Source organism: Rutidosis leptorrhynchoides, chromosome 10, assembly GCF_046630445.1.
Source record: "Rutidosis leptorrhynchoides isolate AG116_Rl617_1_P2 chromosome 10, CSIRO_AGI_Rlap_v1, whole genome shotgun sequence".
Classification (NCBI taxonomy): domain Eukaryota; kingdom Viridiplantae; phylum Streptophyta; class Magnoliopsida; order Asterales; family Asteraceae; genus Rutidosis; species Rutidosis leptorrhynchoides.
The window spans coordinates 317,026,516-317,098,604 of NC_092342.1; the positions used below are offsets into that span (position 1 = coordinate 317,026,516).

The 72,089-nt window shown below is 32.2% G+C and overlaps 2 protein-coding genes across 2 annotated transcripts; one reads left to right on the plus strand and one right to left on the minus strand.

Annotated features, from left to right (window-relative positions):
* Nucleotides 1–44,890: 44,890 nt before the first annotated feature.
* LOC139871264 (probable 2-oxoglutarate-dependent dioxygenase AOP1) lies at nt 44,891–46,652 on the plus strand. Its single transcript, XM_071858994.1, has 3 exons — nt 44,891–45,249; nt 45,847–46,168; nt 46,380–46,652. Exons 1-3 carry the CDS (start codon nt 44,891–44,893, stop codon nt 46,650–46,652), a joined length of 954 nt encoding a protein of 317 aa, XP_071715095.1.
* Nucleotides 46,653–53,498: 6,846 nt separating this feature from the next.
* LOC139872702 (protein CDI-like) lies at nt 53,499–54,880 on the minus strand. Its single transcript, XM_071860627.1, has 2 exons — nt 54,694–54,880; nt 53,499–54,609 (listed from the first exon to the last, which is right to left on the minus strand). Exon 2 carries the CDS (start codon nt 54,592–54,594, stop codon nt 53,806–53,808), a length of 789 nt encoding a protein of 262 aa, XP_071716728.1. The 5' UTR covers nt 54,595–54,609; nt 54,694–54,880; the 3' UTR covers nt 53,499–53,805.
* Nucleotides 54,881–72,089: the final 17,209 nt, after the last annotated feature.

A 72,089-nucleotide genomic window follows, 5' to 3' on the forward strand; every position in this document is an offset into this window, starting at 1 on the left:
TGAAATATGTAAAATCAAATCATGAGTAAATATATATAAAATATCATGTTAATTAGCCAAGATATGATTAGTTTGGTTTTAGTCAAATTATTTTCGTAGCGAAACTAGCTTCGGATACCCGATTTTATTTTAGTCGTAGTTTCTTCAATACAACTCCGTTTTTGTTGGTTCAACTTGCCACTTCCTTGGATCGAGCCATTATTTATGAATATGAACTGTAAATACCTTGGTTTGCATTCGAAATCACAGATTATAGGTCAAACTTTGGTGAATCTTATGAAAGTGATCATTTTCGTCGTAAAAACAACATCTAGATGATCATTTTTACAAAAATACTTACACTTTGAGTTACACCATGAGATTTTTATTTATTAACATATTCATATCATTTTTCCAGAATATAAACTTCCAATTTAAAGTTTAAGATGGTTTTTAATTATCCAACCCAAAACAGCCCCCTGTTGCACTCCAACGATGTAGATTCAGTTTTAAGGTGTTCTTTGTAAAATCAAGTTGTATCTTGTTAAGTTAGCATATCATTATGATATATTACAGGTCTTGAAGTGTTTTAAAAAGTCAAGTTAGAAGGATCTATTTAGTTTGCGAACAAGTTTGAAATCATTCAAACTATGTTCTTGTTGTTATGATTTGTATATTCTTAATAAGATAGTTATAATTGAACAAGATGATGAACAAAGGTTATACCTCAAGTACGATGAAGAAAGTTACTGAATAAACAAGATATGAACTTGTTCTTGATGACTTGGAAGATTAAGAAGTGAAATCATGAAAGAAACAAAGGTTGTAAGTAAGTTTATATCTTGATTTAAGATAATTAACTTACATGAATTGAATCAAAGTTTAAACATAGTTTTACCTTGATTATGAAGTTAGAAACTTATGAAGACCTTAAAGAACACTTGAAGGTTGAATATGAGAGAGTTTAGAAGATCATTTATCTTGAAATAAAGTTGATATGGAAGTATATGTATGCATATGTAAACGTGTATATGTATGTATATATATAGATTTTAAGTTTTGATTTTTAGCTCATAAGTCTTCCTACTTGATCCCACATGTTGTTGACTAACCAAGGCTGCTAAGAGCAGATAATTGAGGTCTAATAATTGGTATTTATCAATAGTAAATACATCTAGAAGCTGTGTATAATACAGGTACATATACCCTAGGTATACGTGTAGAAATCTTGAGGAAACGGAACGAGAATTCAAATATAACTATCTTTTGTGAATATACTTATATTGTTTTATGTATTTAAGCCCGTTAAAAGTGATTAAATACGTATTTATACGATACTTATATAAGCATTATAGATTATAGGTATATATGTCAAAGAACGTTACGTATAGTTACCGTTTTGAAAACTTAAGTTAGTAGTCTCAAAGTATACTTATAACTCATTGTTATTAATACACAATGAGATGTTAAACCATCCTTAGATCATGTTATATATGTATAAATATGTATATGCACACAATCGTATAATTATTGTATGTTATATAGTTCGTGATATCATCGATCAAATTGGACGGTCAAACGTTGTGTAAAACTCTTTTCAAAAACACAAGACTCAACAATTTGGATTGCTTATCATGTTGGTAATGTTTAATTTATGTAAATATTAATCTTATATGTATAAAATGATCGGAAAAATCCGGGTCGTTACATTTTGTGACATATAAATAGCATAAAAACATTATGATTGATTCATATCGTACTTCAGAAGTTGTTTGAGAATTCTCAATATTCCTTTACAAAACAAATGCTCCAATACAGAACGGAGAATGGATAAATAGTTTGGTATATTCTTTATACAACAATAACAAGGTTATACACATTTTACTGAGCAAAGATAAAAGACAGATATACAATTTTAATAACCTGTATACATCATACCATTTAAGCAGTTGTACGCATTTGATTCATAAAGAGATATTATATAATGATGCATTACGGAAAACGGATGACGGATGACTGATCAATACATGTACCATGTCAAAAATCAGTTCAAACAAAAATCATTTCATATGATATGATATATGAAATCCAAGCTTTCTATAGCTTACAATGGTTAAACACATATAGCATATATATATTAATCATGAAGAGCAACACTTATGGAAAAATCAAATATAACAACAGAATATGAGAATATATACATATGATAAAGTATACAGAAGTTACATGTTGTATTACAGGTTAATTGGAAATAGGCACATCTAAAATGTCCTTCACCAAAATATTTTCCCTACCACATACTTCTTCTAAACTGGCAATTTTCAGAGAAGTCACTTCATTGATGGCCACTTGCAGCTTGGCACCAGCATCTGGTTTGATATGTTTTGAAATTGCAGTTGGTAAGGGATCAGGCTTCACAGGAAAAGCATTCAAAATTTCCTCCATAGTGTCTGAAAGGTTTCTTTCCGTAGATGCCACCAGATATCTATGGAAAGTTTGACCAACAAGTGGAGAACTCAACACCCTTTGTACAAGCGCAGGAACACCATTCTTTAAATCAACAAATATCTTCTCTGAAGCAGCAGCAGCAATAGTTTTTTCATCAGCAAGACACTTTTCTTGTTCGAGCGCCTTTTTCAACTCTTCCACTTCCTTCAACAATTTATTTTTCTCCTCCATTACTTTCTCTTTTTCAGCCCTCTCAGCAACACACTTTTTCTCAACCAACTGAAGTGTCTCCTCTTTCTTCTTTGCCAAGTCAACTACCGTTTTTCATTTCAGATTGGCATCCTTCAAATCAATTTCAATCCTTTTCAGCTTGCTGGCATTCTGGACAGCATTGTCAACAAGAGTTTCTTGAGCCTCTTGCATTTTCAGACCATGAAGTACATGGTGATTCAGAAGTAAATGATGCAGCAGTAGATTGGCAACTTTGTTTTAAGGGTCATTACAGTTAGAGATGAAGAAAGATCAGCAATCGTATTTCCCTGCAAGATAAACATACATTTAAAAACTACAAACAATGTGGACAATACAAATAGATTTCCAAGAATTAACTAGTGATATATACCTTCAGAAAATTGACAAAGCTGTCGAATTTGTCAACAGGATTTTCCAGAAAGATTCTTAAGCCGGCCAGAGGGACAATGGAAGGCGACTGAGAAGAAGAAGACGATTGTGTTGTACCTATTCTTGTAGAAGTTAATGGGTTAGTTAAAGGAGGAGTCTTAAAGGTATTATCCTCATGTGTTTCTTCATCCTCCTCTTCATCATCAACATCTTCAGCATCAACAGCTTTGTCACTCTTCTCACCACTAGCAGTGGTTTCAGCATCCTCTGCTGGCAAAATCAGTTCTGCAACATAGATAAAAAATTTACAGATTAGCATTAACAAATATTATAGACATTATTACACGGCATAAGTAAATAGACATACTTCTTTTCTTTGCTTGTTGCGAAGCTTTACCAGCTGCACGCTTCCACACACGCTTTGTGCGTTTACCAGTCTTTTTGATGTCAGACGGTTTGGGAGTAGCCTCGATGATTTCCACATCAGATGAAGAAGGCTGTGCAGCATCATCATTGCCGCCTTCCGTAGGCCGTTCAGGACTTTTTAACTGCTCCCTAAATTCAGTATCTTTAATTTTGTCCGCCTCAAGTTCTGCAGCAGTTTTTGGCCGGTCGGTAACAGTAAGGGAATCCAAATTGGCCTTCTTAAACACTTTAAAGACCTGCATTTCTTCTTCTGCAGAAGATGAACACATTGAATACAAAGCATATAAGAATACATTATACAATGACATAATACAAGTATAGAATATTTATAAAATGCCTACCACAGCCTTTCCAGTATAACACTGGTGCAAATCCAGCACGCCAGCTATCACTCATCCCACAACGGACTAAAATGGCTTCGTTATCAGCATATGAACGTTGTGAAAGTTCCAATGACTTCCACTCTTCAACAGTTGTTCTTTCATCATCAGACAATATGATTGATTTACTTATTCCTAATTTGGTTTTCCTCCATTTCCGAATATTTTCCCAATTATCTTGGATAACCCTTTCGTTGACAAAAAAGAAGGGTTCTTTCCATCTTTTTAAAGAGGTTTCTTTCGTTCCAGTGAAAGCTTTATTAGCTTTACAATCAAATGTATACCAGCATTTGCTCGCCAGTTGAGTTCTAAATAACTCGTGAAAAATATTTATACTGGGAATTTTATCAACAGCGTTACAGTACAATTCAAAAGCACAATTTTTTGTAACCCAAGTGGATGAATTTGGCTAAGGTCAATCCCATAATGAGATAGAAGTTGTTGAAGGAAAACAGTGGGAGGAATACGAAGGTTACCTATAGTAAGTTGAAGCTTATACAGTGTAATCATCTTTTTGGGAGGATTGTTTGCTCTATCACTAGGAGAAGGAACCATGGGATTCAGCAATCTAAGATTCCTATAATCTATACATAGTCTATCTATTTCGGCTTCGGTAATACTTGACGGAATAGTACTCACATCGCGATTGTCTCTTTGAGAAGAAGTGCTGCTGGATTCGGCCATGGTAGTATGAAAAATAAAAATTCAAGCACAAGAGAAAGATGAGTGATCACTGACCTTGCACTTAACAGATCGTTAAAATGAATAATTGCAGTTATCTTCACAGCAAATAATCAGCTTTCAGAAAAGGAAAAAGGAAAAGGGAACGGGCTATTTATAGTTAAGTATATTGATAATGAAGGGATAAGATTGACACATGTGTATGGGCCAGATCAATTGGACAATAATTTAAATTTTAAAAATAAATCAAAATGATTATGGGGGCAATTTCTTAATTGAAATATGACGTCAGAGCAGGAAAGCAGACGGCTGCAGCAGTTTTGTGTCTTCGAGGAAAAAGGCATCTTTTATTTTTAGTTTAATGACTTTATTTTTTGCAAAAATAAGAACATTAAACTGAGGGGACTTAATGATGTATCCTAGGAGATACACGCATAAAAACACCATTTATATACAGAAAGATGGATCAAAAAGCATAAAAGATAATAAAATTTGGCGGTTTTCGGTATTTGCCGCCCAGCGTCAAGCGTAAGCCCTGCAGGCAGCTTCTATGCTTAAGCCCTTTAACTCAGCGCATGAACGGTACACAACCACGTCAGCACACACCACCGACCTTTCGGATATTTTGTGTAACAGAACCACTCATTAATTGACACGTGTATCCCGAGAATTTCGGGCATTCTGCACCTATAAATAGACCCTCTGGGTCACCACATTTCACATCTGAACTTCAGTCAGAGAGAAGTACACTTTCTCTCTCACACAGTTCTTTTTCACTCTAAACGCACATTAGCCGCTTAGCAGCAATACGCTAGACGGATCAAATACAGATTAATCCCCAGATTGATTGAGGCCACCCCGCGGATCTCTCATCCGTGTTCCGGGTCTGCAGAGATTATTTCTCGAGGGCAAATGATAATGCTAAAAATGAACATATATTTCATAGCATTATCCCTCAAGAAAGACAAGCTTTTAGTTGCAATTGTTCTATTTACAAGTGATATTCGTTTAAATAATAAAAGGTGAAGACAAAAGACAGATTCGACGAATTGAAGACGCAAATGACCAAAAAGCTCAAAAGTACAAAGTACAATCAAAGAGGTTCCAATTATTGATGAGAAACGTCTCAAAATTACAAGAGTACAAGACGCGAAATGCAAAGTACAAGATATTAAATTATACGCAAGGACGTTCGAAAATCCGGAACTGGGACCAAAGTCAACTCTCAACGCTCGACGCAACGGACTAAAAATTATAAGTCAACTATGCACACGAATATAATATAATATTTAAATAATTCTATAAATTATTTATATATTATATTAATATTATAAACCGTCGACAAAATAAGAAAACAAATTCATGTGAGCTGGTACCTACCTCCATGCGATCGCATGGCCTGGAGGCACAAAAGCAATGCGATCGCATGGCACACTTTTTCAGCTCAGGTCCTATAAATTCGCAGTTTGGTGATCAAAAATAGATCCATCATCTATCTATCTATCACTCGTATATATATATATATATATATATATATATATATATATATATATATATATATATATATATATATATATATATATATATATATATATATATATATTTATATTATAATTTTAATTTTAATTTTAATTTTAAATTCTAATAATAAGGGTATGTTAGCGAATGTTGTAAGGGTGTAAGTCGAAATTCTGTCTGTGTAACGCTACGCTATTTTTAATCATTGTAAGTTATGTTCAACCTTTTTAATTTAATGTCTCGTAGCTAAATTATTATTATGCTTATTTAAGACGAAGTAATCATGATGTTGGGCTAAAATATTAAAATTGGGTAATTGGACTTTGTACTATAATTGGGGTTTGGACAAAAGAACGACACTTGTGGAAATTAGACTATGGGCTATTAATGGGCTTTATATTTGTTTAACTAAATGATAGTTTGTTAATTTAATATAAAGATTTACAATTGGACGTGCCTATAAATAACCATATACACTCGATCGGACACGATGGGCGGGATATTTATATGTACGAATAATCGTTCATTTAACCAGACACGAGAATGGATTAATAGTTAATAGACTTATTAAAACAGGGGTGAATTATGTACAAGGATACTTGGAATAATTGTTAACAAAGTATTAAAACCTTGGATTACACGCAGTCGATATCCTGGTGTAATTATTAAACAAAGTATTAAGACCTTGTTACAGTTTAAGTCCCCAATTAGTTGGAATATTTAACTTCGGATATAAGGATAATTTGACGAGGACACTCGCACTTTAAATTTATGACTGATGGACTGTTATGGACAAAAACCAGACGGACATATTGAATAATCCAGGACAAAGGACAATTAACCCATGGGAATAAACTAAAATCAACACGTCGAACATCATGATTATGGAAGTTTAAATAAGCATAATTCTTTTATTTTCATATTTAATTGCACTTTTAATTATCGCACTTTTATTTATTGTCATTGTATTTAATTGCACTTTTAATTATCGTACTTTTTAATTATCGCAATTTTATTTTATCGCATTTTTATTTATCGCAATTTCATTATTGTTATTTAATTTACGCTTTAAATTAAGTTAAATTTATTTTTAATATTTTACATTAGGTTTTAACTGCGACTAAAGTTTTAAAATCAAACCGGTCATTAAACGGTAAAAACCCCCTTTTATAATAATAATATTACTTATATATTTTTGTATTTTTACAAATATAGTTTTTAAAAATATAGCGTTAAGCTTGGTTAAATATCCCTGTGGAACGAACCGGACTTACTAAAAACTACACTACTGTACGATTAGGTACACTGCCTATAAGTGTTGTAGCAAGGTTTAGGTATATCCATTCTATAAATAAATAAATATCTTGTGTAAAATTGTATCGTATTTAATAGTATTTCGTTGTAAAAATTAATACTATTTCATATACCCCTCGCATAACATCAAGTATTTTTGGCGCCGCTGCCGGAGACACTAAAACGCCGAAAGCGCAACGCTATATATAAAAAAAAGATTTTTTTTATTATTAAGTTCTTTGTATAAAAATATACGTTTTAAATTTTAAAACACAAAAATATAAAAAGAAAAACAAAATTTATATATTTTTAAGAGATTGTTAAATATATAAGTTTTATAAAGTTTCTTTATTTTTAGTTTGTAAAATATAAGTTATTTAAATATTTTGTATTAATATAAAACAGAAAACTGAAAAAAAAAATATAAAAACACTCGGCTCGATCACTGTAGCAGCCCATACCCTGGTTCGAAACCCTAGATCATGCGACCGCATGAGCCTGAAGGCAAAAATTCATGCGATCGCATGAAGTACTCTGACACGCCACAGTTTGACTTTCCACGGCATTAATTACGGAGTATTTATTATTATTATTATTATTCTAAACCCTAATTAGGGTTAGTTAATTAAATAATTAATTTAGTTTTTGTTTTAGTTTTTAGTTTTAATTTGTATTTTAAGTATTAATTAGGTTTAATAAATTATAAAATTAATAATTTTATAAATAAATAATATAAAAATAATAATTTTATAAAAATTGTACTTTTTACAACTTTAAATATATTTTTATATTTTGTATCTTTTTATTCATTTTAGCGTAATATTTGTATTTTTCGCTCGTATTTAGTTTTAAGTCATAGTTTTTGCCATAGTTATTTTTATTTCTAGATTTTTAGGCTTTGCCGTAAAATCTCTTAAGTGCTTTTAGACTAAGCTTTAGAATTTTGCGACGCCGTTTTAAGATTGTAGTACTTTTTAAGTAATTGCCGCTTTTGAATATAGAATTCCTTTTAAGCTTTAGTATTTTTAGACGCGACTTTTAATTCTTAATTTTTAGTTCCTTTTTAAGTTTCAACGCGCTACTTTCTTATTTTTATATTTTTTTCGACCTTTTATTTTTCGACATTTTTTTTTCGACGCGCTCTTTTTCTTTCTTATTTTTCGCCGCTCTAGTTTTTAGGACTTAGATTTTTTCTATTTCTTTTCTAAAATTTCTTTAAATTTTAACGAAAAATTATTTTAAGTGGTTAAATTGATAGACATCCAAATTTTCTGCTTCGTAGTAATAGTTGGATTTGTTAGTGGCTGAGTTGTGAGCTTCCGATTTAAAGGGTTCTGGCTCCTTGCTACATCTTTTGGCTATTCGAAACGTGGGCAAAAGCAGAAAAGTCTATTAATTTGATAACTTAAATAATTTTTATCTTTTATAATTAATAGGATATTCAGTGAATGCACCGAGCAAAACGTTCACCACCTTTTGTACGTTCACCACCTGTAACTCGATCAAGACATCTAGCAAATATTGTCGCCGTTGATTTTTCTTTAGAATCGTCATCTAGTCGACCAAGTACTCCAATTCAAATTTCATATAATTCATTTTTTGAACCCGACCTCACAATTGAGAATCCGGAGGATATTCAGGGACAATTCAGAGATCCTGAACCATTAGTCTTTCCTCCGAAACCACCAATCATTCAAACAGAGATTGTCGAGGAACCAACCATTAAATCAGAATCCTCCAGTGATTCAGATTCAACAAATTCGATAATGGAGAATCTGGAACCTCTAAGTATTGAAGACTGAATGCGAGCTAAACGCACTGGCCAAGGTCACGCAATTACTCAACCTGACATTAATGCGCCAGATTATGAAATCAAAGGACAAATTCTACACATGATGACTAATCAATGCCAATTTAGTGGTGCGCCAAAGGAAGATCCAAACGAACATCTTCGTACCTTTAATAGGATCTGTACACTATTTAAAATCAGAGAAGTGGAGGATGAACAGATATATCTCATGTTATTTCCCTGGACTTTAAAGGGAGAAGCCAAAGATTGGTTAGAATCGTTACCTGAAGGGGCGATTGATACATGGGACGTTTTAGTTGATAAATTTCTTAAACAATTCTTTCCGGCATCTAAAGCCGTGAGACTTCAAGGAGAAATTGTTACGTTCACACAAAAACCAAATAAAACTCTATATGAAGCATGGACCAGATTTGAAAAGTTATTAAGAGGATGTCCGCAACATGGTTTAGACACTTGTCAAATAGTACAAATATTCTATCAAGGATGCGACATCACTACAAGGAAAGATATCGATATAGCAGCTGGTGGTTCCATTATGAAGAAAACCGCAACTGATGCTTACAAAATTATTGATAACACTGCTTCCCACTCACAAGAGTGACATCAAGAAAAAGATATTGTTAGATCATCTACAGCAGCTAGAGCCGATTCTAGCCATGACTTAGATTCCATTTCCGCAAAGATAGTTGCCGTCGAGAGACGAATGGAAAAGATGACTAAAGATATCCACTCAATACGAATTAGTTGTGAGTAGTGTGGAGGACCACATTTGACAAAAGATTGTCTCAGTATTGAACTAACAATGGAACAAAGAGAGAATTTTTCATACATAAACCGAAGGCCTGGAAATAATTATCAGAATAATTATCAACCGCCAAGACCAAACTACAATCAAAATCAGAACTATAACCGTAATGTTCAATACAACAACCAACAAGGTCCTAGCAATCAACAAGTATCCAACAATACTTACAATCAGCAAAGACCTATTTTTCAAAATAAACCACCACAAACCGATGATAAAAAGCCAAATTTAGAAGATGTGATGTCGAAGCTAGTTGAATCTCAAACACAATTTTTCACATCTCAGAAACAAACCGATGAACAAAATGCTCAAACATTTAGAAATCAACAAGCTTCTATTCAAAATTTGGAACAAGAAGTAAGTAACCTAGCAAGGTTAATAGGTGAAAGAAAACCGGGAATTCTACCTAGTGATACAAATGCTAACCCCCGGAATGAAACAGCTAAAGCCATTACCACAAGAAGTGGTATTACACTTAAACCACCTGAAATACCTATAATTTCTGATGACGCTATTCCTACTCCACAAGAACCACAACCTGAGCAAGATAAGGAAAAAGAATCGGTAGTTGAAAAGGTTAATGAAGATAACACAATTAAGGCTAAACCTTATGTTAAACCATACCAACCACCACTTCCTTACCCAAGTAAAATGAGAAAAGAGAGACTTGAAGCCGAGCAATCCAAATTCTTGGATATGTTTAAACAAATAAATGTAAATCTTCCTTTCATTGATGTAATTTCAGGAATGCCAAGATATGCTAAATTTCTGAAAGATCTAATCACAAATAGAAAGAAAATGGAAGAACTCTCGGCTGTTACTATGAATGATAATTGTTCTGCAGTGCTGTTGAATAAGATACCAGAAAAATTATCTGATCCAGGAAGTTTCACAATTCCATGTTTTCTGGGTAGTCTTAATTCAATAGAAGCATTGGCAGACTTAGGTGCTAGTATAAATTTAATTCCATATTCATTATACACTAAACTAGACCTTAGAGAATTGAAACCAACACGAATAAGTATACAACTAGCAGATCGATCAGTAAAATATCCTAGAGGGATAATGGAGAACATGCTAGTTAAAGTTGGTACTTTAGTATTTCCAGTAGATTTTGTTATTCTGGACATGGAAGAAGATTCTCGAGTTCCTCTCATATTAGGAAGACCATTCTTAAACACGGCTAAAGTAATAATAGACGTGTTTGGTAAGAAACTGACCCTAAGTATAGAGGACGAGAGTGTTACCTTTTCAGTGGATAGAGCCATGCAACAACCGTAATCTGCAGATGATACAAGTTATTATATTCAAACTATAGATTCACATGCAGAATTGTTAGAAGAATTTCCAGAATTACAAGGAACATGAGAATGTTCTTTAGGAGAAGGAACTGAACCAATTGATGAAACTGAAATGTTAACTACACTTATGGCTAATGGATATGAACCAACAACAGAAGAAATTCAAATGCTAAAAGAAGAAGACAGATATCGATATAAATCATCGATAGAAGAACCACCGACATTAGAGTTAAAGCCACTTCCAAACCATTTGGAATATGCTTATTTACATGGTGAATCTGAATTACCTGTAATAATATCGTCTTCTCTTACTGAAAATGAAAAATCTCAACTCATTACTATGCTAAAAGCTCATAAACCAGCTATTGCATGGAAGATTCATGATATTAAAGGAATAAGTCCTTCGTATTGCACACATAAAATCCTTATGGAAGAAGGTCATAAAACGTATGTGCAACGCCAACGAAGACTAAATCCTAATATGCAAGATGTTGTTAAGAAAGAAATTATTAAACTGCTAGATGCAGGTTTAATTTATCCAATCTCTGATAGTCTATGGGTAAGCCCAGTTCAATGCGTACCTAAGAAGGGTGGCCTGACTGTCATCACAAATGAAAAAAATGAGCTTATTCCTACTAGGACTGTAACAGGATGGCGTGTTTGTATTGATTATAGAAAATTAAATGACGCCACCAGAAAAGATCACTTTCCCTTACTTTTTATTGATCAAATGTTGGAAAGATTAGCCGGAAATAGTTACGATTGTTTTCTTGATGGTTTTTCCGGATATTTTCAAATTCCAATAGCACCCGAGGACCAAGAGAAAACCACATTCACGTGCCCTTATGGTACTTTTACTTACAAACGCATGCCATTTGGACTTTGCAACGCCCCTGCAACCTTTCAAAGGTGCATGATGGCGATTTTTCACGACATGATAGAAGAATGCATGGAAGTTTTCATGGATGACTTTTCAGTCTTCGGGGATACTTTTGAAACATGTCTAGTTAATCTTGAACAAATGCTTATTAGATGCGAACAATCAAATCTAGTACTTAATTGGGAGAAATGCCATTTCATGGTTAAAGAAGGCATCGCTCTTGGACATAAAATCTCAAAGGAAGGAATTGAAGTGGATAGAGCTAAAGTATATGTAATTGCTAAACTTCCACATCCCACCAATGTTAGAGGAGTTAGGAGTTTTCTAGGGCATGCCGGTTTTTACCGACGTTTCATAAAAGATTTTTCTAAAATTGCCACTCCTATGAATAAACTCCTAGAAAAGGATGCTCCATTCATCTTTTCAGATGAATGCATCAAATCTTTTAATATTCTTAAAGAAAAACTCACAAATGCGCCGATCATGATAACTCCAATTTGGAATCTACCGTTTGAACTTATGTGCGATGCAAGTGATTTTGCAATGGGAGCCGTTTTAGGACAAAGGATTGAAAAACGATTTCAACCTATTTATTATGCTAGTAAGATGTTACAAGGAGCACAAACAAATTACACAACTACTGAAAAAGAACCCCTTGCTATTGTCTTTGCTTTTGACAAATTTCGTTCATATCTCGTTCTAGCTAAAACGGTGGTCTATACCGACCATTCCGCTCTTAGATACCTATTTTTGAAACAAGATGCTAAACCAAGATTAATACGTTGGATCTTACTCTTACAAGAGTTCGATATTGAAATCCGAGATAAAAAGGGAGCAGAAAATCTCGCCGCTGATCATCTTTCCCGTCTTGAAAATCCCGAATTAAAAGTTCTAAATGAATCGGCCATACAAGACAACTTTCCTGATGAATATCTATTGAAGATAGATTATAATGAAATTTCATGGTTTGCAGACTATGCAAACTACTTAGTATGTGGATTCCTTGAAAAAGGATTATCGTACCAAAAACGAAAGAAATATTCTTTAGCGATATAAAACACTATTTCTGGGAAGATCCACATTTGTTTAAAATTTGTCCCGATGGAATAATACGCCGATGTGTATTCGGAGATGAAGCTAGTCAAATCTTAAACCATTGTCACACAGGACCAACAGGAGGGCATTATGGGCCTCAACTTACAGCAAGAAAAGTTTACGATGCTGGATTCTATTGGCCTACAATTTTTAAAGACGCACACCTTCTTTGAAAATCCTGTGATGCTTGTCAAAGGGCCAGAAAAATAAGTCAACGTGATGAAATGCCACAAAATGTCATTCAAGTATGTGAAGTATTTGACGTTTGGGGTATTGAATTTATGGGTCCATTTCCAAAATCTCATAATAATCTCTACATTCTCGTTGCCATTGATTATGTATCTAAATGGGCGGAAGCACAAGCTCTCCTAACTAATGATGCACGAGTTGTAGTCAACTTTTTAAAACAACTTTTTGCTAGGTTTGGAACACCGAAAGCTTTAATAAGTGATCGGGGTACTCATTTTTGTAACAATCAACTTGAGAAAGTTCTCAAAAGATATGGAGTAACTCATAAATTCTCTACTGCTTATCATCCACAGACAAGTGGACAAGTTAAAAATACCAACCGAGCTTTAAAACGTATTCTAGAGAAAACCGTAGGATCAAATCCGAAGAAATGGTCCATGAAATTGGAGGATGCACTCTGGGCTTTTAGAACAGCCTACAAAACTCCAATTGGAACCACACCTTTTAAACTTGTTTACAAAAAAGCATGTCATCTTCCAGTAGAAATTGAACACAAAGCATTTTGGGCTTTGAAGACATGTAATCTTGATTTACATGAAGCTGGACGTCTACAATTAAGTCAACTAAACGAATTAGAAGAATTAAGACATGAAGCATACGAAAATTTGTTAATCTATAAAGAAAGAACGAAGAAATGACATGATATAAGAATCAGACGTTCAAAAGAATTTAAAGAAGGAGACATAGTTCTTCTTTTCAATTCACGATTCAAGCTATTTCCTGGAAAATTGAAATCAAGATGGTCTGGACCATTTATAGTCAAAAGAGTTTTCCCGTACGGAACAATAGAGTTAATAAATTCAAATGGGATTGAATTTAAAGTTAATGGTCACAGAGTTAAACATTACGTACATGATCCGATGAAAGTTGACAACGAAGTTAATCACAATTTCAACACCACAGCTAACTAAGTGTGGGGAGAATCAAGTCTTTAAAGGATAATATGTATTTCTGTTAGAGTTAGATGTTCTGTTTTCGTGTAGTTCTCGAGAATGGAATTCGAATGGTCTTTCCCTAGCAGACCCTAAAGAACTAGTCTTCTCCCCCATTCTGAATTTTTATTTTTTTTAGGTTTTACGAGATGAAGACTTCCTGTGAACTAAACCATGGTCTAATGCTACATGCTTTGATCACTAAACGTAATAATGACACCCTTCCAAGTGAATTGGTATCATTAATCAGAGGCAAATTGGACGGAGTAAGAAAAGAATCCAGGAACGAAAATAATAAGTTACATTTTGGTAAAGGAAAATCAAAATCCGCAGTGAAAAGAAGAGCACGACACCTTGAAAGATGTCACAAATGCGGAAAATGGTCACACGAAGGTAAATGTTCAAATAATCAAACATATTCAAATACCGAATTTGTTACTTTATGCAGAGAAGGACCGTTCATATGTTTCGAAGAAAAAATGTTTAATGCTCGAGGTTACGCCTATGTAGCTATGGAAAACCAATTAGTCCGACTATCTTATGAGTGGGCTAAAGCAGGTCACTGAGAATTCTATCTCACAGGTAAGTATGTACAGTTTTTATTTATATTTTATTGCTTTTAACCTTTTGATATTAAATGCTAAATTGTTTGCTATAAAGTATTAAATTGGTATTCAATAAAATTAGGTTTGCGTAACCGAAATTATTGATATCATACAAAAATTTATTACATCACTGCGAAATTTACCGTTTATTCTTAAGGTATAAATATCTTTAATCAATCAACCCAAAATATTTCAAAAATTTGTCAGGAGTAAAACTAGGTAATATAGCCGAAATTACTTTACCGAAAAGAGGGGCGTATATTTTTGATAATATTTGATTGATTAAAGTGGGATAAAAGACCAAAAAGATTTTTAATTTTTATTTTTACTTTGTTTTTAAAATTAATATATAAATATTAAATTATTATTGTAAACTTTTTAAAATCAATATATTTAAGTTTGTAAATATTTGAAAAATTAATATTTTTAATATAAGTTTGTATGTATAAAAACAAAAATATAATATGAATTTGGTGTGAATTTTTAATTTTAATATGAATTTTTAATTTTATGCATTTTAAATTTAAGTTTGGTGTAAATTTAAAAACAAAAATTTACTTTATTTCGCTAAGTTAAAAATATGATTTTAAAAAAAAAAAAATCGTCGTGAGTTGAAAACTAGGTCATTGAACCGAAATTGCTTTACCCGAGGGCGGGACGAGAAATTTTAATATCATTATTTTTAATCCTATTGATCTAAAGTATGCCAAAAACATTTAAAAAAAAAACAAACGCCAATATGTTTGGAAACTTTGGTAAAATTTAATCATTTTTCTACGCTAATCACCCTCAATAATTTAAATTGTTACTGATTTTTTGCAAATGAGGGCATTGCAAGATCTTAAGTGTGGGAAGGGTTAAATTTTTTCGGATTTTTAAAATTTTAACCTATACACTTGGATACCATTAAAAATACTAGTAAAGCAGTAGTTGTATTAGAATCTAGTGCTCTCTGATAATAAAGAACAGCCCTAGTCTTATATACTGACTACCCAATTCTAGTAAAATTTTTCAAAATTTTCAATTAAATGAACTCAAAATCATGTTTATACATATTTATGAACGATAAAACTAGGTGTTAACACCGAAATTATTGTTATTTCAGAAAGGACATAAATTGAGAAATAGCCTAAAATGTTAGAATTCATTTAAAATAGAATAGAGGACAATAAAAAGGCAAATAAAAGAAAATAAAAGCCAAGTGTGGGGAAATTTACCAAGTTATTTAAAACATATATCACATATTTTTGTACAAATAACTGAAGATACTTTTGCTTTGGAATAATCTAAACAGTTTTACACAATTTACTGTAATATATTTGAAAGAAAGATGGATCTACACGATGAATCAATTTCATCATTAAAAGGAAGTAAAGTCTTCCGAAAAAGAAACGCGCTTCTTGATTTAGGTCATGAAGTTGTCGTCCAGACCAGCTGTAGGTTGACGAAAAATCTAGAAAAGTCATCTCTAAAATCAGCAGGAAATCCACGAACCTCAGCATCAAACAGGGTCGCCAAGTGGTCAGACTTATCCTAACCATGAGGGGATATGTCTTGTAAAATGGGGAGGACGCCGTGCAAATTAGCTTGATAAGACTAATGAATCAGATCCCCAGAAAAGGATAATCTCCTTAAAGATTAAAAATCAGCTTTTAAGCCTGATATTACTCAATCCTAGAGATTGACCTTAAAGATTGAGAATTACAAACTCATGGAATTCGATGATATCTAAACTCGAGCTTAAACGAGAAAATATTTTGATCAAAATTACAAACCGATTTGTTTTCTGAAAATCCATTTTCAATGCGTTCATTACTATTGAACATAAAATCCTAGGAATTCACCTAGAATTCATTAGATCACCTGAACCAAATCGGGTGTCAACCGTAAGAACGGTGATTGCATAGCATGGTCAAAGATAGGACCTTGTGCCAAATCAAAAAATTATAGGGTGATCTTTACTATTGCTCCTACCAAGGATAGTAATTACATCCGACACATTATAGACCATAATTAAAAGCATGTCAGGGGACATTGCCTTAACAGTTGCTTGTTCAACGCTTTCCTTTACAACCGGACGGTAGTTTACCGAAAGGTAATATACGGAGCAAGTATGCTGGACGTGTTGCTTTCCTAAATACAAGGTTAGCAAGTGGGTGACACAAAACCGCAAGTTTTGAGCTAAAATTTTCAAATCTGAAACCCACCAACCCCACAAAAACATATCGTAAACACTGGTGAAGGGTTATTCCGGAAAACTTATCTAGGGTAAAAGCTAGATCGTATTTTCAAAAGATCAAATGTTTCCATAAAGATCCAATTTCCTTAAGGATATAAATTTTTATAGTCATGTGGGACTGTAAACCACAATCATTACTACCATTGTTCATACCGCCTTATAGAAATCACCGATGTACAAAGTGTGAAGAATAAAGAAGTGATTCTAGTATTTTTAGTTCAAGACTATATTACTTAAGGACAAGCAACGCTCAAGTGTGGGAATATTTGATAATGCTAAAAACGAACATATATTTCATAGCATTATCCCTCAAGAAAGATAAGCTTTTAGTTGTAATTGTTCTATTTACAAGTGATATTCGTTTAAATAATAAAAGGTGAAGCCAAAAGACAGATTCGACGAATTGAAGATGCAAATGACCAAAAAGCTCAAAAGTACAAAGTACAATCAAAGAGGTTCCAATTATTGATGAGAAACGTCTCAAAATTACAAGAGTACAAGACGCGAAACGCAAAGTACAAGATATTAAATTATACGCAAGGACGTTCAAAAATCCGGAACCGGGACCAAAGTCAACTCTCAACGCTCGACGCAACGGACTAAAAATTACAAGTCAACTATGCACACGAATATAATATAATATTTAAATAATTCTATAAATTATTTATATATTATATTATTATTATAAACCGTCGGCAAAACAAGAAAACAAACTCATGTGAGCTGGTACCTACCTCCATGCGATCGTATGTCACACTTTTTCAGCTCAGGTCCTATAAATTCGCAGTTTGGTGATCAAAAATAGATCCATCATCTCTCTATCTATCACTCGTATATATATATATATATATATATATATATATATATATATATATATATATATATATATATATATATATATATATTATAATTTTAATTTTAATTTTAATTTTAATTTTAAATTCTAATAATAAGGGTATGTTAGCGAATGTTGTAAGGGTGTAAGTCGAAATTCTGTCCGTGTAACGCTACGCTATTTTTAATCATTGTAAGTTATGTTCAACCTTTTTAATTTAATGTCTCGTAGCTAAATTATTATTATGCTTATTTAAGACGAAGTAATCATGATGTTGGGCTAAAATATTAAAATTGGGTAATTGGGCTTTGTACCATAATTGGGGTTTGGACAAAAGAACGACACTTATGGAAATTAGACTATGGGCTATTAATGGGCTTTATATTTGTTTAACTAAATGATATTTTGTTAATTTAATATAAAGATTTACAATTGGACGTACCTATAAATAACCATATACACTCGATCGGACACGATGGGCGGGATATTTATATGTACGAATAATCGTTCATTTAACCGGACACGGGAATGGATTAATAGTTAATAGACTTATTAAAACAGGGGTGAATTATGTACAAGGATACTTGGCATAATTCTTAACAAAGTATTAAAACCTTGGATTACACGCAGTCGATATCCTGGTGTAATTATTAAACAAAGTATTAAGACCTTGTTACAGTTTAAGTCCCCAATTAGTTGGAATATTTAACTTCGGATATAAGGATAATTTGACGAGGACACTCGCACTTTAAATTTATGACTGATGGACTGTTATGGACAAAAATCAGACGGACATATTGAATAATCCAGGACAAAGGACAATTAACCCATGGGAATAAACTAAAATCAACACGTCGAACATCATGATTATGGAAGTTTAAATAAGCATAATTCTTTTATTTTCATATTTAATTGCACTTTTAATTATCGCACTTTTATTTATTGTCATTGTATTTAATTGCACTTTTAATTATCGTACTTTTTAATTATCGCAATTTTATTTTATCGCATTTTTATTTATCGCAATTTCATTTTTGTTATTTAATTTACGCTTTAAATTAAGTTATATTTATTTTTAATATTTTATATTAGGTTTTAACTGCGACTAAAGTTTTAAAATCGACAAACCGGTCATTAAACGGTAAAAACCCCCCTTTTATAATAATAATATTACTTATATATTTTTGTATTTTTACAAATATAGTTTTTAAAAATATAGCGTTAAGCTTGGTTAAAGATCCCTGTGGAACGAACCGGACTTACTAAAATCTACACTACTGTACGATTAGGTACATTGCCTATAAGTATTGTAGCAAGGTTTAGGTATATCCATTCTATAAATAAATAAATATCTTGTGTAAAATTGTATCGTATTTAATAGTATTTCGTTGTAAAAATTAATACTATTTCATATACCCCTCGCATAACATCAGCAAACAAAAATCAACATTATACGCCGCACGCTGAGCAGCTATTGTCTTGTACTGGTACCTTACAGCCGCTGTATGGAAAATTGTACCAGCAGTGGACATCGGCACGGTGTCGACTCCGCCGTCGGTGGTCAGTGTCGAGCCTCCGACGGTGGCTTATTTGACCGTTTGATGTTTGAATTTTTAAAAATCTGTTACTATGCTGTTGCTGATGTGTTAATTTTATTCTTTTTTTTTTCAGGTTTGAAGCTTGCTGCTGCTGTGCGTGTGTTTTTTTTACAGATTAGATGATGAAAAAGAAGAAGTAATTCATTTTAGGTTTTGATAAATGGGCCTTTTTATTTAGTTTTGGGCTAAATAATGTTCTTTTGAGTCTTTTTAATAATAATAAATAGGTAAAGAATAAAAATAGAAAAACAAACAGATATGATACTAAATACTTCTATTTTTTTTAGGAATGCAATTATTTTTAGTCAATGAAAATTTTCTGTTGTATATATTATTCATTTAATTACTTTAAATAACTAAATAAAATATTAAAAATCAATTAAAAAAATAAAAAAAGACACCGAAATAGACACTGTGGACACCTCCACCCATGTCACTTTCAGTCAATTTCGGCTTCCATTTTCGACACTGAAAAATGGACACTGAAATGGACTACGGACACCTTTTGCTCTTAGGGTGTTCTCATGGGACATAAATTACTAAACATTTGATGTTAAATCATTTTTTTTTTTTGAAATAAGTAAGAGACGTTAATATAATGACATAATATTTTTATGAATTTTGTTAACGACAACTCTTAAGATATTAACACGTTACACCACAGTTACCTATTATTTTAAAAAACTGTGACGACCCAGAAATTTCCAACCAAATTTAAACTTAACCTTTATATGTTTCCGACACGATAAGCAGAATTTGTAATGTTCAATCTCAAAAAGTTTGGAACTACATTCATGTAATCAATTACCCTTTGACCGTGTTCGATGATTCACGAACAATTATGAGTATATAGATATGTATATATAATATATAATATTAACTGAAAATATTAACAAAGTATTAGATATATGATACTTTACATGAACGTATTTGTTTCGATATATTTATCGACAGAATTAAGAGATAATATCAAATGATTGAATTATCAGATACATTATGATATGATTACAGGCCTATGTTATGAGGTCCACTGTGATTTAATAAATCTATTCTTTTTGACAACATTCGAAAAATGGTAAAGTGATTTATAAGTAAGGACAAATGTGTCAATTAACGGGAACTAGACAAGGGTTAGTGAAAATTCCTTTTTAATTTTCAAGGCATATTTTATAATATTTTCCTCGTGACCTTGATAAGATAACTATGTTAACTTTCATTTTATTTAATATGAAAATTAGAACGTGGAGTGTAAATAACTTAGATGTTGGATATCGACAAGTTAAGTAACTCAACATTTTTCATTAAGATGATTTCATACGTTTATTTAACCTTTGGACTTTATCCCATGCTTCACCAACAGACTGTAATTTAAAAACTTGAAATCTATTATGAATATATATAATTCTAATTTTCTAAAATGTTTTATGATATAACGATTTCCATTATTTTAACCTTTTAACAAAATGATTCTTAAATATATTTAGTTTTGGAAAACAAAATTATCATATTTATTTGATTTAGTTTCAAAAGTACAAAAAACGTTTTTAGTTTAAAAAGAACTTTATTATTAAAACGTATATATCTTTTATAAATATCTAGAACCACTTTTGACAACTCATTACTTAACCAGTATGATAAAGATAACGATATTTATATTTTATTTTATTAAATATATATAACGATTTAAATTAATATTATATATATTTATACGCGTATTATACGTACATAGTTTTATATTTTTACTATACTTTAACTTTACCTTTACTTTACTTTTACTTTACTTTAACTTTAATAATTCATACTTTAATAATTCACTGTAATAATTCATACTTTAATAATTCACTTTAATAATTCATACTTTAATAATTCACTTTAATAATTCATACTTTAATAATTCACTTTAATAATTCAAAAATCTATTATAAATAGAATTCAATAGGTTTCATTATTTCATAGAAACTTGAAAATATATTTCTCTAAACTCTCTTAATCGAATTACATAGATATATTTTCTTTGTATTATTTCAAGATATTATTAATATACATAAAATACTACGACGGAGTTATATTCAGACGATTTCAAAATAAGTTTTCAAACGGGATAGAGCTAAAGAAATTATGAGTTATAGCTATGGAGGTTATGGGTATTGATCGAGGGTATTGCTCGTGAGGTCAACCTAACGTTTATCATTTTCGTTGCGTCTACGTAATTTCCTGCAATATTGAATCACAATATTGATACGTTCGTGAATTCGAGACAAACCCTGCACTTGTTCAGTGCCGTCATATACATAATTGCTACGAAATACAGTATTGTGAGTTTCATTACTCCCTTTTTATATATATTTTTGGGCTGAGAATACATGCACTGTTTTATAACTATTTTACGAAATGGACACAAGTACTAAAAACATATTCTACGTTTAGTTGTACCACTTTGCATATTTTTCCCTAATAGCTTGGTAACTAATATTTACATATTGTAAGAGCATGTAAGCGTGAATCCTATTGATAGATCTATCGGGTTTGACAACCCCAACCGGGCTAGTCTCTCTAGTATCGTAAACGGTTGCATAGTACTTCGTTTTTACTACACTTGGTACAGTGTAGGGAGATTTCATAATAAAGGGAATATGCCACATTAATTGTTAAGTATGGTTACCGAAGCGCTCAACAACTTATAGAATACTTTTATACACTTGCGAGTGTACGGATATTTATGGAAACTGAAATCTTGTGGTCTATTACTATTACGGAAATGATTGATTATGATAAACTAATGAACTCACCAACCTTTTGGTTGATACTTTAAAGCATGTTTATTCTCAGGTATTAAAGAAATCTTCCGCTGTGCATTAGCTCATTTTAAGGATATTACCTGGAGTCATTCATGACATACGTTGAAAGACGTTGCATTCGAGTCGTTGAGTTCATCAAGATTAATATTAAGTCAATTATAGTTGGATGTAATATGAAATGGTATGCATGCCGTCAATTTTTGATGTAAAGAAAGTTTGTCTTTTAAAAACGAATGCAATGTTTGTAAAACGTATCATATAGATGTCAAATACCTCGTGATGTAATCAACTATTGTGAATCGTTTATAATGTATATGAACGGGTCCTTTCAAAAATGACCAGGGCCGGATATTGGGGCGTGCAATAGGTGCAGCCGCACATGGCCCAATATTTACAAGGGACCCAAAAAATATACTAATACTACATACATAGGCTCATTTTTACATACCCTAGATCCATTTGTTAATTAACAATTTAAAAAATCAAAAATAAAATACATAATTAATGTAAAATACTCTGTAATCCATTTGTTACTATTTATGTATTCATCTGTAAAAATATTTTTGCTCTTTGTAAAACCCTAAAATACAATAGTTCATTTTATTTTTCGGAATGAGTAATAATAATAATGATAATAATGATAATAATAATAATAATAATAATAATAATAATAATAATAATAATAATAATAATAATAATAATAATAATAATAATAATAATAATAATAATAATAATAATAATAATAGTGGTAATTATAATGATAATAATATAATAACAATAATTATAATGATTAGTAGTATTAGTAATTATAATAATGATAGCAGTAGTAGCACCAGTAGTAGTAGCAGCAGGAGCAGGAGTAAGTAGTAGTAGGAGTAGGATATGGCGAACTATAATCTTAATTAAAAAGAGCATAAAAGGTGTAACAAAAAAAAAGTATTTAATCAAGTACTTCTTTTGTCTCAATTCAACAGTCTTGTTTTTCTTATTTGGAATGTTCCAAATTGATAGTTGTAACGACCCGTCAAAATCGCTATTGACGCGGCATGTTAATCATTGATTCCTCAGTGAGGTTTTGACCTCTATATGATACGTTTTGATAAAATATTGCATTCATTAAAATAAGTGACTTTCTAAACATAGAAAGTTATAAACATATGGGCGAGTGCTTAGGTATAAGCAAAACCCCAAAATACATAAGTCTTTAATTTATAGGTCGACATCACAGTCCAATTATTTATTACACAACGCCGTTTTATTTTGAATACAATAAACTTTGTACAAAGCATGAGAGACTCCATGCAGGCAACAAGCACATCACAGCGGAAGCATTCTAAGGACCTGAGAATAAAATATGCTAAAAAGTCAACACGAATGTTGGTGAGTTATAGGTTTAATTGCTCGAGTCATAAGTATATAAAGATAGACCACAAGATTTCATCAAAACTTTTTCAATAGATTCTATGTAACAGAGCACCCTGGTAACTAAACTTAACGCTATAATGATAATTACCCCATTCGTTTTAATACACGCAAACCAACGTGTCATAAACTCAAATAACATACGTTCGTTAAAAGGATAGCGCTCTAGCTCGGACGGGGATGTCAAGCCCTATGGATCCATATACAATTATTCGCGCCCACCAGTCCATATCATATGTACTGGCAGCTACTAGTTACCAAAGCTAAGGGATTTTCGGTTTAACTCAGTGTCGAATTTAGTATGTACTTGTGTCTTATTGCGTTTAAAATAAATTGCATGTATTCTTAGCCCAAAAATATTTAAAGTATTTAAAAAGGGAGACTATAAACTCACGGTTCAATATTGAGACTCAATATTGTAGGCAAATTGCGTAAACGTAATGACGGTAGACAACTGTATGGTTGGCCTTGGATTCAAGAACAATACCCCAAACAATACCCAATATTTTCTTAGCTTAAAGAGGTTTGAAACCCGAATTAAAACACCCTCGAATATACTTTATTATTATTAACTTAAATTAAAATTATAATTATAATTATAAATTTAAATTTAAATTACAGAAGAAAATAAAGTGTGAAGTATATCGTCGAATAAACTGGCCTTTTTATAGTACTTTTCCATTTACTGTAGCTCATGCGATCGCATGAGTTTTCAGTGTTTTTGCCATGCGATCGCATGGCCGCCTTATCTGTTTTTATTTGCTAGTTCATCGACATCAAATAGTGTTTTACTGTAGTAAATAGTATTTTACCGTAGCAAAGTTATTTTTACTGTAGCAAATAGTGTTTTACTGTAGAAAAGTCATTTTTACTTGTACATATATATATATATATATATATATATATATATATATATATATATATATATATATATATATATATATATATATATATATATATACATACATACATACATATAATTGTTCATGAATCGTCGAGAGTAATCAAAGGTAATTGTATATATGAAACAGTTCTAAAATTTTGAGACTCAACCTAACAGACTTTGTTTAACGTGTCAAAATAATAAATCGTATAGAGAATTGGTTTAAATAAGTAGAAATTTTTCGGGTCATCACAGTACCTCCCCGTTAAAGAAAATTTCGTCACGAAATTTTGAGTAGTACCTGTTTCATGAGCGATATCAGTGAACAAATGTGGATACTTTTGCTTCATTTGATCTTCTCGTTCCCAAGTAAACTCGGGTCCTCGTCTTGCGTTCCAACGAACTCTAACTATCGGTATTTTGCTTTGTTTTAATTGTTTGACCTAACGGTCCATGATTTCAACAGGTTCTTCGACAAAATGGAGTTTATCATTGATTCGTTTTTCGTCAAGAGGAATTACGACATCCTCTTCAGCTAAACATTTCTTCAAATTTGACACGTGAAATGTGTCGTGAACACTACTAAGTTCTTGCGGTAGCTTTAATCGATAAGCAACTGCTCCAATTCTTTCGGTGATTTCAAAGGGTCCTACATACCTAGGACTTAGCTTTCCTCGTTTACCGAATCATACAACGCCTTTCCAGGGTGACACTTTCAGCATGACTTTGTCGCCCACTTGAAATTCTAGTGGTTTTCTTCTTACATCAGCATAACTCTTTTGGCGACTCATGGCCGTTTTCAATCGCTGTTGTATTTGAATGATCTTGTCGGTGGTTTCATGAATAATTTCTAGTCCAGTAAGTTGTCTTTTTCCTACTTCACTCCAACAGATAGGAGATCTGTACTTTCTACCGTAAAGTGCTTCAAATGGCGCTGCGTTGATGCTCGCATGATAGCTGTTATTGTATGAAAATTATGCCAACGGTAAGTGTCGATCCCAACTGGTTTCAAAGTCAATCACGCATGCCCGTAACATGTCTTCCAATGTTTGTATTGTTCTTTCACTTTGACCATCTGTCTGTGGATGATAAGCGGTGCTCATATCTAATCGAGTTCCCAATGCTTTTTGTAATGACTGCCAAAAATGTGATGTGAATCGGGTGTTGTGATCAGATATGATGGAGATAGGTACACCATACCTGGAAAGTACTTCCTTCAAATATAGGCGTGCTAATTTCTCCATACTGTCTGTCTCCTTTATTGGTAGAAAGTGAGCTGATTTAGTTAGACGATCAACTATCACCCAAATAGTATCATGACTACTTGCAGTCCTTGGCAATTTCGTAATGAAATACATGGTTATTCTTTCCCATTTCCACTGCGGATTTTCTAGTTGTTGCAGTAATCCTGATGGCTTTTGGTGCTCAGCTTTGACCTTTGCACACGTCAAACATTTGCTTACATAAGTAGCAATTTCTGTCTTCATATTAGGCCACCAATAAAACTTCTTGAGATCGTGGTACATTTTCCCGTTTCCTGGGTGAATTGAGTACCTCGTTTTGTGTGCTTCATCCAGTACTAGTTGCCTTAGGTTACCATGTTTTGGTACCCATATCCTACCAGCAAAATACAGGGTTCCATCGGCTTTTACTTCAAGTTGTTTTTCAAATCCATTGCTCATTTCACCTTTTTCGTTTTCTTCTTTTAAAGCTTCTAACTGTGCTGCTTGAATTTGCTTTGTGAGATCGGTACGAATTATAATATTCAAAGCTCGGACCCTAAGAGGTTTAACTCTTTCTTTCCGACTTAGGGAATCAGCTACAACATTAGCCTTTCCGGGGTGGTAACGGATTTCACAATCGTAATCGTTTAATAACTCTACCCAGCGACGTTGTCTCATATTGAGTTGTTTTTGATCAAAAATATGCTGAAGACTCTTATGGTCGGTGTACACTGTACACTTGGTGCCATATAGATAGTGTTTCCATATTTTGAGTGCAAAAACTACTGCTCCAAGTTCCAAATCGTGCGTCGTATAGTTCTTTTCATGAATTTTTAGTTGTCGTGAGGCATATGCGATAACTTTTGTGTGTTGCATTACTACACATCCTAAACCTTGGCGCGAAGCGTCACAATAGATCACGAAATCATCATTTCCTTCTGGTAATGACAAAATGGGTGTAGACGCTAACTTCATCTTTAATAACTGGAATGAGGATTCCTGTTCCATGGACCAATCATACTTCTTTCCCTTTTGAGTCAATCCAGTTAAGGGTTTGGTGATTCTAGAGAAATCTTGAATGAATCTTCGGTAGTAACCAGCAAGACCTAAGAATTGGCGGATTTGTGTTGGAGTCTTCGGTGTTTCCCATTTACTAATGGCTTCGATCTTGGTAGGGTCAACTTTAATTCCATGTTTACTGACAACATGGCCTAAAAATTGTACTTCTTTTAACCAGAAATCACACTTCAAAAATTTTGCGTACAATTCTTCGTTCTTGAGTGTCTCTAGTACCAGTCTTAAGTGTTGCTCATGTTCTTCCTTGTTCTTTGAGTAAATCAATATGTCGTCGATAAAAACAATGACAAATTTGTCTAAATACGGTCTACAGATGCGATTCATTAGATCCATGAATACTGCTGGAGCATTAGTTAATCCAAAAGGCATGACTAGAAACTCATAGTGACCGTAACGGGTTCTGAACGCGGTTTTAGGAACATCTTCTTCCTTCACTCTTAGCTGATGATATCCAGAGCGTAGATCAATCTTGGAATAAATACTTGATCCTTGCAATTGATCAAACAAATCATCAATCCTCGGTAATGGGTACCGATTCTTGATCGTTAATTTGTTTAATTCTCGGTAATCTATGCACATTCTCATAGAACCATCCTTCTTCTTGACGAACAGAATAGGAGCACCCCAAGGTGAAAAACTGGGACGAATAAATCTATGGTCCGATAATTCTTGCAACTGGTCTTGTAATTCTTGCATTTCTGAAGGTGCAAGTCTATATGGAGATCGGGCTACAGGTGCGGCTCCTGGTACGAGATCAGTCTGGAATTCTACACATCTGTGTGGAGGTAGCCCCGGTAATTCTTCTGGAAATACTCCGGGATATTCTCTTATAACCAGCATGTCATCAATGCTTCTTTCTTCAGTATCGATCTTTTTTACGTGTTCCAGAATAGCATAACAACCTTTTCTTATAAGTTTCTGGGCCTTCATACAGCTGATAAAGTTCAGCTTCGAGTTGCTCTTCTCCCCATAAATCATTAATGACGTTTCATCCTTACGAGGGATGCGGATTGCTTTCTCAGCACAAATAACTTCCGCTCTTGTTTTGGACATCCAGTCCATGCCAACGATTATGTCAAAACTTCCTAATTCTACCGGTATCAAATCGATTTTGAAGGTTTCACCAGCGAGATTTATTTCGCAACCATGGCAGATTTTATCGGCTTTTATCAGTTTACCATTAGCTAATTCAATAGTATATTTATCATCTAGAGGTAATGACGCACATTTTAGTTTAGAACTAAAGTCTTTACACATATAACTTCTATCAGCACCCGTATCAAACATAATAGAAGCTAGTTGATTATTAACGGTAAACGTACCCGTGACAAGATTAGGATTCTCACGTGCTTCACTGGTACTAACATTAAATGCCCTCCCACGTGCGGGTTCTTTGTTCTTCTCCTTATCAGGGCATTGATTTATAAAGTGACCAGACTTCCTGCATCCAAAACATTTCTTGACATCGGTCGATTTTGTCTTTACTTCAGAAACGGTAGCATAACAATCTTTCGCCACATGTCCTTTCTTGTTGCACTTATCACAGACCACTTGGCAATAACCTGCATGATGTGTGTAACATCTTTTGCAGAACGGATGGGGTCCCTTATAGTTTGGACTTGCAGTTGCTCCATCTTGTTTACCTTTAAAAGTTTCTTGTTTCTTCAGGTGAGTACTTTTGCCCTTATAGTCTTCCCATTTCTTCTTTCCTTCAGTTGTCTTGACTTCATAATTGGTGCCTTAATCGAAATCTCTGTGATCTGGTCCATGAGTTGGTGTGCCATTGTCATGGCTTCCTGCATCGTATTCGGTTTGGACGATGTAACATTTCCTTTGATATTGATCAGTAAACCGTCAATATAAATTTCTATCTTTCGTTTTTCATTTGGCACCAATTCGGGACACAACAAGGCTAGTTCCATGAAACGCTTTTCATAGTTATTGAGATTCGCGCCGATAACCTTCAGATTACGTAACTCAGATTCTATTTTTCTGATCTCGTTTCGAGGACAGTACTCCTCGATTAGCATCTTTTTCAGTTCTTCCCAAGAGATATCATATGCCGTATCTATTCCTTCTGCTTTAGCATAATTGTTCCACCAAGTAAGTGCACCGTCTTGCAACGTGCACGAAGCATACTTTGACTTCTCTCCATCCGCACAATTACTGATTTTGAAAACCGACTCCATCTTTTCAAACCATCGGGTTAGACCGACTGGTCTCTCGGTTCCACTAAACGTCTGTGGTTTGCATCCTTGAAAAGTTTTGTATGAGCATCCGTTTCGTGAGTTTGTGTTTACGGCTGCTGCTTTGGCTGCTGCTTCGTCTGTTGCTTTTGCTGCCTCAGCTGCCGCAATTCTTTCATTCACACGTTTCTCAACTAGTTCCTCAAACTCGGCATCCGACATTTGAGACATGTTTCTTCAATAAATACAACAGAGATAATTTAATCATATAGAATATTATAGGTAAAATGAGTTATCAATAGTTAATCGTAGCATATTAATAATATGAACCAATTATTATAAAAGCCTTTTCTTCTTATTAGCATTTTATAATTATTTCTAGGGTATTACCTACCCGTTAAGTTCATACATAATAGCTAGTACAAGGAATTAACTACTAAAATCCTAATAATATTCCACTATGAAAAATTATAGCGAGTTACTACGTTATTATGTAATAATAATAATAAGAAGTAGTAATAATACAAATAATCATTCTATGCATTTATTATTAATAAACCAAAATAATACAATACCATACAATACCGATATTTTACATATGCTTATTTTACATAACAAGATAGAGTAGCACACATAAGCAATAGAATAGCGCATGAAAGATTTATGGTTGCGAGGTCGTTTATTCAGATCTATCAGAAACTTATTCCCATTTGGTTCTCTCTGCCAATTGTTTGTATGCACATGGTCCGACAGACATTCTGGCAGTGTATTTAATTTTTGGTTGGGGTTTTGAGGTACCCGTTGCCTCAGTAGATTTAATACAATAAGGGTGGTTACGGATCGAATGGTCCCGTTCCTTTTTAATAATTAAGGACTTTTTATTATTGTGGTTGTTTTTATTATCTATAGCAAGTTGGAATTTCTCCTTAGTGACTTCTTTTATTTCATTAGTGAAATCCTCCTCCTCACTGATCTCGTCTGATGACGAACTATCTGAGTCATGTGTAGGAGAATATGATGACGAACTGTCTGCATCATGTGTACGAGAATATGTACCGGTGGTCATGAATCGAAATCTGCCAGGCGAAATATTCACAACCCGCCCGTCAGCGGTGTGTCTGGCCCAATGTCCATGTTCGTTTAGAAATGGACGATCTTCGTTTACTCCAGGGATCATGGGTCCATGCCAACGATACTGTGGCTCCGGAAAACTAGAGCTGGGTGGAGCTGGAACCTCCTCTGGGTTTACCGGGAGTTGAGATTCCCCGGCTAATACAATTTCTTCTTTAATAGGTATTGGAACGCTTTTTTCAGTTGTGGATAGAATAGATTCAGTGTCTGATTCCGAGTCGTACAAAATGATAGGATTAGAAGAAGTCATCTATCACATAATTAAAACAACAATTACGTTAGCATATAAATATATCATGTATAATGTTTTTGACCAAATGATAAGCAAAAATCAGTAAAAACAGATATGGTCATAGTCCAGACTCACTAATGCATCATAACAATTACCAGTTAAACACACTAATGTAATTTCTGGTTCCCTATGACCTCAAGCTCGGATACCAACTATAACGACCCGTCAAAATCGTTATTGACGTGACACGTTAATCATTGATTCCACAGTGAGGTTTTGACCTCTATATGATACGTTTTGATAAAATATTGCATTCATTAAAATAAGTGACTTTCTAAACATAGAAAGTTATAAACATATGGGCGAGTGCTTAGGTATAAGCAAAACCCCAAAGTACATAAGTCTTTAATTTACAGGTTGACATCACAGTCCAATTATTTATTACACAACGCGGTTTTATTTTGAATGCAATAAACTTTGTACAAAGCATGAGAGACTCCATGCAGGCAACAAGCACATCACAACGGAAGCATTCTAAGGACCAGAGAATAAAACATGCTAAAAAGTCAATACGAATGTTGGTGAGTTATAGGTTTAATTGCTCGAGTCATAAGTATATAAAGATAGACCACAAGATTTCATCAAAACTTTTTCAATAGATTCTACGTAACAGAGCACCCTGGTAACTAAACTTAACGCTATAATGATAATTACCCCATTCGTTTTAATACACGCAAACCAACGTGTCATAAACTCAAATAACATACGTCCGTTAAAAGGCTAGCGCTCTAGCTCGGACGGGGATGTCAAGCCCTATGGATCCATATACAATTATTCGCGCCCACCAGTCCATATCCTATGTACTGGCAGCTACTAGTTACCAAAGCTAAGGGATTTTTGGTTTAACTCAGTGTAGAATTTAGTATGTACTTGTGTCTTATTGCGTTTAAAATAAATTGCATGTATTCTCAGCCCAAAAATATTTAAAGTATTTAAAAAGAGAGACTATAAACTCTCGGTTCAATATTGAGACTCAATATTGTAGGCAAATTGCGTAGACATAATGACGGTAGACGACTGTATGGTTGGCCTTGGATTCAAGAACAATAACCCAAACAATACCCAATATTTCCTTAGCTTAAAACGGTTTGAAACCCGAATTAAAACACCCTCGAATATACTTTATTATTATTAACTTAAATTAAAATTATAATTATATTTATAAATTTAAATTTAAATTACAGAAGAAAATAAAGTGTGAAGTATATCGTCGAACAAACTGGCCTTTTTATAGTACTTTTCCATTTACTGTAGCTCATGCGATCGCATGAGTTTTCAGTGTTTTTGCCATGCGATCGCATGGCCGCCTTATCCGTTTTTATTTGCTAGTTCGTCGACATCAAATAGTGTTTACTGTAGCAAATAGTGTTTTACTGTAGCAAAGTCATTTTTACTGTAGCAAATAGTGTTTTACTGTAGGAAAGTCATTTTTACTTGTACATATATATATACATACATATAATTGTTCATGAATCGTCGAGAGTAATCAAAGGTAATTGTATATATGAAACAGTTCTAAAATTTTGAGACTCAATCTAACAGACTTTGTTTAACGTGTCAAAATAATAAATCGTATAGATAATTGGTTTAAATAAGTCAAAATTTTTCGGGTCATCACAATAGTCTACTTTCATAAATAAATAAGAATAATGTGATAAAGTTCATTTATATCAATACTTTATGTATGTAAAATAATAAGTAATTAAAATGTAAAAGGTAAAATTGTAAATTGAAAAACAATTATGTAAAATAATAAGTAATTAAAATGTAAAAGGTAAAATTGTAAATTGAAAAACAATTACAATGTGATAATGACATTTACAGTATTAAATTGTGTGTTATTTTGTTTATGAATATCATGTAGTGACCCGAACTTTTCCATGTTTATATATATTAATTGAGATTGATATTTACATGATTAAATGTTTCCAACATGTTAAGCAATCAAACTTGTTAAGACTTGATTAATTGAAATATGTTTCATATAGACAATTGACCACCCAAGTTGACCGGTGATTCACGAACGTTAAAACTTGTAAAAACTATATGATGACATATATATGGATATATATATATAGTTAACATGATACTATGATAAGTAAACATATCATTAAGTATATTAACAATGAACTACATATGTAAAAACAAGACTACTAACTTAATGATTTTTAAACGAGACATATATGTAACGATTATCGTTGTAAAGACATTTAATGTATATATATCATATTAAGAGATATTCATACATGATAATATCATGATAATATAATAATTTAAAATCTCATTTGATATTATAAACATTGGGTTAACAACATTTAACAAGATCGTTAACCTAAATGTTTCAAAACAACACTTACATGTAACGACTAACGATGACTTAACGACTCAGTTAAAATGTATATACATGTAGTGTTTTAATATGTATTTATACACTTTTGAAAGACTTCAATACACTTATCAAAATACTTCTACTTAACAAAAATGCTTACAATTACATCCTCGTTCAGTTTCATCAACAATTCTACTCGTATGCACCCGTATTCGTACTCGTACAATACACAGCTTTTAGATGTATGTACTATTGGTATATACACTCCAATGATCAGCTCTTAGCAGCTCATGTGAGTCACCTAACACATGTGGGAACCATCATTTGGAAACTAGCATGAAATATCTCATAAAATTACAAAAATATGAGTAATCATTCATGACTTATTTACATGAAAACAAAATTACATATCCTTTATATCTAATCCATACACCAACGACCAAAAACACCTAAAAACACTTTCATTCTTCAATTTTCTTCATCTAATTGATCTCTCTCAAGTTCTATCTTCAAGTTCTAAGTGTTCTTCATATATTCTACAAGTTCTAGTTACATAAAATCAAGAATACTTTCAAGTTTGCTAGCTCACTTCCAATCTTGTAAGGTGATCATCCAACCTCAAAAAATCTTTGTTTCTTACAGTAGGTTATCATTCTAATACAAGGTAATAATCATATTCAAACTTTGGTTCAATTTCTATAACTATAACAATCTTATTTCAAGTGATGATCTTACTTGAACTTGTTTTCGTGTCATGATTCTGCTTCAAGAACTTCGAGCCATCCAAGGATCTGTTGAAGCTAGATCCATTTTTCACTTTTCCAGTAGGTTTATCCAAGGAACTTAAGGTAGTAATGATGTTCATAACATCATTCAATTCATACATATAAAGCTATCTTATTCGAAGGTTTAAACTTGTAATCACTAGAACATAGTTTAGTTAATTCTAAACTTGTTCGCAAACAAAAGTTAATCCTTCTAACTTGACTTTTAAAATCAACTAAACACATGTTCTATATCTATATGATATGCTAACTTAATGATTTAAAACCTGGAGACACGAAAAACACCGTAAAACCGGATTTACGCCGTCGTAGTAACACCGCGGGCTGTTTTGGGTTAGTTAATTAAAAACTATGATAAACTTTGATTTAAAAGTTATTATTCTGAGAAAATGATTTTTATTATGAACATGAAACTATATCCAAAAATTATGGTTAAACTCAAAGTGGAAGTATGTTTTCTAAAATGGTCATCTAGACGTCGTTCTTTCGACTGAAATGACTACCTTTACAAAAACGACTTGTAACTTATTTTTCCGGCTATAAACCTATACTTTTTCTGTTTAAATTCATAAAATAGAGTTCAATATGAAACCATAGCAATTCGATTCACTCAAAACGGATTTAAAATGAAGAAGTTATGGGTAAAACAAGATTGGATAATTTTTCTCATTTTAGCTACGTGAAAATTTGTAACAAATCTATTCCAACCATAACTTAATCAACTTGTATTGTATATTATGTAATCTTGAGATACCATAGACACGTATACAATGTTTCGACCTATCATGTCGACACATCTATATATATTTCGGAACAACCATAGACACTCTATATGTGAATGTTGGAGTTAGCTATACAGGGTTGAGGTTGATTCCAAAATATATATAGTTTGAGTTGTGATCAATACTGAGATACGTATACACTGGGTCGTGGATTGATTCAAGATAATATTTATCGATTTATTTCTGTACATCTAACTGTGGACAACTAGTTGTAGGTTACTAACGAGGACAGCTGACTTAATAAACTTAAAACATCAAAATATATTAAAAGTGTTGTAAATATATTTTGAACATACTTTGATATATATGTATATATTGTTATAGGTTCGTGAATCAACCAGTGGCCAAGTCTTACTTCCCGACGAAGTAAAAATCTGTGAAAGTGAGTTATAGTCCCACTTTTAAAATCTAATATTTTTGGGATGAGAATACATGCAGGTTTTATAAATGATTTACAAAATAGACACAAGTACGTGAAACTACATTCTATGGTTGAATTATCGAAATTGAATATGCCCCTTTTTATTAAGTCTGGTAATCTAAGAATTAGGGAACAGACACCCTAATTGACGCGAATCCTAAAGATAGATCTATTGGGCCTAACAAACCCCATCCAAAGTACCGGATGCTTTAGTACTTCGAAAATTATATCATATCCGAAGGGTGTCCCGGAATGATGGGGATATTCTTATATATGCATCTTGTTAATGTCGGTTACCAGGTGTTCACCATATGAATGATTTTTATCTCTATGTATGGGGTGTGTATTGAAATATGAAATCTTGTGGTCTATTATTATGATTTGATATATATAGGTTAAACCAATAACTCACCAACATTTTTGTTGACGTTTTAAGCATGTTTATTCTCAGGTGATTATTAAGAGCTTCCGCTGTCGCATACTTAAATAAGGACGAGATTTGGAGTCCATGCTTGTATGATATTATGTAAAAACTGCATTCAAGAAACTTATTTTGTTGTAACATATTTGTATTGTAAACCATTATGTAATGGTCGTGTGTAAACAGGATATTTTAGATTATCATTATTTGATAATCTACGTAAAGCTTTTTAAACCTTTATTGATGAAATAAAGGTTATGGTTTGTTTTAAAATGAATGCAGTCTTTGAAAAACGTCTCATATAGAGGTCAAAACCTCGCAACGAAATCAATTAATATGGAACGTTTTTAATCAATAAGAACGGGACATTTCATATCACTTATAATTGAAAAATATATCACCTTTAGTGATTATTTAAAATACGTTTATAATTACATATTAGAAAGTCCCTTTGGATTAAGAATTCCATATTCCATACTTGATCATATTTACTCCACTCATAATAAAATAGAGTAATCAATGAACATTGACCTTGTAAGCAATAATTAATTAAAATTTGTTATAATTTAGGAGTTTATGACTACCTTTAGAACCTGATTCTTGATTATAGACTATTAATAAAATTATAAAAGAAGCAGAGAGAGTATATAGATGAGAGTATATCAGAAGATTGTATATGAAAAAGTGAGTTTTTACAATCATACATGATGCATATTTATAGCATAAGAAAATACTGTACAATTAGATGACCGTAAAATTTGCAGCCACTTTTGACTTTGAAAAAAGGACATTTCACAACGCTTCCCCTTGGCTGACAACTTTATTTAGAGAGAAACTAGTACTGCCTCGTTAAAAACCTTGCTAAAGAAAACTCGGTGGGAAAAAAACTTTAGCTAAGGGAAAAAGAGTGCAGCATAGAGTTGACTCCCCCTCAAGTAGACATCGTTGAGCTTTTTACATCTTTTGAACATGCCTCATGCCAATATTGTGAACGTGTGTTCTGAAAATAGTAGTTGGAAGTGCTTTGGTAAAAAGATCAGCAGCATTTTTGCTAGATTGAACGTATATCATTTCAATCTGGTCGTCTTTGATGAGATCTTGAGTGTATGAGAAGAATCTAGGAGGTATGTGTTTTGTTCGGTCACTTTTGATATACCCTCCTTTCATCTGTGCTATGCAAGCTGCATTATCTTCATAGATAGTTGTTGGACTTTTATCGCGTTTTAGTCCACAAGAATCAGTAATGAGTTATGTCATTGATCTCAACCAAAAACATTCCCGAGTAGCTTCATGTAATACAATCACTTTGGCATGATTTGATGATGTTGCAACAAGTGTTTGTTTTTGAGAATGCCATGATATTGCGGTGCCTCCATTTAGGAATACATACCAGTTTGAGATTTAGCTTTTTGTGGATCAGATAAATAACCTGCATCTGCATAACCAACTAAATCTTGTTTTGATTCGTTAGAATAAAATAATCCTAAATCAATAGTTCCTCGGAGGTATCGAAATATTTGTTTGATCCCATTCCAGTGTCTTTTGGTAGGAGCTAAGTTAAATCTTGCAAACAAATTAATTGCAAAAGAAATATCAGGTCTCGTACAATTTGTAAGGTACATAAGAGCTCCAATTGCACTAAGATATGGAACTTCTGGACCAAGAACACCTTCATGTTCTTCTCGGGGACAAAATGGATAAGTGTCGACATTGAGTGATCTAACCACCATAGGAGTACTTAATGGTTTTGCCTTGTCCATATTGAAGCGTTTTAATTTCTTTCTTTTAGAAGTTTAATGGTTTTATGGATCTCTTTATTTGTCCTTATGATGTTAAGATCATCAACATAAACAAATATGATCACATATCCGATAGTTGTTTTCTTAATGAAAAACACAAGGGCAAATAAGATTATTTGTATACCATTTGCTTATCAAGTATTCACTTAATTAGTTATACCACATACGACCCGATTGTTTCAACCCATATAAAGATCTTTGTAATTTAATCGAATACATTTCATTGGGTTTTGCATTTGTTGCTTCTAATACCTTAAATTCTTCAGGTATCTTCATATATATATCACTATCAAGTGATCCATATAGATAAGCAGTAACAACATCTATGAGATGCATTTCTAGATTTTTAGAAACTGCCAGACTGATTAAGTATCTAAAAGTAATTGCATCCATAACAGGGGAATAAGTTTCATCATAATCAATTCCTGGTCTTTGAGAAAAACCTTGAGCTACAAGTCTAGCTTTATACCTTGTAACTTCATTTTTTTCATTTCTTTTTCGCACAAAAATCCATCTATACCCCACAGGTTTCACATCCTTAGGTGTGAGAACGATAGATCTGAAAACTTTTCTTTTATTGAGCGATTCAAATTCAGCTCGTATTGCTATTTTCCAATGATCCCAATCGTGTCTATTTTTTCATGACAGATTTTGGTTCTGGATCATCACCATCATTCATGATGTCATATGCAACATTATATGAAAATATCTCATCAAGATTTTTCATGTCATTTTGGTTACATAATATTTTTTGAATTTGCATAATTGATTGCAATTTCCGCATTGATATCATCAATCTCCTCTGTAGAAGGAGTATTGATTTGTGGTTCTTCTTGAACACTTTCTTTTACCTCATTATCAGCTGATTTTTTCGAGGATTTTTATCTTTAGAACCAATTGGTCTCCCACGTTTTAGGCGTGGCAAAGACTCATGAGTAACTTTATTGCCAGCTTTTAGAATTTCAATTCGAGCTGGAGCATTTACTGCTGGTATATATGATTTAGTCACTCTTTTATATCTGTAAATGCATCAGGCAAATTATTTGCAAGTTCTTGCATATGCATTATTTTTTAACTTTCTTTTCGTATTCTTTTATGTGATGATCAAGATACATTAATTTATGTTCATACCATGAAACATCATTTTTTTATTTTTTTTATTTCTCCCCCTTATCTAGGGAACACTGTCTCATTAAAGTGACAATCAGCAAAATGTGCCGTAAAAATATCACCCGTCATGGGTTCAATATATCTTATGATTGAAGATGTTTCATACCCAACATATATTCCCATCCTTCTTTGAGGACTCATTTTAGTGCATTGTGGTGGTGCGATAGGAACATAAACCGCACAACCAAATGCTCTAAGATGGAAAATATTTTGCTCTCGACCAAAATTAAGTTGGTAATGGAGAATATTTATAACTTGCACTTGGTTTAATGCGAATTATTATCGCATTATGTAAATTTACATGTCCCATATAAATATTGAGAGTTTTGTACTCATTACCAATTGTCTAGTTATTAGCTGCAAGCGTTTATCTATTGATTCAGCTAAACTAATTTTATGTATGCACATGAGCAACTGGATGTTCAACAACAATCCCTGTAAACATATAATAATAATTAAATGCTTGAGATGTTAACTCACAAGCATTATCAAGTCTCATCCTTTTAATTGTGTAATCAGAATAATGTGTTCTCAATTTAATAATTTGTGCAAGAAACTTTGCAAATGCCATATTATGGCTTGATAACACACAAACATGAGACCATCCGCTAGATGCGTCTATTAGAACCATGAAATATGAAAATGGTCCACATGATGGATGAATTGGTCCATATATATAACCTTGAATTCTTTCAAGAAACATTGGTGATTCTTTCTCAATATTCTTTTCATTAATCACCATATGTGCTTTTCATTAATCACCATATGTGCTTTTTCATTAATCACCATATGCGTTTTTCATCATATATCCTTTTCACCATATGCGCTTTTAATCATATGCGCCGTGTTTTTCATCATATGCACTTTTCATCATATGCGCTTTTAATCATATGCGCTGCGCTTTTCATCATATGCGCTTTTCATCATATGCATTTTTATCATATGCGCTTTTAATCATATATCCTTTTCACCATATGCGCTTTTAATCATATGCGTTGTGCTTTTCATCATATGCACTTTTCATCATATGCGCTTTTACTCATATATCCTTTTTCACCATATGCGCTTTTAATCATATGCGTTGTGCTTTTCATCATATGCACTTTTCATCATATGCGCTTTTAATCATATATCCTTTTCACCATATGCGCTTGTAATCATATGCGCTGTACTTTTCATCATATGCACTTTTCATCATATGCGCTTTTAATCATATGCGCTGCGCTTTTCATCATATGCGCTTTTCGGTGCTACATAGATATTTCTCATTTTCGGTTATCATTGACTAATAATCATATCCCTTATGATATATATCAGAGAAACTTAACAAATTTCTCTTTGATTTGGAAGAAAACAAGGCATTGTTTATCAGAAAATTCGTACCATTTGGTAATATGAATTTTTTGCCTTTTCCGTTCCTTATATCAAGTTTGCATGACCTGATATAGTATTTATAATTCCTTCATTTGATTTAAATCAATGAAATATTTCTTAGATTTGATCATAGTGTGTTTGTTACCACTATCTGCAATACATAGGTCTTTACCATTTAATTGATGTTGTATTTCAGCAGGATTCATACTAAAACTTCAAATAGGATAAGCAAATAATGAGTTATATTTCAGCAAGATAATCAAATTATATGACATGCAAACAAGTTACAATCTGAAGTACATAAAAGATAACACTTAATAAACATATGCGTTATGGTCTAAAACCATTTATGTATGAGTGATACATAACAAGCTAGGCATCTTAGAAAATTCAAACCATTCAAGTCTCAAGGTAGCTCAGGGTTTATTTAATCAAGATTTTTCAACAGATTCACTCTCGTTTTCTTTTCTTTTGGGACTTATTTGTAGAGCTAAACAAGATGTTCATGTATTCAAGAAATACTAGACTGATGATCTACGTTACCAGATCATTAATAAGAATCTCCGGGATTCTTATAAGATCGTCTACTAACATCTTCAATTTTATTCTTTCATGAATCACCGTTATTTCTTGATAATTAATATCGTATCTATCTTTGAGTATTTTCCATAATACACTTGGATCTTCGATCATATAATATGTAGATTCTAAGGACTCGTCAATATGTTTGCTAAGAAAAATACTTGTTATTGTTTTCTCTTGTTCGGAACAATTGTTATTTTCATTCAGGGTTTCTAAAATACCGATTAATTCGAGATATTTTTCTACATTCATAACCTATGTTAAGTAGTTGTTCCCACTTGATTCTAAAGGAGCAAATTTAAGCCTTTTCAAATTCGACATTTTTTATTATCAAAAAGATGAAAAACATAAATTATAATCATAATCAACTTCTATTCATAGACAAATAATAAAATAAAATTAGAATCATTTTAAACTCATAAGTAGCAAACAACAGAATAATGGCATGATTACAAAGATAAAATTACAAGAGCAGGATATAATATAGGTTCACCCCGTGGTATATTAGCAACAATGATGATAGTTAGTATGACCAATACAATAGGAAAAATTATCCTTGTGTGAATCATCTTTAACAAAAAACTTTTTGAGAGTGGTAATCTGAGAAAAATGAAGATTGATTTGTGAAAATGTGAAAACGGAGATGTTTATTTTATATTTGAAAAATATAGTCGTTGTAACGTCGTCAGTTGACGTTAACAACCGTTATGTATATATGACCGTTGTAACGTCGTTAGTTGACGTTAACGACTGTTATGTACTCGTTGTATTAATAATAAGTTTAATAAAAGAATTTTATTAGTACAAATACGATTACTATAAATACATTTAGTATAAATATGTTTAGTATAAATACGAAAATTAAGAGAATAAACATATTATGCATAAATAATAAATTTTAAGAATAAACATTAGTATGCATGAAATAAATAATGATTAATTGCATAAGTAATCATAAATGTTAGATAACATAAATATAAATGTTAGTGAAGTTAATAAGAGTTAGATTACAGAAATATAATTCAGGCGGTATAACCGACCATATATAACTTAAATAACATAAATATAAATGTTAGTGAAGTTAATAAGAGTTAGATTACAGAAATATAATTCAGACAGTATAACCGACCATATATAACTTAAATAACATAAATATAAATGTTAGTGAAGTTAATAAGAGTAAGATTACAGAAATATAATTTCGGCGGTATAACCGACCATATATAACTTAAATAACATAAATATAAATGTTAGTGAAGTTAATAACATAAATATAAATGTTAGTGAAGTTAATAAAAGTTAGATTACATAAATATAATTCAGGCAGTATAACCGACCATATATAATTTAAATAATATAAATATAAATGTTAGTGAAGTTAATAACATAAATATAAATGTTAGTGAAGTTAATAAAAGTTAGATTACATAAATATAATTTTACTTATGATGATAATAATATTTACCTTACTAATAAATAATAGAAGATATCGTTAAAGAATTTCTTACCTTGATTAGTGACTTGTGCTTGCTTAGATAAACCTTGATTATACGGAGCACTTCGTGCTGATAACGTGTTATAATTTAGGAGTTTATGACTACCTTTAGAACCTGATTCTTGATTATAGACTATTAATAAAATTATAAGAGAACCAGAGAGAGTATATAGATGAGAGTATATCAGAAGATTATATATGAAAAAGTGAGTTTTTACAATCATACATGATGCATATTTATAGCATAAGAAAATACTGTACAATTAGGTGGCCGTAAAATTTGCAGCCACTTTTGATTTTGAAAAAAGGACATTTCACAACAAAATTATTTTTAAGTGAGAGTATTATGTCTCTACTTGTTGTTTTTACGGTATAAATATAAATATATAATAAACTTAAGCTTTACAACCTTCCTTTTCCTATTTCCTATTTTCTATCTTAAATAAAATATAAAACTCCACGTTTATGTTTAACATTGTCATAGAACATGTCTCCAGTTAAATGTTTAACATTGATTAATCATGCTATAGATTATAGAATATGTGAGGAGAAAAAAATGTAGGGGAATGGACTTTGGAGTCCACAACAAGCGTCGATTTATTGGCGACTTGACTGACTCTTAGAGTCTAAAGTAAAATTTCAGGCAGAATTTAAAACTCATGGAAATTTGATTTTACCATTTTCATGGCTTCTCAATTTTATTTTTAATTTAATTTAATTTTTTTTTTTTAAATTCCTACTTATTGGCCGGAGGTCCACTCAGAAACAATCTCTCTATCCGTCGAATAGAGAGATGAATGACTTTCTCTACTTTTGAAAGTGTTTTCACTCTGGGTGGAGAAATGACCTGTCTTTATTATCGGATAGGGGAATGATTGTCTACATATACACCACTCATTATAGTATTGAGTTTTGTTGTTGTTGATGTAAAAAAAATGTAGGAAACTAGTAATTATTAAATTTATTTATATTATTATTATATTTATTCATGTCTAAAAAATAACTTGATTGGTCAAGTTACATGAGAGAATTCTAACCTATCGATTCAAGAGACGTACTTTAATTCTGATTTCAATGATGATGCCGAACAATGATGCAAGTGGTAGAGGATCCATTAGTTGCTCATGATGATGAAGCTCTTGTGACAGAATCAGAGTCGTTTGATACTCAAACTGTTTTTGTCGAAGTGACTGATACGGTGACCGATCAGGAGGTCAATGTTGTATTTGGTGCAGGCTTGAAATTTGGTAGTTTTGATGATGGTGTTCTTGCCAAATCGCCGATTCAAGTTCAAGGTGTTCGTGACCAGGTTGATAATTTTGGTCAAACCCCTGTTTTAGAAGTGACAAAAGAGGTGTTGCAACATTCTGATGTTGCGACCAATGTTTGAGTTGTTTCTTCTACTTCTCTTAGTGAAGAACGTGTTATCGAGCGTCCTTGGGTTCCTCGCACAAAGAATGGTAAAAACAAGAAGAAGAAGGATAAGGGAGTGTTTGTGCTTCGGGATGAAGATGACGTGGAGCAGTCGAATGGCAACGGTAAAGGCTTTTTTCAACAATTGGCGGATGAAGGCGTGATTCCCTCTTGTGTCCCGGGTTCGATCATCAACGGTAGCTCGGTCGAGGTTAGCTCCTACGACTTCAAATCTCATAAAGGTAAAGGAGTGCATATCGACAAGGTTGACGGGAAGACTTCTCGTCCGGACGAGAGGAACAAAAAACGTCCATCTGAAGCCGGTTAAATGGTTTTGCACGCTTTTGGTTTGTCAATGTGGTATTGGTGATTTATTATTTTTGGCATTGTGTTTTATCTACATGCTTCGTGATATTGTGATATCTGCGGTTTAGATTGTGTTATAGGTTTTGGTATCGTTGGGCTTGTTTTGAGTTAGCGTATAGTTAGATTGGTCTAGGTTGGTTTACTTGTTTCGAGCCCTTCGTTGTTGGTTCCTATCTTGTATCAGTTTGGGGGTCTTTTATATATTGATGAAGGTCCCTTTAATTTTAATAGTAATCGTTATTTTAGCCAAAAAAAAAAAAAAAAAAAAAAAAAAAAACAAAAAAAAAAAGATGACGCATCCTCAATACCTATGCCATGTTTATCTTTTTCATTTATACAAAAAGTTAAAATTGATAATTCAGTGACTTTTAGTATTATTTCAGATAAGCAACATTTAGTTTGAAACACATATAAAAGCAATATAAACTTTTTTTTTTGGATGAACGGTATATATTAACTAAATTAAAATAACGATTATAAAGTTGTGCTTACATTTTTATAGACTCTAACTAGAAAAATCCTAAAGACTTTCATACAATCTAAGAATTTTTCTAATCGTAACATAAAATGAATTTTAGCACGAATAAAAAACTTATAAAAGTTAATAATCATCACATAAAAAACTTGTCAAATGTATGATATCCTATTTAAGCATAATAATCTATTTAAGTACAATAATGACAACTCTAAAGTGTTTTTTGTTTTTCTGTCTGCAGATCTGATTATGTCTTATGACCGCGCGCCCGCAGACGTTCTCACTTCAAACTGTTTGTTTTTCTGAAGACATAGGATAAATAATGTCTTATTATATTTGCAGCCTCGCAGACTTAGAAATATGCTTCTACGTGCAGATAGAATTAAGTTATTTCACATACATAAAAAAAACACTCTTTACTATTCACCGTACATACCTTTAAACCTCATATTCTTTACATATATGCTCCACAAATCTTCAGGTAAAAAGATTTTAAATCTTAAAAAAGTAATAAACAACGGCACCTAAAACTTCTCAAGAAATCTTAATCTAAAACATTTACTATTAAATAAAGGTAATGGCGGCAAAAATTAACTCGTTTATATACACTTCCATAAACAATACTCCATATACATGTATATGCATATTCCCCACCCTGGGTCTTCTCTGTATATTTTATTTTATTAACAATTATAAAAAATAAAAAATAAATAAAAAAAAGTTTATAAATTCTCTTTTCTAAATTATTACTCAAACAAAAAACAACTCCAGATGGATTCTCAAGCACCCCTTCAACTTCCAAACATTAATTTCTCAGAAACAAAAAAACAAATACGTGGAACACAGGCTTGGGACACAACGAAAACTCAAGTTTTCGAAGCCCTTAAAGATTTCGGTTGTTTTGAAGCATCTTTTAATGGAATTTCACATGATCTTCGAAAGTCAATGTTCGCATCGTTAAAGGAACTATTCGATCTTCCCTTTGAAATAAAGGTAAGAAACTTTAGCCATAAACTCTTTAATGGCTACATCGGACAAGCCAAAGAGATTCCGATCTTTGAGAGCTTGGGAATCGAAGAACCCGAATCCTTCGTTAATCTCATGTGGCCTCAAGGCAACACCAAATTTGTGTAAGTCAACTATATATACTTGTTATAAACATGTTGAGATTTGATCTGTGTTTGTTGTTAGCTTACTGCTAGTAAAAACAAATATTTCCCAAAACAATCAATCCTCACAAATACTTTTTTGTTGTAAATAACATTCTACGTTCAAAATCTCATTTGCAAGCCATAATTCTTATAATTAAGTTAATTTCTCATGTGCTATAAATGAGTACATGTGATGAGAATATACAGATATATAGATGATATATAACACTATAGCTATATATAGTAACTCGCTAATAGCCTCGCAGTTGTAGTTAGAGTGGAAGGAGGACGGACGCTCAAACTGACTTTGATATCATGATAATTAGGTTAATTTCTCATGTTCTAGCTTGTAAAGTACGGAGTAATTAAGTACATGTGAGATTATATAAATAATACATGGACTTAACCTGAAACATGAATAATAGGGCCTAACACTAAAGCTATAATAATTCTCTAACAAATTCTTCCCATTAGCCTTAAATTTTTCTTTTGAAACTCTGAAAGTGAACACAATTTATTGGAATTTTGTAGCTACTCACTGGTTTTTTAAAATGAGAATTGTTGATTATATTACAGTAACAACATACGATCCTACTCAGAGAAGTTAGTGGAGGTGGACAAGATTGTAAGAACGATGGTTCTTGAGAGCTTAAATTTGGAGAAATACACGGAAGAACACATGGAACTAACGAATAATCTTGTTAGAGTTATGAAATATCGAACACCAAAGAAAGATGAATCCAATATGGGATTACTTAGTCATGCAGACAAGAATATGGTGACAATTTTGCATCAAAATGAAGTTGAAGGACTAGAGGTGCAAGATAAAGATGGAAGGTGGTTCAAAGTGAAGTTTTCAGATAATAGTTTTATAGTTATGGTTGGAGAGACCTTCAAAGTAAGTAATTACCTCATATTCAACTTCATTTTATTCCTACTAATATAGTAATATTGAACTTTACAAAACTACTACATAAATATATTTCATTTTGCTTTACAAATACGAAAGTTTTGATTAACTTAGGATGTTAAATATATTATTTTGCCCATGCATGTACCAATAAATTGCATATTTGGATATTGATTATATGCATGAAATCAATAAATAGGCTTGGACGAATGGAAGATTACATGCAGCAACTCATAGGGTGGTGATGAGTAGAAACGAAGATAGGTATTCGATTGGTTTTTTTTCGTATCCGAAACTGGACAAGATCATAAAAGCTCCTGAAGAATTGGTGGATGAAGAACACCCATTACTTTTCAATCCGTACACATATGGAGAGTTTATTAAATTCTTCCACAAGGAAGAAAATGTCAACGATAAGTTTGCTTTAGAGAAGTATTGTGGTGTCATTGCTATGCCAACTGAAAATTTGTAATATATATGGTGTGTATGTGTGTATATTAATATTTAGATATTACTGTATTTATTATTATGTAAAAAGTATTTCATTGATTATAAGGTTTACTCATTGATGTGTGTGTAATTTAATTTGTTTATTCGTAAAGATATGATATGATTCCATCAACTCTGCATTATCTACTTTTGATTATCTTACAACACTACGAACTATTCGTATACGATTGAGAAACAAAAATTAAAGTACTTTTGTACCCTTGCTTTATTTAAGTAAGACAAAAGTAAAGATAAAAAGTAATAGATAAAACTGGAAAGTAGGAAAAATGTAGACAAAAAGTACACGTGACAGTAATTTTTCTATAATTGTGTATTTTTTTCTCTATAAACTATTAAGTTTGGACGAAGGGAGTATTGTTTATATTTTGTATTTTATATTTATATCTATATAATAATATAATAATAATAAAAGAAAATGTAGATTATGTGGTAATGACGTGAAATAGGGGGATGGAAGTTTGTAATTGTATCATTCTATTTTTTTTTTTTTTTTTTTAACATTTGTACCTTTACCTTTTAATTTTCGATCTTTTAATTTTTATTATTATTATTGTAAATTGATACAGAGATTGCTTTTAAAATGACCTCCGACCTATAAGTAAGAAAAATCATTCAGAATATATTTTGCCTTTTACTTTAGTTCTGATTGACCATAATATATTTAATAATCATTCAGAATGAAATCTTTAATTAATATAAAATTCTCATATTAATCTTTTATCTGGATAAATTATAGAATATATTTTTTTACAAGTGTACTGAATATAGTTTAAGGAGGTAACATAAATCAGAGGTTTTTAATAGTTAAAAGATAAATTTACCTCTGAATAATTCATCATAAATTTTTATGTTACTTGGCATCACTTATCATACATAGATTACAAACAAGCGCGTTGAATTCTAAATTATCGAATATTAAACACTAGTCATTTTATTAAGGGTTAAAGGTGTCATATACATTCATTTATGTTCTGATGTAGGCTATATACCCAATATAAGACCGTGTAGGCTACGAAGTTGTTGTTTATGTGTCATTTCAACATATATAAAGTTTTGACATGATAAATAAGGTACTCCGTATTTAGTAAAGAAAAATTCACGCGATTGGTCCCTAACATTATCTCATATTTCACATCTACCACTTATTTTTTTTTCAACTTGGTTGGTCACTCAAGTATCATAAATTACGCGGTTGGTCCCTGACCTTCACGACCGTTAAACAAACACCGTTAAGTGTTAACAGACATTTTACGTCGGTTATCCTCGGGGCCTACACACACAAAACTAGCAAACTACGGGGATTGTTCGCGTAATTTTTTTAGTTCAAAAAATGACACTTTTTTAATTTTACCAGTTTAGCAAGTAAACGGTCACATTTACATTAACACGCATTTTAAAAGCTCATAAGCTACAATTATATATTTTGAAGTATTTAATCTACAATGGAATCAAATTGAAAGTATATGACCTATTAGTAGCTTTAAACTTTCTATTAACGGTTGATCAAACACAAATTAAATTGCTATTATGCCTTCAAAAAGACAAGAGGCAAATTTGATTGTGGATCGATTGGGTTTGGGCCAGATTATCAAAGTAGGTAACCCAAGAAAGGAGGTCTAGTGAGAGGAGCTGCAACCTAATGGGTCGGGTCTATTATTTCCACAAAAGAGATACTTGCATTACAATATTAAAGTTAACAAACAAACGTGATGATATTCTATTGACACTGTAACTTTTTTTTCGATCAACCATTTTATAAAACAACCTCCAATTAACAGACGTTGATATTCTATGGACAGCATAACTACCAAAAACTATTCGCATCACACAATAATGAGAGCTGATCAAGCCAATTTTGACTTGAGTGCAACTTGTGAGGGAACCGCATCTTTACACTCCGGGTGGCCGTGTTAACCCGTCGAGTTAGTTCTCATCGAGGGTGGTAAAGAGGGAGGTTTGGTGGTGGTAGACTTTTGCTGAGCCTCCATGAATGTTAATGAGAGGAGTTTCTTCATCCCATGTCTTTCATCTTTTATGTGTGTGTCTAGAATGTAATCCTCCTCATTCTAGTCTTCTTTATATAGGAGTGGGCCAAGCCCACTAAAGGTGGTCCACTAAAAGGAGATCACCAATAAGTAGCCAAGTAATAAATAGCTTGTCAAGGATAGTCGATAGACTAAATAATATGGAGGCCCATCAATGGTTGTCCATTAACATAGCCCATTAAGAATGACCCGTGGGTATTAATAATACACCCGTCATCAAGAGCTGATCACAGATTGATCTACTTGGATGCGCTTTTACTATGTGGTGAACAAAATAAGCTCTAATGAATCACATGATTTCAAAAACACTACAAAGAAGAAAAGCTTATTTAAACTCAAGAGCCATACCCAAGACCGATATTTGCAAATCGCTCAAACATCATTTGACCTAGTGATTATGTTTAAGCCTTATAGGTGATATTTTAAAACATTATATTTGAACCTTGTTTAATAGTAGCACTATTTTGCTTACTAAGTATAAGATCTGGTTATACCAATATGAAATTTTGCACAGAACATTGAAATGTGTTGACAGATTCTAATGTTTGATCCAATATTCATTAGTAGCATGTCCTAAAGCCTTACAAAATTTCTTTAAAAAAATAAATAAGATCATCATCCTCGTTTGTTGATGAGTGTGATGTGATATGTTAAGACAGATGTTTAGATAGAATTTAATATGCATATAATTATAACAATTCAGATCAGATTGTTTGATTCGAATCTTCCTTTTAACTTTTAAGTAGAAAATATAATAAGAAAAAACTCTTTCAAAAAAAATACGCTCCCCTCTTTCAAAAAAAACTTTCCGGTAACTCTCCTCCTCCGGCCACCGGCAGCCGCCGGTGGTCCGGCTTCCTTTTTTACTCCTTTTTGTTCTCTCCTTAGGCTTGTTCTGCTACGTTCTTCTTCGGGTTTCTGGCTCACGACGACAGGCTCCATCTTCCGCCATCTGCAGGCGGCGACTACCGTGATACTCTCCGGTAGTCTGTGGATCTGGTGGTATGGATGGTTGTTTGGGCGGTTGCGGGGTTGGTACTTGTCGGAGATGGGCTGAACGAACGATTTTTTGTCCTTGATTTTGGCCGTCATCACTAACTCTGGTTTTCCGGCGGTCATTTCCAGCGAGTTTTCACGTGGTGGATCCTTGTGCTTCTGCCGTGCTTCTCCAGCTCTTTTCCTTACAGACCTTCCTTCTCTGCTTCCTGTTTTCTACCTTGGTACAGGTTTGTGTGGCTCAAAGATGCGTGGCATCCCTACTTTTGTGGGTTTCCTGTCTCCGGCGCCGGTACATTTCTCTTCACCTCGGTTGGTCACGATGTGGAGTTTGATTGCTTGTTTTTATGAGTTGAATGGGTGATTCTGTGCTGTGTTTTAGTTTCGGTTTGGGGTGGATCTAACGCGGGTTTCATGGTTTCTCCTGGTTTTGGTTGTTCGTGGGAAATGGTGTTCGTGGTTTGTTTGATGTTTTAGTATTTGTGTGTTTTGGTTTGGTTCTCCGGTGATGGGGTCGCCGGAGTGGTGTTTCTTCGGGGTTTGATGGTCCCGGTTGGCGGATCTGTTGATTGCAGCTTCATGGTTTGTCCCCGTTCGCTTCTCCTTCGATGCCTTTCGCGTCTGGTTTTCATTTTTCTCCGGACATTTATCCCTGTGCCGCTGCTCTCCCGCTCGTTCACCACTTGTTCGTGAGTTGAATACGTGGTTCGGGTGATTCCGTGTTCGGGTTGGGGTGGTTTGCGGTGGATTTTGGTGCTCTTGGTTTGGATTTCGGGTCATCAGATTGGCCTTCGAAGTGAGTTTGGTGAACCTCATTGGAGCGTTTCATATTCTCCACCGCCGACAGGTTCGATTTTTGTGGGTTTCGTGGTTGTGGATTTCGATTCGTGGATTTGTGGTAATTTTCGTGGGATTATGGTATTCGGTAATCGTGAGTGTGAGTTGATTCGTGGTTGCCAATATGTGATTGTCGATTGTTTTCATTTCTGGATCGTGGTCATCGGTGGTTGATCGTGGTGGTTGCCGAGAAGACTTGAAGTCGTGATTGTTGATTCGTGGTTTCCGATTTGTGATTGTCGATTGGTTTCGTTTGTAGATCATGGTTATCGGTTGTTGATTCGAGTGTATTGTTTTAGTCGTGTGTTTCGAGTGTATTGAAGTCGTGAGTTTTAGAATCGTGATGGTGTAGGTTGCCAATTAATCGTGTATTGTTTTAGTCGTCTCGTGTTACATTGTAGAATGATAGTCGGAGGTCGTGTTATGTATTCGAGTTATGTAATCCCTAGCATCTTGCTAGTTTTATAATTTTAATAATATAATTATTGCCTTTCGAAAAAAAAAAATTATAATAAGAAAATTATGTGTCTGCAATTTAAAAACAGCCATCATGATCATCATCCTGATCACCAGCTATTTTTTTTCAGCAGTTTCAATTAAGTACTCCAGCTAGCATAATCAATTAATCATACTGTTACAATATACATTCGATCTAGATATGGATATTGTATTTTAGTTGTAGAAGTGTTAACATTTATAACAAACCATATGTTATGACTTATGACTATGAAATGAAGTCTGACAAACTTGACTACATAACTATGGAACTTCACTTGTGAACCATAAAAGAAAAACTCAAACCGAAGAGACGGTTCCTTACTCTTGTTGAAAACACCAAACATAAGATGCTTATTGAAAGGCCAAACTGTTATACATACATCATAATCTGTTTATTTCCCCTGTTTGTCCAGTGTGAGACTGTGATTTGGCGAAAGCACCTAGTTACTCCAAGCCTAATAAACCAAAATAAAAAGCGTACCAACTTGAAATTTACTACTAATTGGGGTCCAGATATCCTTACAAGAGGTACAAGTTCAAACTTCACTAGCAACATATGTTAAGGTGGCCAGAAAAAGAGTCGAAAACGATCAGAGGATAAACCTGTTAAACCACGTACATCAGAGTAAAAATACTCTCTTCCCTAGGTAGCCTGGACATAGAAGATCTTATCCGTTTCTAAAATTCACTACTAACCAAAGAGATTATAACCTAGCAGTATAAAAGTTATTTTTCTTCTTACGCAGAAAAAAATTACTAATTACTAATTAATTTGAGTAACTAATAACCATGGAATGGTAGAAACCATGATAATCACCTGGTCGCTTGCCATGGCCACGAAAGACGAAGGTGGAAATTCAACGGAAATCCATTCGTCTTCTCGACTTTATTATGAAACCCGATTCTGGTGAAGTATGGATAACAAACTTATCAAAAATTTCTGCAAAATTAGTATATTGTTATTGCTCACTCAATAAGTTTCTTTGATGGGTTTATAGTAAAAATAAAATAAAAAAGATGAGTAACAGTATACCTAGCAAACAGGTCATGTTGGGTCAGTTTGGGTAATGGGTCAAAACGGTTGGTTGAAATGAGTCATGGGTCAAACGGGACGGGTTGGGTAACAGGTTGAAATGGGTAATGGGTCCAAACGGGTCATATACTTTAACATTTGATTCTTTACATTTATTATATTGTTTTAGTGAGTATATAGATAGATAAGAAAATATTGATATACATAATACGTAGTAATTGATATAACCATTAATAATCTCATAAATGATTGACGGATGAAACTTGTTATGTTCGACCAATTTGACCCATTCACAAGACCCATTAAACCTCTCTATTTATTGAACTTTAGGAATTGATACCCCTTTGACCCGTTCTTTTATATTTTGTATAAGACCCAATAGGTTGGAGAAAAACTCATTAGACCTTTTTTTAAGTTTTGGTTACATTAATACATTGTCAGGCCTAATTTTTTTTCAAGACCCAACCGACCCGAAAGCTTGACCCATTTGACCCAAATTTGAGAGTATGGGTCTCAATTTCCAGGTATAAGTAGCAGTATAGCACTATAACAAAGCATCAAACACCTGTCAACACCCATGTTACATCGTTCTGTTGTTAATAGTCTATCAGCTACAGCAAATACAAAAGCTTGTCAACAGTTGATGGTCACGAATTTGGGGAAGCAGTTTGCAACTACAGCATGGAATCCACCAGCCCAGGGGTTTGGGTTCAATATGTATATATGCGAGGAATGTATATATATATTCGTGTTTAAGGTTTTTTCGTAGCTTTTTCTTCACATGACAATTAACAAACTGTATTTAGTACAGTATTGCAAGATTTATAAGTGAGGTAGTAGGAAACTTACATTGAGGTATCCGAGTATCCGATCATCCATAGTTCAGGCCGCCTGCAACTTTCCTTTAACACTGCAAAAACCAGTAAACCCAAATGAGTAGCATATGGGTAGATACATATTAGAAACTTAGTTCACGAGATCTAAATTTAAATCTTACTTGTGCTATCGGGGACACTTTGTAGTATGCCGATAGACTAATTACAGCGTAGGTCAGCGACCACAGAAAGAAAAAGAACTAGTTCAAGCAAATAGCCTATCAATTATCAACTTACCATGCACATTTGTTACAGGTGATCATTTCAACTCATTCACTCATGAAATATAAATTGATCATATTAGTAACGTGTTATGTTTGAAGGATCAAATCATATAACCCTATGGACACAATTAAAATGGATTTAACAGACGAACAATACGCAATATTTTTCTGGCGCATAAAACCTTCTAAACCATTTTATTCTAAAAGAATTATGTTATCTATTCATATATCATAAGCTTACTATTTATAAAAAGACATCCAAAAACACCATAAATAGAAGTCCCATAAAGCATGCACAAAAACAGAAAGCTAGTATTATTACAAATCTTAATCAATGAACTTTCAATTACAAGTTTACATCATAAACAACACCAATTACACCCCAAACAAATGCTTAATACACCCAAATTCCTACAAGGAATAACCAATTCTCATGCCCTAAATTCATCCCCTAAAAAACCAATAAAAGAACAACAATTTTCAAACACATCATCAAACAAATGATGTACATCATACACTAAACCACCCATTTATTTTACCCTAATTCCCCCCTTATAGAACCAACAATAAAAACGATTATTCTCACAGACATTTCATCGAACACTTACTATGCACCAATAACAACACCATTCTCCACCCCATTACACTCAAAACATTTCTCCTTTTCCTTCACCTTCTTATACTCATCCAATTCCTTCAACCACAAATCCGCAAACTCGCAATCTTTCCACGCTTCAAACCACGGCCCACCACTCGTATAATGTATCGCTTTCGGATAACTATTCGCATCCCCATCGACAACCCGATTATGCCCAACTAAAAAGTTCCAAACAAAAGGAACTTCACCAATGTCCTCATCATCCAACCACATAAACCGATGCAGATACGCCCCGGACTCCTTATTAACAATCTCCGGACTCAACGCCTTATTTTTCGGGTGACCGCAATTATACAACACCATCGAAGACCAATTCTTTCGCGGGTAAACCGTTTGAACAGCCCCGTCCATTTTCGTACTTTCTTTCGGTGTATAATCATGGTGTACACACATAACAGCGTATTTTTCATCAATCAAATCATACAATTCCTTGACATCAGATAAATACAAGAAATCGCAATCTACGAAAACCGCCCAACCTTCGTAACCGGCTAAATACGGAGTTAAGAATCGTGTGAATGAGAATTCAGTACTTTCTAGTTTATTACGTTCCCGCCAAAACAGTTTCTGATCACGCAATTGTGATTGTTTGATTGGAATGATTTCAACGGGGATTGAAGATCGTTTCAAGATGGAGTAACGGCATACCTCGTAAGCTAGATCTTCACGCGTGTCGTAGCCAATGAAGAAACGAAATGGTTTTTGTTTTTGATTAGTAATGATAGATTGCACCGACATTGTTGCGATTGGGAACTGAAATTGAGTAAATGGATTTTAATTATGTGAAATTGAAATTAAAAAGATGATTTATAAACAGAAATTAGGGAAATCGATTACCTGTGAAGAAGGTGAAGAATGTAGATCTGGATTTTGGGGGATTAGAAGAAAGGGATCTGGTATTTGGGGGTTTTTAAGCGATTATGAGAGTGAGGTGTGAATCTTGATTTGATTTAAGCGACGGTTATTGATTTGATTTAAGAGCCATTAGGAATTAGGAGTATCGTGTTGCCATTTCAACCTTGAGTTTGAGGTACAAGTCATGGTAGTGAATATATTCGTAAATTATTGTATATATATATATATATATATATATATATATATTTTTATATTATATTATTTGTATAAATGAGTATGTGAGTTTGTCATATAAAAAAAAAACGCTTATTGTATGAATTTCGGGAAAATTAAATCAAATATTTCTGCTAAATAAACGCATGAAGCAAGCAAACAGGTATCTCTTAAACCCACCGGAGGCGTTCACAGTATCCATTTCAGTATTTATTTGAGTGTTTGTGTTTATTTTTATATTTAATGTATAATATTTTTATTATTAATTATAATTTTATAAAAAAATAAAATCCAAAAAATTAAATAAAATGATAAATTAAAATAAAAAAATAACACTTATTCATAAAATAAATTAGATTTCTTAATAAAATTTATAAAATTACATTTATTCTTGAATAAACCATAAATGTATATTGGCGTCGATTTATTGGCGTCTTGACTACCATTTAGAGCCTAAATTGAATTCCAGGCAGGATTTAAAACCCATGGAAATTTGATTTTGCCATTTTCATGGTGTCTCAATTTTATTTATAATTTTTTTTAATTTTTTTTAATTTCCTACTTATTGGCCGGAGGTCCACTCGGAAGTAATCTCTTTATCCGTCGAATAGAGAGAGGGATGACTTTCTCTACTTTTGAGAGTGTTTCACTCTGTGTGAAAAAATGATTTGTTTTTATTCTCGGATAGGGGAATGATTGTCTACATCTCACCTCCCTCATACACCACTCATGTAGTATTGGGTTTTGTTGTTGTTGTTGTTGTTGAGACCATAAATGTATAACCAAATGGGATCGCAAGCCTTCGTGCACTTATCTATCATGTAGATCTCTTGTTCTTCTATTACGAGTGTCGCACCTTTCAATACAAGTACGTTGTATATTTTGAACCGGTTCATAAACCCAATCATTCTCTGCAAGGTTATAACCATTGTCTTCAATAATGAAGTTGTATATGTTGGTTAGTGATTCAATGATAATATTCAAATATTAACCACTTTGTTTTGATGATGACACCAAGTCTTATGTGCTTAAACAACGTATAGTACAATACAAGTTCACGAGCCTACACAATCTCTAGCAAACGACCAATGCACACAATAACAAAGTCAAAAGAGTCATTTGTAAAATTCCGGATGAGCACGGCTGGGTTCACGGTCGACCGCAGGTCAGACCATGGGATGCCATGTACCTTGGTTCTTCAAAACAAGGTACACAGTCGACTCCACGGTCAGCCGTGGCACGACCGCAGTTTCCCACTGTCCGAATTTTTGATAAAAAAATATTTGACTATTTCGGGGCATCTATAATTTACAATAATTATTTAAACATGCTTAGAATAGTTTCCCCCTTCATATTTAAATGAGTTTTGGTCACTAAAACACTAATCTTGGTTAATCACACATAATGACGCCTTAATGACACTTTTAGCTTTTGATTAATGTTAAACATTCAAGTATGGCTAAAAGTTCTTTTTTAAAGTGTATTTTTATACAACAACAACAACATATCCCAATACCACAATTAGTGGTGTATGGGGGAGGTGAGATGTAGACAATCTTTTCCCCTATCCGAGTATAAAGACAAGTCCTTTCTCTACCCAGAATAAAGAGCAGAGAAAGTCATCCCTCTCTCTATTCGCCGGATAGAGAGATTGCTTCCGAGTGGACCTCCGACCAGTACGTAGGAAAAAAAAATAGTTAACACAAATTAAAAATAAATTTTAAAAATTGAAAATTGAAAAAAAAAATTAAAATAAAAAATAATAATAAAATAAAATATGAATAAAATATGAATAAAATAAAATAAAATAAAAATAAAATTGAGACGCCATGAAAATGGTTGAATCAAATTTCCATGAGTTTTAAATTTTGCCTGGTATTCACTTTCGTCTCTAAACTGCAAACAAGACGCCAATAATTCGACGCTTGCTCTTAGCTCAAAAATAGAGACGCCAATAAAAATACTTGATAGCTAAAAAAAATAAAAATAATAATAATAAAAATAATAATAATAATAATAATAATAATAATAATAATAATAATAATAATAATAATAATAATAATAATAATAATAATAATAATAATAATAATAATAATAATAATAATAATTGTGACGATCGCTCCAAATCCATATGGACGAACACGTCATTCATCGATTTCATTGCGAGGTATTTGACCTCTATATGATACGTTTTGTAAACATTGCATTCTTTTGAAAAGGCACATCATAAATGAATATTTAAATCAAAGGTTTTCGACATCTGATGATTTCTACATATAGACAATCACCGTAAATAATAGTTTACAATAGTACTTCCGTTGACAATGCAGTCAAAATAAGATACATGGTGATGATTTGGTGAATGCAACGTTTCCTTGAAAAAAATATGCCATGTAAGACTCCATGCACATAGTTTGTCTAACATATAACAAACAGCGGAAGACTTCTAAGGAACCTGAGAATAAACATGCTAACAAGTGTCAACACAAAGGTTGGTGAGTTCATAGTTTTATTGTTTCGTATAATCTGTATATAAAGGTGGATCACAAGATTTCAGTTGTTTCATCCAGAAACGTTTATCAAAATATTCTACAAGATTGAGCACCCTGGTAACTAAACTTTAACGGCTATATAATAAGTACCCTTGTTTTAACATACATGCAACCAACATGTACAATACACGCAAACTAACGTGTACTAAACTCAAATAGCATACGTCTGTTTTATAGTTCAGGCTAGGGTTTCTATACCTGGAACAGACGGGGATGTCAAGCCCTATGGATCCATATACAACTACTCGCGCCCACCAGTTCTTATAACCGGGAGTTACTAGTTACCAATGCTAAGGGATTTTCGGTTCAAACTCAGTGTAGAATTTAGTATGTACTTGTATCCATTGCGTTTAAAATAAAGTGCATGTATTCTCAGCCCAAAAATATAGATTGCAAAAGCAATTAAAAGGGGAGCAAATGAAACTCACATTAGCAGCATATAAAGTCGTTCACCAAAATGTGACTGAAACTCGGATTACCAAATAACCGTAGATCTCAACCTAGAGAACATATGTTGGTCAATAAATGTTTAAGAAGCTAGGTCTGGTCATAGTGTATCACAATCCTAATGCTCGAGATCGACATACAAAAGTTATCCAAAGTCGTTTCAAATAGTCAATTTTGACAATAGTTCAACAAAACGAGACGTACCTTATTTAATGATCCATTTACTCGGTTGGTAATATTCAAAAATTCAATTTATCAATCTTACAAACAAGTTGTTTAAATATTAATTGCAGATTCAAAACCAATTCCAATTAACGTCAATTAATTCAGTTGACCATATCTTTTGATTCGTTCATCGAAACTATTCGATATCTAAATGAAAAGTTATTGATTTTTCGCCAGCTTTCCAAAAACATGCATATCATATACTTTTATCAGTAATATATGTATTTATTTCGTGATTCATCATAAACTGTTTAACGACGAAATTTAGCATACAAGCATGCCTAAACATATATACTCGAGCACTAGACATGTATACACTATTAATATATAAAAGATAAGATATGAATGCTCACGTATCAATATTGTGATTCAATATTGCAGGAAAGTACGTAGACGCAACGGAGATGATAAACACTAGGTTTGACTTGCCAATAATACCCATGAACATTACCCATAACCTCCATAGTTATAACCCATAGTTTCCTTAGCTCTATCCCGCTCGAAAACTCATTTTTGAAAGTGACACGCTCATAACCTCGTCATAGTATTTTATGTATAATACTAATAATAATACAACTAATAATAATAATAATAATAATAATAATAATAATAATAATAATAATAATAATAATACGATTAATAATAATAATAATATTAATCTTAATAATAATAATAATAATAATAATAATAATTATATAATAAATATAAATATATATATATTTCTGTGAGAGAGTGCGAGAGAAAACAGATGACAAAATGAACCAGAAATCGACTTGCTTTATAGATGTTTTCTGGATCCAGCCACCATGCGATCGCATGAAGTTTCTTTGGTATGCTTATGCGATCGCATGAGCTTAAATGACAGCTCACATTTGATTTGTTTTGTAGTTCGTCGACATATTTAAATATATTATATATTATATATAATATATAATTTAAATTAATTAATTATATATTATATTATATTCTCGTGTATAGGTGACTTGTAATTTTTATTCCGATAAGTCGTACGTCGTCACTCGACTTATGTTCCGGTTCCGATTTTTCGAATGTCCCTTCGTACGCTGAGAAAACTCGCTCTTTACGTTTCGTGACTCATACCTTTGCCAAATTATAGACTTAAATTATCCATAAACTATACCACTCGAAATATAACTTATACATTTGAGTGTTTCGGTCATTTACTTCTATAAATCATCTTCTCGTTATTTGTTAATATATATATATATATATATATATATATATATATATATATATATATATATATATATATATATATATATAATAACAAATCATTTTATAACCAAGTTAATATTATATTTTATCGTATTGTTAAATATATATTTTCAATATTAATAAACACGTTTTAAAATACATATCGCAATTTATTCATATATCTAATTCCAACAGTTAATATTCCTTATTATTGTATGTGTTCAAATTACATTATTTAAACAAACACTTTAACATTTATTTCGAATATCGTTAAAAATGAACGATTTCCTAAATCAATGTGGACCTCACAATAGAGACTCGTAATAATATTATAATCCTTAAAGGACTCAATAAATATCTTTTAATTCAATCGTTTGGCATAATCTTTTAACTCCGTAGTTAAATATATCAATCAGGTAATCAAACCAATAAGTTTAATGCACAGTATCATTTACTTAACACTTTGTTACGTTTTCAAGTTATAGTATATGTATCTGTTTACGTATAATTGTTCGCGAATTGTTGAGAACAATCGAAGGGTAATTGAATAGTTCAAAATTTTGAGATTCAACTTTATAGACCTTGCTTATCGTGTCGAAAACATTAAAGATTAAGTTTAAATTTGGTCAGAAATTTCCGAGTCATCACAGTACCTCCCCGTTAAAGAAATTTCGTCCCGAAATTTGAGTGAGGTCGTCATGGATAACAATAAAAATGTTTTCATGACGAATATGAGTTGATAATTAGAATTTTTATCACCGTTGAATAATATGGATAAAACAATCCAATTACTCGAAGCGTATGAGGGAAGTTATCGTAATAGAGTGAAATGGAGAATAGAGATGCGTCTTATCTCTTGACGTAGTAACGATTGATTTCCGGAATATAAGGAATAGAAAATCTTCATAATCTAAATAAGATTTGATTCTTCAAAATTTAAGGAAATTAAGATTTCCTTTGATTAAATGCGTAATCTGCCTCGATTGCTATGTCTGATATTTTGCTATAAATTGACCTCTTCTATTTCATTTATTTTCATCACTCCTATAATCTTCTTCCTTATTTCATACATCTTAATAGATTGTGAAAATGCTTCATCCAGTTCTGATTCTTGATATACTCCTAACTTTCATATCTATCATTCTTCTTTTTCATCTGCTGCCGGAGGAATCTATTAACTTTTACAATACTCTTGGCTTTATAGTGTTTTTAGTTCTCTCGTGTCTTTACGTTGCAATACTTATTGATATACATGGTTTGTAATTTATGTGTTTTTATCGGGCTTTATATTCTCCATTATATTTCGGAGCTTCATGCTTTCGTTCTCTCTTCCCGCCTTCAAGTCAAGCGAATAATGGTCCAGAATTCGTAGGTATGGATTTTGAAATGAACATAGTTAATGTTCTAAGAAGGGAATTGTAATGGCACGATCTTGATTTGTCAAATTACCAGAATATCCGGAAAGATAGAACTATCAAGAAGATATGTTCTTAATATGTTTGGAGATTGGGTAGAATGTAAGAGTCGTGTAACATGGCACATGATGACGGTATGGACTGTGAATCATCATGTTTCATTAGAAACTCAGCATGACTTACTGTAATATAATCACGTTGATCAAGTGTCATTATATTATACTAACCCATGCTTCAATTCCCAACATTACTTCAAAACATCCATTTTTCGAATTTTTCAGTTTTTAGAAACTAAAATAATTTCTTTTATGATGTAACACAGATAGCGCGAAGAGATGAATAATCTCGGACAATGATATTTATGAAGATATCTTCAAAAATATCGAAGATATTTATAATGAAAGATATGATAATATCTTAGAATTTCTAATATCAACGGATGGTGAAGAAGATTTGTCTGTGAAGGTTTAGAGTCAGGAGCAAGGTATTCGTTAATGACTTCAGCAGACACCGAATCATTTGGATTCTTTGAAGGCACATTTAGTCTTTGTGATTTTTCCACAGCCTTCTTCATAGTTTGCTCAATCCGTTTTCCAGTTCCAAACCTTCTCTTTTTCTGTGCTTTTACAACACACTACTCTTTATCATCCAACTTTCGACTATTAAGGTCGTTTATAGTTTTTGCTGCTTCATCAGCATTTTTCCAAAATTCGTAGGACTAGTTTCACAGTTTGGGGTGTTTTTCAGAAACTTCACATTCGAAGTAAGTAAGTCTAGGAAATAGACATTATATGTATATATATAACTGTTGGCGTAGAATTGCTGCAAAATTTGAAATACTGATTGCTAATTCCCGGTAGTTGGTATGGCAATTACCGTTACAAGATGTGGATGAGTACATGATAGGGTTTCAATGAAAAATTATAATGGTTTTTCGGAGAGACTTTAAGTCACAGATTAATGAATTTGCTGGTACATTTACTATTAATGTGGTGGAACGTGAAAGGTTCCCCAGTAACAAAAACGTATATGCTAAAGTTACAAGTCTGAAAGGTCTTCATTGACTGGTTGAACGGTTGATAATACTGGATACTTTGAAAAGGAATTGCAAGGTTATTTTCGGTAAAAAAAAACAATGCTAATGGATCTTGCACAGATTTAAAGTCAAAGTATAGCTTTGAAAGATGTAGAGATCTAAGAATGATGTCACTTGTTAAATCTTGACTTGAATTCTGTTCTGTCAGAATATGTAATTGAATTTGAATAAGAATAGTTGTTCAGATTTCTATGAACGAATGTATAGCGTTGTGAAAGTAGTGGGTATAGTCAATAATTTTTGAATCAAAATTGAAGAATGTACTGTATAACATATTAATTGTGAATTCATATATTTCCCGGGTATTACCTACCCATTAAAAATTTCACAAGTAATATCTTGTACAGAAGAATTTTACTGCAGTCTTTATGAAAATATATGTATGAATATTTTCTTCAGATGTAATACAGATTTTATGAGTTAATATCATATTAAGCTCATTTAATTTTCGACTGGATTATAAATGAATAATCTCTAAAACATTAAAGATTTCATAATCTTCTCGGAGTATTTCACTAATGTAATCAATACTTCGTTATTCAGTTTTATTGATATTTCCTCAATGAATCATGTTGGTGCTTATGGATCTCTTGCTAACTTCGCAAGGTACGAATGATGTTTTCTGGAAAGTTTTAAGTACATCGAAAATGAAAGTGTTAAAATCAATCATGTATTTGAATAATACACTTGATTTATTATGAAATGGAATCTATTAAGTCGAAGCAGAGATTATAATTAATGATTGTTAAGTCATTAACAAAGGATGTATAGCATATTAGTAACATGAACTAACCGAGTAGTACCTACCAGTTATGATTCACATGTAATAGCTTAGTACGAAAAGATTTATTTTGATTTCAAATTTCACATATATATATATATATATATATATATATAATATACATATAATTTCTTCAGGGGAAATGAGTTAATACTTCATAACTCGTTGATACAATATATGCGTTGTTGATTTGTGATGATGTTGGTAATTATGGAACTGGTGGAAATTGTGATGTTATAGGTGCTCCTAGTGCTGACGATGCTGATAGTACTGACGTGCTAGTGATGCTGACGGTACTGTTGATGCTGCTTGTATAACAAGTCTAACTTGTAAATCGCGCACTATTCCTGTCAGGGTTTCATTTTATTATTTCTATCCGCCCACTACTAATTTACAATATATAATCTCTAAAACTTTTAGAAATTACATATTCTCTGCAGAATATTTCTTCGATGAAGTTATGAATCAATACTTCATCATTTGTTGTTGTTGATATTCCTTGGTATTTATAGGGAGTATGATATTGATGCTCGTGGGACAGATTGTGAAGTTGAGGTTTGCGGTGCGGTTGTTGGTGGTGGTGGTAATGGTACTGTTGGTGTTGTTGTCGGTGGTACTGTTGATGCCGGTGATGCTGCTGGTGCTTGTAACCTTTGCACCATATTCTCCAAAGCCACTACCCGAGCGCGAAGCTCGTTGACTTCTTCTACTACACCGGGATGATTGGCGGTTTAGACGAGCGGATGAATAAGATCCAGAATTTGTGATAGTATATTATCGTGACGAGATACTCTGGAAATGAGAGAGAAAATGGTGTCTCGAACAGGTTCGCCGGTAAGTGCTTCAGGTTCTTCGCCAAGAGGGCAATGTGGTGGATGGAAGGGATCGCCTTCTTCTTGTCTCCAATAATTAAGTAGGCTACAAACCCATCCCCAATTCATCCAGAATAGGTGATGGCTGATTGGTTGATCCATTCTGGTTACACTGTCTTCGGAATTCAGGTGAATATCCATATCGGAATAGCTGTCGGAGTTTAAGGAATTTGAACTAGATACGGGATCCATCTTGTATAATTAGAGAGATGATTTTTAATATGAAATAGATTATAGAATTTAGATTGGTACTCTTCAATACATAATTTACATATGTATATATAATACCAAAATTCCATAAATCACGGAGGAATTTTCGGAAGATGTCAGGAAAAGTTTACAGTAACAGATACGCTAAGATATGAATTTTGTCTATACACTATCTATGCAATCAATGCAATAAGACGCGTTTAGACTTAAGATGATAGACAGGTAATTTCTAACAAGAAATGATAAGCAACACTTTTGACATGCAGACACAGTCGAAGTCCAGACTTACTAATGTATCCTAACAACTATTAGTTAGACACACTCATGCAAGACCTGGTTCACTAGGACCAACGCTCTGATACCAACTGTGACGATCGCTCCAAATCCATATAGACGAACATGTCATTCATCGATTTCATTGCGAGGTATTTGATCTCTATATGATACGTTTTGTAAACATTGCATTCTTTTGAAAAGGCACACCATAAATGAATATTTAAATCAAAGGTTTTCGACATCTGATGATTTCTACATATAGACAATCACCGTAAATAATAGTTTACAATAGTACTTCCGTTGACAATGCAGTCAAAATAAGATACATGGTGATGATTTGGTGAATGCAACGTTTCCTTGAGAAAAAATGCCATGTAAGACTCCATGCACATAACTTGTCTAACATATAAGCAAATAGCGAAAGACTTCTAGGGAACTTGAGAATAAACATGCTAACAAGTGTCAACACAAAGGTTGGTGAGTTCATAGTTTTAATGTTTCGTATAATCTGTATATAAAGGTGGATCACAAGATTTCAGTTGTTTCATCCAGAAACGTTTATCAAAATATTCTACAAGTTTGAGCACCCTGGTAACTAAACTTTAACATCTATATAATAAGTACCCTTGTTTTAACATACATGCAACCAACATGTACAATACACGTAAACTAACGTGTACTAAACTCAAATAGCATACGTTTGTTTTATAGTTCAGGCTAGGATTTCTATACCTGGAACAGACGGGGATGTCAAGCCCTATGGATCCATATATAACTACTCGCGCCCACCAGTTCTTATAACCGGGAGTTACTAGTTACCAAAGCTAAGGGATTTTCGGTTCAAACTCAGTGTAGAATTTAGTATGTACTTGTATCCATTGCGTTTAAAATAAAGTGCATGTATTCTCAGCCCAAAAATATAGATTGCAAAAGCAATTAAAAAGGGAGCAAATGAAACTCACATTAGCAGCATATAAAGTCGTTCACCAAAATATGACTGAAACTCGGATTACCAAATAACCGTAGATCTCAACCTAGAGAACATATGTTGGTCAAAAAATGTTTAACAAGCTAGGTCTGGTCATAGTGTATCACAATCCTAATGCTCGAGATCGACATACAAAAGTTATCTAAAGTCGTTTTAAAAATTCAATTTTGACAATAGTTCAACAAAACGAGACGTACCTTATTTAAGGATTCATTTACTCGGTTGGTAATATTCAAAAATTCAATTTATCAATTTTACAAACAAGTTGTTTAAATATTAATTGCAGATTCAAAAGCAATTCCAATTAACGTCAATTATAATTCAGTTGACCATATCTTTTGATTCGTTCATCGAAACTATTCGATAACTAAATGAAAAGTTATTGATTTTTCGCCAGCTTTCCAAAAACATGCATATCATATACCTTTTATCAGTAGTATATGTATTTATTTCGTGATTCATCATAAACTGTTTAACGATGAAATTTAGCATACAAGCATGCCTAAACATATATACTCGAGCACTAGACATGTATACACTATTAATATATAAAAGATAAGATATGAATGCTCACGTATCAATATTGTGATTCAATATTGCAGGAAAGTACGTAGACGCAACGGAGATGATAAACACTAGGTTTGACTTGCCAATAATACCCATGAACATTACCCATAACCTCCATAGTTATAACCCATAGTTTCCTTAGCTCCATCCCACTCGAAAACCCATTTTTGAAAGTGACACGCTCATAACCTCGTCATAGTATTTTATGTATAATACTAATAATAATACAACTAATAATAATAATAATATGATTAATAATAATAATATTAATCTTAATAATAATAATAATAATAATATAATAAATATAAATATATATATATATATATTTCTGTGAGAGAGTGCGAGAGAAAACATATGACAAAATGAACCAGAAATCGACTTGCTTTATAGATGTTTTCTGGATCCAGCCTCTATGCGATCGCATGGAGTTTCTTTGGTATGCTCATGCGATCGCATGAGCTTAAATGACAGCTCACACTTGATTTGTTTTGTAGTTCGTCGACATATTTAAATATATTATATATAATATATAATTTAAATTAATTAATTATATATTATATTTTATTCTCTTGTATTGGTGACTTGTAATTTTTATTCCAATAAGTCGTACGTCGTCACTCGACTTATGTTCCGGTTCCGGTTTTTTGAATGTCCCTTCGTACGCTGAGAAAAATCGCTCTTTACGTTTCGTGACTCATACCTTTGCCAAATTATAGACTTAAATTATCCATAAACTATACCACTCGAAATATAACTTATACATTTGAGTGTTTTGGTTATTTACTTCTATAAATCATCTTCTCGTTATTTGTTAATATATATATAATAACAAATCGTTTTATAACCAAGTTAATATTATATTTTATCGTATTGTTAAATATATATTTTCAATATTAATAAACACGTTTTAAAATACATATCGCAATTTATTCATATATCTAATTCCAACAGTTAATATTCCTTATTATTGTATGTGTTCAAATTACGTTATTTAAACAAACACTTTAACATTTATTTCGAATATCGTTAAAAATGAACGATTTCCTAAATCAATGTGGACCTCACAACAGAGACTCGTAATAATATTATAATCCTTAAGGGACTCAATAAATATCTTTTAATTCAATCGTTTGGCATAATCTTTTAACTCCGTAGTTAAATATTTCAATCAGGTAATCAAACCAATAAGTTTAATGCATAGTATCATTTACTTAACACTTTGTTACGTTTTCAAGTTATAGTATATGTATCTGTTTACATATAATTGTTCGCGAATTGTTGAGAACAATCGAAGGGTAATTGAATAGTTCAAAATTTTGAGATTCAACTTCATAGACCTTGCTTATCGTGTCGAAAACATTAAAGATTAAGTTTAAATTTGGTCAGAAATTTCTGGGTCATCACAATAATACAAATAAAAATCGAAAACGTACCTGGGTGGGGGTGCTGGGCAGAGTTCAAAACATGCAAGAAAAGCTACACACAAGGGACGCTAAACATATATAACACATAAAAAACTTACATCCATAAACATACATCAATATACATACATGTCTAGGCCTACCTATAAATACACATACATACATACATACACACATACATTGATACATACATACATACATACATACATACATACATACATACATACATATATACATACATACCTACATACATACATGCATAAGAATACATACAATATGCATGCTTACATTACAATACATACATAAACATACAGACGTACATACATACCTGCATAAGCATACACAAGTACATGTGTATGACCATACTTATACACAAAGCTAAACATACATACATCCAAGAACATAAATACAATACCTACATACGTACGTATGTACAAAAATACATACATCCATAAGCATACACACAAACATGCGAACCTAAAGTAGACAAATATACATATACATGTATACCTACATACACCCATACATACCCATATAGCCATACAAAGTGTATTTTTATAAATCTAAATTAAAAGTAATACAACCTAAAGATGTTCATTAACTCTCAATTAAAGAGATGTTCTCCACTTGATTAACCATTAAGCACTAATCATGTGCTTAATAAGAGTTTAGTGTAAACTCTCAAAAGTCTTCATATAAATATAAGTTAGTCTAATTTGGAAACTTGCAAGTAGCCAATAAGAGCACATATATGACGACCCTCATTTTTCCATTTCTGTTTCTACTGTTCTACTATTAGGACTTTTGAACTCGTAAACTTTATTTAACAAAACGTTGATTGAATAGTAATTTTTGATCAACACTTCCTGTCGAATAAAGGTTTATGTATGTTGTGATATTTTATATATATAAACTATATGTAATACTTTAAATGTGACATTTATATAACATTTAAATACAATGAGAAGTAAATTAAAATTTAATAAAAGAAGGACTAATAAATAAAAGATTAAATAAAACTTATTTAAAATAAAAGTAACATTTTAATAAATAAAAAAATATATATAATATATATAATGATAGTGCCCAAATAAATAAATAAAAATAATAATAATAACTATATATATATATATATATGTATGTATATATATATATATATATGTATATATATATGTGTATATATATATATATATATATATATATATATATATATATATATATATATATATATATATATATATATATATATATATATATATATAAAATGGGACGGTTGGAAAAAAAATCATGAAGCAAACAAAACCTAGCCTAATCCTAACTCTTAATCCTTTCTCTTCAAGTAAACCTTGAACACCAAGTTATTTCCTAGAATCCTAATGTGATTACAACTTGCTAATCTCCTATAAAAAGCCTCATGTTTTTCCATAATTTGCATCACAAATTAAACCACAAAAATCCCTCTCCTTGTGCTTGTTTTGGTCGACAATTTCCTGCAGCCCCAAACCCCTTTTAGTCGACAGTTTTTCTGCCCTTCACCATCCCCTACATCGACTCACAACATCACCCCAAAATAGCCCATCAACCACCATCTCCTGCTGCATTTTGTAGCATAGACCGCCACTGTTTTTGCTGCTATAGCAGCCCTCCAAACCACCACCATTCGCCATTCTTTTGCTGCTGTTACAGCCTCATGTTCGCCACTTTTTATACACCTAAATAGCCCCATAATCGACCCATTGTGCTGCGTTTTCTGCTGTGTTTACTGCTGCCGCTGTCGTGACAAAACAGCCCCAGAAACCCATTCGTTTGGGTCGTAATTTTTGGTGTGAATATGCTCCTGTTTCGATTTATTTTAGCCACCTTTTTCTTGGTCTTAATCTTCTTAAGGTATCCCTAAACCCTAGTGTTAATTATATTCTTTAATTGTTTTGGTTATTATGTTTAACTATGATCTTGAGGTAGGAATAATCATAAAACTATGAACTAGTTAATAAGATTATGTATGATCATGAATATTGTGTATGAAGATAATGATAATAGTTAAAAGTTTATGGATAATAATTATGGTTAATAAGATTAGGGATGATGAATATGATTAAGTATTATGATTTATGAACTTGAATATGTTTAGTAAATAAATAGGTTATGATTTTATGTGCATGAATATTGATTAGTAAAATAATAATGATAGTAACACACATGTGCATGCATATGTACGTATGTACATGTATATATTGTATGTATATGCGTATATGTATATATGTATATATATACATGCGTGTATATGAATGTGTATGTATGTATATGTACATGTGTGTGTGTATGAGTGTGTGTGTGTATGTGTAGGTTTAAGAAATTGATAAAACATCTAAAGAAAAGTAATATATGTATATATGTATTGTGTATATATAATTGGTGATTGTAAAAGTTGATAAGTAGTTGTATGTATATATATATAAGTACCACTTTTACGCTTATGTATATGTAACACATATATGATAAATATATATAATATAGATATAAACATATACATGTATGATAATAATAAAGAATATATGTATCATGTAAGTGTGTGTGTATATATTTATATATATATATATATATATATATATATATATATATATATATATATATATATATATATATAGGTAACACATGTATGAATATATGTATATAACATATGTAATGATAAGATTACATCATGATGTTTGATTAATTAAAGAATAATATTATTACTATAACTTGTAAACCTATCTATATAGTAACACCTTAAGTACAATAAGTTATATTATCACCTATATATGTAAATACTAAGTACATTAATAATTCGTTGTGTGTATACACTTATAACGTGAAGGTTATAATTGAAAGATAACGTGCACTTTATACGAACCTCATCGCTACTTACGGCCTAGGGTGGTCCTTGTTGCCATTATGGGACTCGCTTGTGGATCTCGAACGCCAAGACTTAGATTTTGGTCAAGAGTCCTGGGCGCCCGGTAACAACATATCATCAGAGTGACTTATCTGATAGCAGCGAGGTTTGGGCAAAGTTGTACAACGTCTTTGTGAAGGATTATAACCCGAACATACTAAAACTAGGAACTTGCTATAAGTGGAAGCTTTCCATAAATAGTAGGTTACCAAAACTAGAAACTTTTGAGAAATAGGAACTTTTCTCGAAAACCGTCACTGTTAATATAGTTGTTATATTAATAAACAAACTTTATGTTTGTTAGACATTAACTAATCAAAGATTATATCTCTAGGTTGAGATCTCCGATTACATACACCGTTCATTCTTCTTGCGTGGAATAACTTACTTTGCTACTAAGGTGAACTTCATAGCCCCACTTTTTAACTTTCTCTATTTACTTATTTTAAACTTTGGGGTGCGACACATGCTTGTTTTTAAAACTGTTTTACGCTTAGACACAAGTAATCGAAACTGTTTAACTGTGCTGCCATGCTTTGTTTCATGCTAAACCCCTGCCATGATGAGATGACCCGTCCTGATCCATAAGGACGAATACAATAACATATGATTACATCACGAGGTACTTGACCTCTATATGATACATTTTACAAATATTGTATTCGTTTTTAAAAGACAAACTTTCTTTACATCGAAAGTTAATGGCATGCTTACCATTTCATAATATATCCAACAATAATTGACTTAATAATAATCTTGATGAACTCAACGACTCGAATGCAACGTCTTTTGAAATATGTCATGAATGACTCCAAGTAATATCTCTAAATGAGCAAATGCACAGCGAAAGGTTTCTTTCATACCTGAGAATAAACATGCTTTCAAGTGTCAACCAAAAGGTTGGTGAGTTTATTCGTTTATCATAAACAATCATTTTCATCATTTTAATAGACCACAAGATTTTTCATTTATTCAATAATCATACACTCGCAAGTGTTTAAAATTCATTCATATGGATTGAACACCTGGTAACCGACATTAACAAAATGCATCTAGAATATCCCCAAAAATATAAAATCGAAGTACTAAAGCAGTTCAAATTCTCTGACTGAAGCTTGTCAATGGCCCATAGATCTATCTTTAGGATTCGCGTCAATTGGTGGAAATTATAATAAACACCAATTCTTAGGTTACCAAGTTCAACAAGGGCGATATCCGGAATAACAATTCAACCATAGAATGTAGTTTCGATTACTTGTGTCTATTTCGTAAAGCATTTATAAAAGCGCATGTATTCTCAGTCCCAAAAATATATATTGCAAAAGCATTCAAAAGGGAGCAAATGAAACTCACAATACTGTATTTTGTAGTAAAAATACATATGACGATACGGAACAACTGAACAATGTAAGGTTGGCCTTGGATTCACGAACCTATATCAGGTATATATATTAATACATATAATTATAATCGAACAATTTATATATTATTATTAATGGTTATTTAGTAAATTATATGTTTCATTTAATAATTTAAATTAACTATATTTATCTTATATACTTTAAATAAATAATTAGTATTTATAAAAATAAAAATATAGTTATGTTATATATTAAATAAGTTTTTATATAACTAATATTTATTTGGTAAAATAATAATAAAAAGTTGTATCTTTATATAATAATAATAATACTGATAATGTTAATATTAATAAAATTAATGATACTTATGATAATAAAAATAATAATAATAATAATTATACTTTTAATAATAATAATAATGATAAGTTTAACAAAAAAAAATGAAATTTTATATAAAATGATAATTTTACTAATAATGATAACTTTAATAAAAAACGATAGTTTCTAATAAAAATGATAATTTTTTTTATGATGTTACTAATAATAATTTAAATGATAGTTTTATTTAATCATGACTTAATTGTATTTATATTTATCTTTACTCATAACGTACTTATAACTATACTCCTCGGTAGTAATTACCTTAACTATATTCATGATCACAACCCTAATCATTTTTATCTTAACATTTGTAATCTTAATTATATTAGTTTTAATGTTATTAATAATATATTAACCATGATATCAAGATTAATAATAATAATAATAATAATAATAATAATAATAATAATAATAATAATAATA

Coding starts and splice junctions, on each gene's coding strand:
- LOC139871264 (XM_071858994.1), top strand. CDS start 44,891: ATGGATTCTCAAGCACCCCTTCAACTTCCAAACATTAATTTCTCAGAA. Junction 45,250..45,846: donor CAAGGCAACACCAAATTTGT/GTAAGTCAACTA, acceptor ATTATATTACAG/TAACAACATACGATCCTACT. Junction 46,169..46,379: donor TGGTTGGAGAGACCTTCAAA/GTAAGTAATTAC, acceptor ATCAATAAATAG/GCTTGGACGAATGGAAGATT.
- LOC139872702 (XM_071860627.1), bottom strand. CDS start 54,594: ATGTCGGTGCAATCTATCATTACTAATCAAAAACAAAAACCATTTCGT.